Below are 59695 nucleotides of genomic sequence, written 5' to 3' on the forward strand. Positions count from 1 at the left end.
ATTCCTTCACGGACCTGGCAGGCGGGCCTTCTGCACTTAAGACCTCGGCTAGCCTGCACCACAAGCGACTCCTTTCGCCTACTTTAAAATTTGGACCCAAATCCCCCCCTGCTCTTGCGAGACGGGGGTTACTCTCTGGAAAATTGAGTAAAAATTCTTCTTGCTGCCGCGTAATGTGAGAGGTAATTGCCTGGGAAGCCACGGCGCCTTTGAACGATGTTTAGTGATCGTCTGCATGCCATGGCTGCATAACATCCTATCATTTTACAGGGATTGTGGCAGAAAGCAAATTATCCTCCCCCTGGAGACTGGAGAAGGTTATTGCACACAAAAGTAACCGCACTATTACACGCCTTTTGTGCATGCAGAACTGTTAATACGGAAATCATTAGCATCTTCTCTTGAGTCAGGCTGCAGCTTGTCACGCGACTTTTCATCGATGTAACGCACGACGTAGCCGACGTCGCGTGTTGCGACGAGATGACCGTGGCAGAAGATGTCCCACGACAAAAACAATTGCAGACCATAACCGTCCTTACCTGCAAATAAGTTGAACACGATAAGTATTACTACCGTCTGCTGAGCCGCGTTGCCGCTCGCCATGCGAACTTCGTAAATACACGAAGAAGCATGCAGATGTTTCCCGCTGCGACGAGATGGCCTTGGCAGCGTTTGCGCTCGCGGCTACACGGCCCTTCAAGGCGCTTCAATGTACGTCAGCGCCACGAAACAGTGTCCGCACGAGCCAAAGAGGATTTAAAGCAATATGACGACTTTTACAAACACACAACTGAACGTTAACACCTCCGTGTTGTCGTTCACGTGCTTGAACCACTGCTGCGGCTGGAAACAGCACTGGACGAGGCCATAAGGCATGCTAGCGCCCATAAATAGTTACCGCACACGCTAAGCAGACACAAAACGAAAGTGACAACGTTCATACACGCATTACTGAAGATTAACGCCATTTGATTAGTGGACAGCCTGCTTCAAACGCCGACACGACCGGCGCCAGTTTCACCCCTGCTTAAACTGCAATCGGTTTCGTAAAACGAATGATAAATTTAAATAAGTGCCAACAGTCTTGCATGGTAAATACTAATTGATTGTATTACGTACATTATGCTGCCTGAAATAACAATAAACATCTCTGCAATAACTGGCAACTACGAATCAAAGATACGAAACTGCTGGATCTAGTGAATCAGCAATGGTATTTCTCGCTTTTCGTACCCTTTCCTGGGTGAGGCTGTTTTTACAACAAATCCGACTAGGGCGGGGCGTCTTTTTTCACGTGACTAAACGTCACCAACATGTCATCAACGATCGTGGCTCCTCGTCTTGGCTCGGCTAGCTTGTTCCGTGTTGATGTGGTGCCGGGCATTGGACTTTCTTGAGCCGATTGTGTGGAACAGCAGCATATCGTACGCTCCTTCTAGCTGCGCGACGTAGCAGCTACAGCATATCGTCAACGATCGTGGCTGCTCGTCTTGGCTCATCCCGTTCATGTGGAGTAGTTTGTACGGTAGGTTGCTCACGTACACGTGCCTTTCTAGAGCGCTTGAACGGGACACCGAGGGGTCAACTTGCGTCAGCTACGACTGGCCTAGGGCTCGAAACAAGACCGTAATCGTGCATCCTCGGGTCGTGTTTAACTGCACAATAGAGCGCCGTACGAGCTGCCTGGACAAGTGTGTGGACTGTACTTTTTTTTTCGCAGTGAATATAAAATACGGGTATCCAGTGGCCAGCATGTCTTTGAGGAGGATAATGAAACAAGATAAGAAAATTAGTTCTGACGGTTTTTTTTTAATGCAATGATGATTGCCACTACGCTATGAGTAACCTCTAGCTCCCAGCATCTTTCTACACGGACTACAAATTTGTAACGCGAATTCTGAGATTGAGTCGGTGCAGAAAGTTTTGAAATATTTATATTGTGAAGGTGCACCTTGCAGTGTGTTTGTATCATTGAATTCTGCCTTGTTCAACAGTATTATGTGGTATGCATAATTTGGATTTTTCCACGATAACTTTTGTGGATGCACAGCTCAAATCGTTGGCTTTTCGAAGATAAAAGGCTGGATGGCCTTCAACCTTCAGCATAGTTGCACTAGCAATTAGCGTATCAATTTCCCTGGATATTTTTTGTGCACATTCTTGCTAGTACATCTACGGCGACTTATTCGAATTACACTCATTACAGCCTTCTCAAGCACCACAGATTGCTAGAACAAATTTTGGAAAGCTTGGCTTAGTGACAAGCCTATAACTGGTGAAGCAAAGGAAGGCTAAGCATCCTTTAAGTGCTTAATTGGCCTTGCATTATTTAAGTGCTGATGGTGAAAAGCCCTTGAACTCACTTTAGCCCTTTTTCAGCGTGCAGTCTAGCCAGTTCCTGGCGCATGCTGGGGAACGGTGAATATAAAGTGAATAATATAGGCCTCACGCTAATTTCTTTCCCTGTGCCAGTGCTAGCAAAGTTTTTTTTATGTACCGCATACCTCACTGGCGCCGGGCCAAAAATTTGGCAGAAACTGAGTGAGCAAAGCACAAGTGAAACAGTAAGAAAACTTTATTTTTCATCTCAAAATAAAGAACACGGTGTTAGGCCTTCAGTGAACAATACGATGTCAAGCAACAGATCCAGGGCAATGCACATTGCACTTGGAAGAGTAAACCTGACTGTCACACAGATACCATGTGCTTCACAAAAAAAAGTCTGTTCAGGGTACCTAACACACATTAGGGAATAGCACACGAAGACTAAAGTAACGTTGACTCATCAATGTTAAAAATTGCCCGGAAATCATGGGATGACAGAGCTGCATACTTTCAAGAGACCACAAAGGTTCCTCTTCAAGCTGACATGGTAGTGGTGGAAAAGGTTTATTTGCTCTATTTTACAGTATTTCTTTGTGGCTTCAGACATGAAAATATTGCCCACTGCTCAAATTTTTAATAGTTGCAACTGACTGTGTGACAAGCAGTGCCAACACGATTACAAGGCGAAGTCAGGCAACCTGTGATTCAAAATTCCGCTGTCAGGGCTTGCGTGTGCTGTTGCCTGCAGCCCATCCTCTGACTGAGACGATGACATTGAGCACCAGCATGGTCACCATCGCTATCACAGTGTGCAGATACAGTGCAAATATATAAATATATAAATATATAAATTGGATTGATAAAAGACAAAGTGAACTGCTGGATATGCTAGTGCTTGTGGGCAATCTCCTTGTGTGTGGCACACTTTGTAGAACTCGTCAAACAGGCACTTCACAGAATGAGAGAATGAACTCTCCTTGTTCTTCTCAATGCTATGAATGCTTTTGAGCTGTGATTAACATATGTACTAAAGAATATTTTGCACCAACCTACCAATGTGTGAAATGCTTCCACATCACAGATCCTCCTAACTAACCAGGCATGCAATGACTAAAACCATAGGATAAGTGAAAAGGAGCTATAAACTCCAGGCAAAAGCATGTAGTGCAGAAACGGTATGCCATCCCTATTAATGAAGCGTAACTTGACAAGGTAGCCAAGAGCTGAATTTGTCAGAGAAATGTGTTTGGAAGAGAGGCAATTTCAAAACTCATTCGAACACACAGCATGTGACTATGAATGCTACTACAGCACACTGTGATGCATCTAGTCCATGGCAGAAAGAAAGTAGGCAGATGGTTTCTTGACACTCACTCGCAAAGTGAACAAGGGAGGGGAAAAGCCTCAGGGTGCTTGCCAGCATTTCCACAAGAGGTCTTGTCTTCGTCTGGGCAAAGCGTTCATCACTGGAGGGGTTTAAATAGGGTCTTCATTCCGAGGAGGAACACTTGGCAAGGGGGGGAGGGGTGAAGTGGAAAGGGTGTTGTAAGAGGAGGGTGAATCTTGTCCAGGCATGATGGTTGCTAAATATGAATAACCAGTTGACCTGCAAAACTGTGAAAAGAAAAAGGCCAGCTCAGAAAAACGGAATCCGGGAGTGTGAGAGATAGTGAACTTGGGCTCCCAAGGCTCTGTGTCGAGCTGCAACAGGTTGCTTGGTATGACTGGCTGCATTGACCTGAAACACTCAAGGAAATAGGGCAAGGCAGAACGAAATATCGAGGGAGGGAGGGGGGGGGGGGGGGGGGGGGGCAAAAAGAGAAAATGGGGCAAGTTCAGAGAAAGTGCCTTCTCCTTAAAACAATTACAAGAATTGAGGCACTGTGGAACGAGCACCTTGCTGCCATGGCGGCATTCATGGTGGTTGCCTGTCACCTTTCAGTATGGCTTCCACACTGATCAGCAGCAAACATCAGCCACCTTTTTGTGGCACCTGCAATGCTTAGTTGCAGGGTTTCGAAAATGCTGTGCGATGCACCTACCACAAAAAACACGAAAAGAAGTGTTAGGTAAAAATAAGAGCTCCCGAAAAGAGCCACTGAGGAGAACTCCATCAGATTCCAATTGTTAGTAAAATCTGATATTCGGACTTTTTATGGCTATGCTGGCGTCTGCTCAAAAGCAAACATTTATTTCTGAGAAATTTTGAGTTGAAATAGTTTTGCCATCACTCTGATTCAAACTCGATTAGATCCTTTGACTGCGGCCAGGACAAGGTAAGCAGCGAGTAACTCCAGATATCCAAGCTGAACTCACGCTTGATGTCAGCACAGTTTACACGCAAAAACAGCATTAGGTGGTAACACCTGTCTTCCATCTTTTGGTCTTTCCTAGCTCATAAAAGCTGTCTTCGGTCAAGTTAGTGCCCATGGGATTGAACGTGGTTGTCATTCAACACAGGCAAACATGAATGTATGCCCAGTGCAATTACAAATTAGGGCAAGCACATAAAAAAAATTTCATTTAAGGGTAGTACCAACGGAAGCAAAAAGGCTGAGAGAATGATGACATTAATTTTAATGGTGCAAAGAGCAGCATGGCACCAGGTATTTTTCATCTACACAAGTTGAGGTCAAAGGCCTGTTTTCTAAGCATTTCCTTTTCAATATGGACATCATGAGTTTGAATACAGCAGTGACGAAATTTTTAAATCCTATTTTCTCAGTGACAAATGTGTCATGCAGTGGTAAACACAAAGATGTTTTAAAGATTGCATTTGTAATGCCCTAACAAGAACATTACTTTGCAAGAAAGCATTATAAAGAACGTATCCTTCTTATATATTGGCACATAGTGGTGATGGCAGTCAAGGCAGTGAGTAAGAGAGCGAAAGAAGGCTTCCAAAAGAAACTGTTTGTTGGGCTGACCAGTGCCTACAATGAACTGAATGACTTGCTGGCAGTGAAAACAACAAGCATGTTTGCCGGTCGTTGAACCGAATGCCCGCTGCTCTCGGCCGTGCTCAATTTAAAGCTGACAACGAACTTTCGAGATATGGCAAGCAAAGTAACCACAACAGTCGAACAACGTAGAATCAGGTCCGCCTGGGTGCGATCAATCGAGATAAAATCTGGTTGTGTTTTTCATCACAAAAAAAAAGTGATAAAGTCGCATGCCGGCAGCTTTGAAGAATGAACAAACATACATTACAAAGCTTTGCGTCAATATCAATGCTACATGTGATGAAAAAAGACAAAGCGGACCAGGGGAGACAAGTGTGCATGGTGACACTAAAACTTACAAAGTTTTGTCCTTACATGCCCAAACTACAGGCTTCAGCTGTGAGGCACCCAAATTGGAACTTTCAGTAGTAAACCTTAAAGAACATCACCCTGGATGGCACCTCTATCGAAACAGTCGAAAACATCAAAGCCATAGGCCTCTGCATTTCCAAGAATGGCACTAACAGCATAAAAGTTATCTGCAAATCTGTGCAGAACATTGCCATCCTAATCAAATGCATCTCTAACTGCCACCAGGGCACGAGAGAGGCGGAGGCGAGCTGCCTCAGTCAAGCCTCATGCCTTGTTGAACTACCTTTCCATCCCCTACTTCTCCCGCTCAGAGACGGAGCAGGTGAGCAGCCTAATATGAGCGGCCTACAAAATGACGCTTCTCCTTCCAAAAACCAGAGCTACTGCCAAACTAATCCAACTGGGGGTACACAATACTCTACAAGAGCTAGTCGAGGCACACTTAATAGCAATACCACTGACTCTCTCTGACAATAACTGGCCAGCAACTCTTAAAGGAGTATAGACACCTAACCTCTGGGTACATGCTTTCTTATTTGTAATGGTGCGTAAGGCATTATTATACATGAATTACCACGTGGTATCCTCCTAAGCCTGCTAGACAATTTATAATTGCAATTCTTTCACGTGTTGTTTCGGTTTCAACAGTTGAACGAACGATGGCTGTGATGTCAAAGAGAGGTTATAGGTCACGTGAGGCATGAAAAAAACTGCAATATAATCAGTGCTTCCACATAGGCTGTCATTCTGGCTCTTGAGGAAGAGCTGGCTTCAGCACTGTGTTGAATTAAAACGATAAAGCAGCGATTATATCGCAGTTTTCTCATATGACCTATAACCTCTCTGACATCAAAACCATCGTTCAGCTGTTGAAACCGAGATCAAAACAGCATGACAGAAAAATTTTATTATAAATTATTTAGCGGTTTGTAGCCGAATACCACATGGTGATTCATGCATAGTAGCGTCTCCCCCATCATTATATACAAGAAAACATTCCACCAAAATTTTGTGTCTATACTCATTTAATCTGACTAAAAATTCACCTCCCTGGTCAAATCACCACTCTGTATTCCCTTCCTGAAACCATCAGCACAAATATTTACATCCTGCCACTCCCGAAAAACACTCACCCGGAGTACAATCATGAGCGACGCATTGCCAGACCTAAGGCCCTTCACAAGCGTTACCCCCCATCCATCCCTGCCGTCTATCGGATGCCACTGAATATCCTCAGCAGTCTGCATTCGTGATTGCATTGAGAGACAGTGCTCATAACTTAGTTACCAGTGTCACCATTCGGAGCCTGACCTAGACGCCTAATCTTCTACACGCCTAACTTTCTGCCGCCCCCTGTTAGGCTTACCTTCTCTTGGAATCCACTCCGTTGACCTTGAGGACCAGCTATTATCTTGCCTTCGCATTACATGCCCTGCCCAAGCCCACTTGTTCCTCTTGACTTCGACTAGGATGTCATTAACCTGCCTTTTGTTCCCTCACCCAATCTGCCGCTTCCGGTCTCTTAACGTTACACTTATCATTTTTCTTTCCATAGCTCACTGCGTTGTCCTAACTTCGGCTGAACCGTCTTTGTTATCCTCCACGTTTCTGCCCCATATGTGAGTACCGGTAAAATAGAGCTATTGTATACTTTTCTCTTGAAGAACCACTCTGAGAACCATGAGAGCTAAGATTTTGTAAACTAGGGACTGTCTATTTAGTTCTGATGGCTGAGAAGTTTAGGCTTGCTACTATGCCGAGTCGCATAAAAAGTAAGCATGCATAACGAACACTCCGCAATTTCGGCGGCATTCGAGTGATGACCTCAATTATAGTACTATGACAGATACTTCAATTGCACTTTGAAATGCATATTAATATAGCACTTCAGTATTTACACACATAAATTTTTCCCAAACTGCACAACCCAAGGGAATCATTCTAGCAGAGCCAGCCCCGCCACTGAGATAACTGCAAGGTTAAGAGATGGTTGTGCTATGTTGATCAGACAATGCAAAAGAAAAAACATTAAAATTGTTCAATAAAGCTTCAAGTGGGCCAGGGGCACAGTTTCAGCACTCGTCCAGCGTCCTCTTTTGTTTTCTTTGGTTTTATGGGGTCAACATCCAAAAGCAGTTCAGGCTCTGAGGAAAGCCGTAGTGGAGGGCTCCGGAAATTTCGACCACCTGAGGTTCTTTAACGTGCACTGACATCGCACAGTACACGGGCCTCCTGAATTTCGCCTCCATCAAAATTCGGCCATTGCAGCCAGGATTCAACCCGCGTCTTTCGGGTCAGCAGCCGAGCGTCGTAATTACTGAGCCACCGCGGTGGACATGTCCTCTTTTGTGCCTGCCTTGTGAGCACACTACACGACTTCCTGAAACATAACAATCCTGTCAAAGGAATTCTTACACTGCAGCATTTTTAAAGTGTATGCATTTTTTGAGAACTATCTGCAAATTTGTTTCCTCCATGTTGCGATATGTACTGTCACCATGAAATGATTAAGGAACTGGAGTGGACAAAAAATTTTTACGGCGCAGGCACACAATCCAGCCGCCTGAAATGAGTTGGTGCATGGAAGCAAAAGCATGCTCTCTCTACTGGCAACAATACCATGCAACTGGGTCACGAGGTAGAGCCGCAATAATATTTTTTTCCGTGAACATACGTCCCATAATACTTTGGTCGTGACGGTATAATGGGGGGGCAGCTGTGTAGTAGCAGTCGCTCATCACTGCAAGAGTACAAAAAGGAAGGGAAAGATGTTGCCAGCTGCGGCAATTGCTATCGAATCTGTTCAGCACCAGAGCCAGAGCTGCGGCCGGCAAAAATAAAGAAGCATGGAGAGGATAGCAAGGAGAAGTACAGAGGGAAGTGACAGCAAGAAAGGACATTAACCAAAATATTTGTCATCAATTATTTAAATGCAATCTTTTCAAGTTCTCTTGGCAGCAAAAGTCCGTGGGATGCGATTTCTTGGGAAGACGTTCATTGTAGCCTCACCTCGCTATCCAGTCACCTGATAATGTTACCAGTGGAAGGAGCATGTAGGCCCCAGTATTCATACAATTCAGGCTTGCGTGACTGAGTTGTAATAAATTTTTTTCTGCACACCCACGTCCCGTAAACTTATTCTGGCAGGAGTACGGTAACGAAGTATACTTATAGGCCAACTCTGTAGGTTTTCGAAACATTAAGAGTTGATAATTGCATCATATTTCTTGGAGTCCCCTCACTCTGGTACTAAAAACTGCTTTTCAAGATACCAAGAAATATTCAAACAGACCAAAAACCAGGAAACCAAAAATGTGTTTCGACTAAATGATTACTTCATGACAAACTCTCCGATGATGTCACGGATACTGCTGCAAAATCTATCACGTGCAAGCTGACTAGCTAAACAGGCAACAGCAAGTGAGAGCTTGAGGCCATTATTGTGCTGACCAAAAGCCAGTTCAAAATTTTGTCGTTCAGCAAACACAGAGCAAATTTTGACACTTCTGCATCCAGTGACATCACACGCACAAAGCTGCCAGTAGAAATCTCCCCAATTGGGGCCACAAAATGGGTAATTTTAAAATTCATTTCTGCTGCAACAAAACAAAGCCCCGCTGCAAAATTCAAGAAAAAATGCCAGGGTTGCCCTTTAAATACAATGGGATAGCACTGCCAGGTACCCGACATCAACATCGACACAAATGCTTTATGTTTTCAGATGTGGTTTTAGAAAGCGGTGGCCTTATGGTAGAGCATCCGCCTCGCATACGGGACGCGCTGAGTTCGATCCCTGGTGCCGTCCCACCGGGTACCCACCGGTTTTTAATGGGTACAAGATTTCCCCGGCCAGGTGCTCGGCTTTTCTGGGAGGAAGTACTTGGGAAAAGGGTCTCGGACCAAACCATTGCGCTGACGGGAAAGTGATTTGCTCCGCCGTCAAACAACCCAAAATCCGGCCCGTGCCAGCTTGCCAGCTTGTGGCCCTTTTTTTCTTGCAGACAGACAGTCAGAAGAATCGGACTTGCCGAAGACCACTGTGATACTCTGAAGTTTTTCTCCAGAATGAAGGATCGCTTACAGTAGTGTTTGAACCTGTATGTCTTGAGACACGCTGGTTAGAGCGTACGAGCATTGAGTTGAACTCTTCACTTTGCAGTGAAACACGAACCACCTCTGCATGCTGTGTGTTTGAAACTGGGTTTGCCCCCGAAAGGGAGCAGCGGGGTTTGCGGAGCCTCCTCCAAGCGCACACCCCTGATGAAGACGGGCTGGGGCTGGCTTGTACCCATTTTTACCGGTGGGTTTCGAACCAACCACCTCCCGCAGCTGAAGCGGACGCCACTAGGCCACGACTACGGTTCAATCCGGATGTGAGCTGCGATGCAAGACCAGCCTGTTCTTACCCCCTCTTTTTCCCGCTCACACTTGCTTTAACCTTCCTAGGTTTGTCCTTGCAGGGTGGATGTCACCCTACGTCACAGATACAAAACTGCTTGCAAGAACCATACCTGCACAATATACAGCAATTATGTAGCACACTGGATGGCTCAACTGACTGCACATGCTGCGCGTGATGGTTGTTTGCATCTGTTCGCAACACAGGTGCAAAAGGGGCACCTGCAGGGGGCTCTGGAGGTGGTGGCAATGTGCATGCTGGTTGGAGAAGAATGGCCTGAGGGGCGAGTTGGTGCCGCCGTTCATTTCTTCATGCTGGTTGGAATGTCTGAATAAATCAAATATAAAGTCTAATATTCCAGGAACAGCTGAGACACTTTCAACTTTAAGAAGTGTGCAATGTGGAGATCAGTCACGTCCAAAGTTGCGTGCAGTATAAACAGAGTGAAAATGACACTAAGTGCGCTACAGCACAAATTCAACAGTTGAGCAGATCACATACATTGAGAATGCCGATGGCCTCCACGAGGGCACGGACATTTGTCATCGGTGCTAGGGGTACCTAATGGCAAACAGTGGTTCTTCATATTAAGAGTTCTTCCCTTTTATTTAACGACACTCTTGAAGTTGGAGATATTTTCCATGTCGGTCAGCCGATCTAGGACTCCTTCCACTGTATCTAGACAAGAGGTGTAATCAATATTGGCATGGTTTGACTAGCAAGCGTATGAAGAGAACAGAACTTTGGACGAAAGCTTTGCAAGAATAACTGCTCGGGCACCTTGGTAATTAAGTTTTATTCAAAAGAAACAAAAAACACGCTTATACCTCCTCAGCAAAGACGCACGAGCGCCAGTGCGCCGTCGTTTTTCGCCCTCTTTTCACTACGCGCTGCTGAAACAAGACAGGCTTGTTCCTACTAAACAGTTTCGGAAGAACCAGGGACGAAGAAATCGACGACACTGCATAAACAGGGCACGAAAGTGAGCGCAATGAATTTCCTTTCGCAGTGGGCGTACCGCGTAGAGGGGCAGCACTGACAGGGGCAGCAAACTCGACCAAACAGCGCTTCATGACATAACTAGCGCGTACAAATTCTCCCACTAAAGTAAATACCTTACTCACCTTGCGAAGCTTGGCGTTGCGTTTCGAAAAACCCGTGAACACAGCTACAGACAAGCAATATCAAGACCACGACTAGCGAGGCTGCAGAAGACGCAAACAGCGCATTGATACAAATATTTGAAAGTAAACATTGTGATGCTGAGTTTCTCCAAAATGTGTAAATACATGATACAAATTGTTTTTTTTTAATTAGCAATGACATGTTTTTTTTTTTGCACATAAGCTGTGTGTAGATTCGTTCTCTTCAGTTTGATGGCAAACTCTTTGCTCTCGCGCTGTAATGGCGACGAGTGCAAGAAGGCCATGCCGCCCCTCTCCCGCGCGCGCTGTTTAAACTTGGGTGGCATCAAGAATTTTGTCATTGGCGTCGAAAAGTGTGAAATTCTCTCTCAAACTGGCGCATTTATTATTATGGACACAAAGACAACCGTTCTGCGCCAGATACGCATGACTGTTTTCTACAAAACATCTAATGGGCCTTGTAGGCACACAAGCGATTAGGTATAGTCATGGGTATAGTCAGAGTCCTTCAATGCTTTTTCTGGTCACGAAACTCCGGCGAAAGTTTCATATAGGGACAGCGCGTGCCGCTAGCGGCGTCGCTGTCGGAGAGGGGGCACAGATCGGTCGCGCGCGCCCTATTCGCAGCGGCAGTTTACTGGCCAGCAGGCTCACATTCGTTTGCTATTTGTGTTTGGTGGTAGTTAGGTGGTATTCAAGCTTAACATGGACGCTGCTAGCGTTCACCGGTTACTACCTCAAAGCTTGGCTGCAACATCGAGTCACTACCGTGATCGACGGCGGCCGCTAGTAAATCATGCTAGCTGACCAACGCGCTTATTTTTCGCGCTGCTTAGAAAAGAGCGGTTCTTGTGCATGGGTACAGCCTGCGCACTGCTGTGCCATTAATTTTCCCCAGAACTTGACTGCAGTGTCACCATGGAAGATATAGCGTAGCAGTTTGCGTTGCGGCTGTGTCGCCGAGTCCTTGCTTTCGTCGAAGTGCATGACTATGGAAAATGCTTACGGCTGGCGCTTAAATTGAAAAATACTGCATGCTCACTGATGCTGAAAATCAGATGTTATGGCGACATTTGAACCGGAGTGCGCGGTGCGAAAGCTATCACGTGGCGAAAGCAGCGGCAGTTTGATGGTGCTAACTCAAAAGTTTTTTTGCTGACACTTTCAAAGGTGGCAAAGCTAGTTTCCGAAGATTCTTGCTGGGTATGTCATTTATTCGCACTTTGTCACACTGTGACGATGAAGAAGGTGATGCGTGCAAGGAAATAATGAGATTTATTGCTCAGTGCTCATGTGCTGGCTGTGCATTACCAAAATAGAAATTCGCTGTGGGTGGCCACGCAATAATAAAAAAAAAAACAGACAGTGCATTAATACATGACAATGTGTTCACAATAAAATAACATACATTTGATACCAAAGAACAAAATAAGAACCCAGATGCTCATGGTTCCAGTAAGAAAGGCAAAATAAAAAAGCGTACAAATTCCTAAACACGCATCATTATACAAAAGCTATAACATACAAAAATGAAGAAAATGAGACAAAAAAAGGAAAATGAAGACACAACTATACATCTTTTCTCATCAGAAAACAAACAATCATATAATAGTCCTGCGAGACACCTATCATGCATTTAGAAAGACAGAAAACGGATTTCAGATGGCCGCAGGGCTCGCACTTCTCATGCCAGTCAGACAGTGCTACTGCACAGGCTTCCTGCCACCACCTGCTGGGCACGTAGAACGCTTTGTTGCCCGAGATTGCTTGTTTTTTTCCCGGGTAAAAAAATGCAAGCGACACCTCAGGAAAAAGTGAACAACCTCTGCAGTAGTGGTTACATAGTGTGATGCACAGCCAATACCAGCTGCGGCAGTACGGCTATCAATGAGCACTTTCTCGATAATGCTTGCATATACATTAGCACATGCAACTGCTTTGACAGTCAAATCTTCCACATGGCTTTCAACAATTTGCAACAGACTTAGGAGCCGGCTTGATGGCACTTGCAGAAAGCCTTTTGATTTCGCTAGTATTAGAGCCGTTGGTTCCCGTCTATGGCCCTTCAGTGTTTTCACACAGCTGCAGCAAGACATAGACGAGAATTTTTTTACAACATAACCAGCAAGGTAGTCCAGGATGCAATCTTTTGTCGACAGTTCTTCGTCAAGTGGAGGAGAATGCTCCCCGCAGTCATCTGGCTCCAAAAGAATATCGTCGAGCAGGACTGTCAACGTGTCAATCTGGAACATACATTTTTCTTTGTCAAAATCTAAAGTAAAACAAAACAAACCACACAAAAAAGTGCATGCATGAGAGGCTGTATAATGCTTTTTTTCTATAAGGATAACTTCTCTGGAGGATAAAAGGCTGAAGCTAACCTCGCTAAGAGGAAATTTGATTATAGCAGTGGCATTGGCGTGTGTGTCTAAACCAATTGTAAACAGGGCATCGCACCTGAGTCGTAGAAGGCTTTTGCTTCTCGAAGAGGCCTTGGAGCTTAAGGAGCAACTGTGGCCCATCTCCATCAACTGAAGCCCGCTTTGGTGGCCGCACTAGGTTGTTTACTGACAGCATCCGATATATGAAAAGAAAATGGTGCACAGTTGGCTGCCCTCCGTTCCCAGTTACATGGCGTACGATACCGAAGAACCTCTGAAAAGAAAAAAAGAACTGACAGTGAAAGAATAAGTGCAAGGAAAAACAAATTTACCTCCAAAGGATCCTGACCGAATTTTCCAGTCAGTACATAGCGAAATCCTGACTTCAGCAGGCTTTCAATAAGAGCAACTGTGCTGTGAAGGGTGATCCTGAGAGCTGCACATGTGGGCTTTGTCAAAAAGCAGACCTGCCTAGGAACGGGTAGTGTTTGGATGTATATATTCCAATCATCCAGCCAAGCAATGTTTTCCTTCAAGGTCTGAAATGCAATCGTAATCCAGCTTCAGATAGCAGGCCACAAGTAATTATACAAGAGGTACAATGCTCACAGCAATATGGTCTGCTTCGTCATACTGCACATGTTCTGGTCTGCGAGAGTTTAGACAGTCGAACAGTTTGTTCATTCTTCTTGTGAAGTCCGAAGTAGCCGCCGACTCATGGAGTTGTCTACATTTCTCCTGCTTGCTGTAAAACTCCATTGCAGCTGCAGTGCTTTCACTAAATAGCTGGAAAATGGGAAAAAAATTAACCGACACGCCAACACTTTCAGAAGATATGTACCGAAGATGCGTCTTTTACTTAATAAGCATTAGCATGCAGGATATTTTTCTTGCCTGGACAGCTAGCTTCACACTCATCTTCTGAAACGCATTAGGTGAAATGTGCGCCTTCGTAAGCTTGGGCACAGCGCGGAGCCCAGCCTGCTCTTCCTCATAGTGCAGCAAGGCAGAATAGTGATCATGGTACACTTCTTGTCCTGCGGGCATCTGTAACATAAAATATAAGTAGCTTCAGCAAGGCCGAGTAATACACATTCTGAAGTGTCAAATAATACTCTTTTTCTTACCAAAAACTTTCCAACCTTCTGCAGGTTGTTTCGAATGCACTTGAATATGTGCGGAGGGTCTAGCAGCGTGTGAATTGTTTTGCCAGGGTCGCATGGATGCTGGAAGCACGTCTGCAGCTTACCAATGTTTCCATTGATACCTATAAAAAGAAACACTACATTGTAATCCTACCTACTAAGGAGGCGTGTTTATATGCTACTTGCTAATGCTACTGTTATCTAAATATCAACCCAATGAAACCACTGCTAATACTTACCTAAGCACCTCAATGCTGACTGATTGGATGTGGAATTGTCACAGGTGATAGCATCCACAATAACACCAGCATTTGTTAGGTGCACAATGCACTGCAACAGCAGCTTTGCTAATATTCCTCCTGGTGTAGCACCAGAGGCACAGAAAGTCCCCACCGTCTGCGACCAGCCACCCAAGAACGGCCGGAACAGGAACACGAGCACATGATCGGCGTCTTTCTTTTCATCTCCTGGTCTTGTGTGCTCGGAGAAGTTCACCTTGCCCATGAGTGCCATGTCAGACTCTCTGATGTGAACACTTCTTCTCACAGACATCTCATCAAACATTAACACGCCTAAAACAAAAAGTTTTAATTAGTTTTGAACCATAAGACTGACTATATCTTCAGAATCACACATGTGTCAAACACAATTTCTGCAAATGTTTACCTCGACGCTCCCTCTCTGGAATGGCTTGCAGCTTTTCCTTCAGGACAATAAATAGATTTGCATCAAAGCCAAAATCAGCCTTCAGGTTTCGCACGTAGCCATAGATAGTGCGAGGATTTGGCAAAGGAAGATACTCGTTCTCGTGAAGGAACGTGTACACTGCAGTGGATTTTATCTTGAGAAGGAGACAGTCATACAGCCACTCCTTTTTGTAGCTAGTAAAAAAAAAGAGAAAGTTCCACTAAGAAACGAGTTCAAGGCACTTCACACTTCACTTGTATTACAGAATACCAATCCTAGAACACCAACTTGCATGCTCATTTACAAACATCAAGCTGAACAGCATTTAAATTCTTACACCATGATGCAGAGAAAATTGATATTCATTTTAAGCATGTTGCAATAATGAATTCTACAACAGCAAATTAAAGGCACTAATACGATATGCTTCTGCTCAGTTTCTGACGCGCAATACGCAAAAAATGGCACTGAACAGCGCGATTTCCAATTTTTGTTTGTCTGTTCTAAGCTGTCTGAGCTTACCGTGCAGCTTTCGCAGATTTCAGGTTGGCCTTCATCAGCCAATGGTCAAAAATTACCTTCTGACGCTCAGACAACTTGGCAACATCTCTCTCCAATTGTCTCAGCTTGTTCACCTTTAAGACCATAGTCGCCAGCTTCTTCTGGCACAGGCGAAGCTGTTGCTGTGCGCTCCGGAGTTGGCACTTCGCTGCCTGTAGCTCTGACAGTGAACACACAGCTTCCTCCGTTTGACAGCCACTGTGTGAGCGTGTGGAGGCATTATCAGGGTTCAGTGCAACATCTGCAAGTAGCAGTGAAAAAGAATTGTTCAGAGCAAGAAACAGGAAACCGTAAAGGGTACAGGAATTACCTGCTGACTACGAAAGAAAAAAGCACCCAGGAATTTGAGGCTTACCGTCATCTCCGTGTGCAGGAATGGACGGGCATTCGCTTGAAGGGTCAACATCATCTGCCACAGCGCTGTGCTCTAATGATTCCCTAAGCCTTTTTGCAGGCGGCTTCACTCTGAGCGTGCGAGATCGTGGCTTCGGCTTGCTCAAGTACGCTGGCAGGCCTTCGAATATCCGTGGAATGGCGCCGGTCCTGAGTTTCAGCTTTTCCCGTTGCAGCGACACTGCTTCGCCACTGACCACAAACTCATCAGTCCGAATTATATCCGTGGGGTCGAAATGCTTCTCGCAAACGCGGACATGCTTAGAGTAAAAGCTAAATCCACCGCTTTCTTCTCGTGGTATCGCCCGCTTCCATATTTCACGCTGCTCGGCGTCGCTTGGCAAACAGAACAGCGAGGCCTTTTCCTGCGTACCTCTGTAGCCGGAGCGGCAACCCGTCACGCAGCAAGTCTTCGGCATCGCAGGTGAACGCGTGACAAGCACTGCAGTTGTTTGTGAAAATCAGGACAGGAAATACTTGCTGCCACACCGCAGGAGTCGCATTCTGCATGTGTCCCCGCGGCTACACAGACGCTCGCTCCCTCCCGTCGTTGCCCCCACCGGGCTCCTAGCGCCGCCTTGCGGAAGGCGCGGTCAACATATGAAGCTCTCCCATAGAGTTACGGAGAAGTTTCATGACCATAAAAAAGTATTAAAGGACTCTGGTATAGTGCACGACGTCCAAGCTCCATGTCCAAGGCAGTACAAGGCCATTTCAGGAGCCGTTGGAATCGTGTGCTTTGCTTCAACATTACATAAAACAACTATGTATATGACTTGTGTGTAAAATTTTCAAGACAGCTATACAGTTTTGGTCTTATAAGCGTATGGTAGGCCAATAGCTTGCAGTTGCTAGGTGCGCCTCTAAGTTTATGGCGAAGAACACCAAGTTTACGTAAAGCTTAGGATTTAATGTGGTCTGTATGGTCATTCCATTTGAGTTGCGAGTTTAGTACAATACCAAGGTACTTATACCTTGGCACTTCTTTAACTGAAAACCATTAATGCAATAGTTGAAAGAAAATGGATTTTTGTTCCTTGTTATCCGCAAGAGCACAGTCTTTTGAGTATTTATTCCCATGCCTCATTTTTCACTCCAGGAAACGACACTAGGCAGAGCATTATCTAAATGTTCCTGGTCAGAAACGAAAGATACGGGAGTATATATCATGCAGTCATCGGCAAACGGAAAATAAAAAAGTAGGGGTCCGAGCACACTTCCCTGACGTCTTGCTCCAATTCCGACATACTGTTATTTGCGACTATTATTAGGCTGAAAATAAAGAACTCGCAGAGCTGAGCTAGCTACGCAGCTAAAGTTCATTTACCTGTCTTACAGGGGCTTTCAAGAAGGCAATATTTTATTGACACCTGCTTACTATCAATACTGTTACAAATTTTCCTTGTTGGGAGTGACATATCCTTTGTGTGCAACCTTCTAACTTTTCTATGACCATATCTAAGAAAAAAGTAAGCTGAGATGCATTGTTGTTTCCTTGCAAATGGTCAGACTACACTGAAAACACTAGGAAGTAAGTTTGAAATTTCAACTGCGTATATTCTGTTCAATGTGCACATACAAAATGCAGCCCTTTGCAGACATTGTCACATAGTATATAATTAGGCATGGACATATCTGCTGCATGTACTATACTGCACTCAATATGAGCTGCAACTCACAATATGTGGTAGGATCTCAATTCACAAAGCATGTGCAAACCAGCCATGTTGAAAATTTCTGCATTTACTAGACAATAAAAATAAGTGACATTAATGAATGTGTGGCAAAGTTGGGTGCTTCGTTTTAAGGTACATAGATTTGGTATCAAGTGGGAACCTTGGTTCGCTCACTGTGGACACAGTGCAAGTCATATAGAGCACAACAGTACATAAAAACACAGTCACACAAAAACATTATGAACATTAAAAGGAAGCAGAGATACACAACACGTACAGCAAGTGTGTGACAATGTGCCATGATTTATGGACTACAGTCTGCACGCAGTCTATTTTTACTAGATTAAGACTGTGCCTGGTACACATTCCACTGGACCCAGCTGTAGGAATATGTTAATTGCATTTGTCCCCAGAAGTGCACATATTGTGGCAAACATGCCTCTTTTTAGAGGCACCACGACTGTTACTACGAGGGGGTACCCAAAAGAAACCGGAATAATTTTTTGAATCGGCACAGCTTCTGTGGTACCGCGTTTTGCCGCTAGGAACGCATAGAACGAACATTCCAGAGTCAGTAAGCCGAGTGCCGTCGCTGAAGGAGGTCAGACTAGTTTAGGCAGAGTTTTAGAGTGACGACTGTTTTGCGTGAGAGTCGTTTTTGCAATGGCTGATTTTCGTGAACAGCGTGCGCCGGTGAAATTCTGATTTTTTCTCGGAAAAAGTGGAACGGAAACTCTTGAAATATTCAGAAAGACGTTCAAGGACGATGCTATGGGGACAACTCAAGTGTTCCTGAATTAAATCCTGAATCAAAGCAACAGTCATGCCAATGGAAAACTTCAAATTCACCTTGCTTCAAGAAAGCTCGTCAGGTGAAACCAAACCTCGAAACAATGCTGATTTGTTTTTTCGACGTGAGAGGAGTCGTCCATTCAGAATTTGTTCTGCAGGGTCAGACAGTTAACCAGGCTTTCTGCTTGGATGTTTTGAAAAGATTGGGCAACAGTGCTCGGTGGAAGCGGCCTGATTTGTGGCAGACGGGTGACTGGTTTTTCTACCATGGCAATGCCCCTGCTCACACAGCCTTGTCTCTACGACAAATTCGGACCAAAAATGGCATGACCCCTATTCCTCAACCCTCATACTCTCCCGACCTTGCCACGTGCTACTTTCTTTGTTTCGTAGAATGAAAAGACAGGTGAATGGAAAGCGTTTCGCTGATGTTGCTGAGGTGAAGAAAAAACGACGGAGGGACTGTCAAGCACCACAAAAGATTAATTTAAACAATGTTTTGAAAAATGGAATGAAAGATTCGACAAACGTATCATTGTAAGTGGAGAGTACTTTGAAGGAGATTGAAGGTCTGCGCTGAAAAGGTGAACAAATAAGTTCAAACAAAAATAAGTCCGGTTTCTTTTGGGTACCCCCTCGTACACACATATGCTTCACTGCATTCCCTATACTGTGGGACGAGGCTCCCAGCTGTACATACAATGTGGAAGTCAGCTGCCTATGATTGCCTGCATCTGTTATTTTCACTTCAAAAACAAGTCAGCGAAACAATATTCTATAAAATCAAGATTCCAACTAGAGCCACTAAGCAAGCATAAAAACCAGTCAGCTATGCAATGGTGACAGAATTGTACAGTGAAAGTTTGCCCATAGAAAAAATGCTGCATTATAATGAGGATCATGTTGGACAGTAGGGCAGAACATGCTGTGGGCACTTTTGAAAACAAGAATAATGCATAGTCTGCACCTGTTGATAGTCTATCAAACACAGAATATTAACTCTTAACCTGAAAAGATCATAGATTCTATACAAGGAATTATGCTAACTCAGACAACTTTTAACGCCAATAAACATAACATTACATCAGATGTACAATACAACTACAACCAAGAATACAGCACAAAAAGGTTTTTTTCAGAAATGGTACTTAATGCTAAAGTTTTGCAGCACTGTACTATTACAGTGGCGTAGACAGAAATATTTTTCAAGGGGTGTTATATGGCACAAGTAAAGAAATAAAAAAGAAAGCCTGCACCCAAACAATATATTGCTCACTTTTCTGCTTTAATAAAGCCGAAGGGTTAGTGGTTTCGTTAACTGCAATATATACAGAAAAATACGAGTTCACGCAGGACTCTGAGGACTTGATTCACAAAGAACAGCTCTTTTCTCTCTCACACACACACACACACAAAAAACACGTATGATAAATCGTGGCTATTTAGAATATTTCCACATCATCACCATCATCAGCCTGCCTACGCCCACTGCAGAGCAAAGGCCTCCCCCATGTCTCTCCAATCAACCCTGTCCTTCGCCAGTTGCAGCCACCGTATCCCCGCAGACTTCTTAGTCTCATCCGCCCCCCGCTACGCTTGCCTTCTCATGGAATCCACTCCGTTACCCTTAAGGACCAGCGGTTATCATGCCTTCGCATTACATGCCCTGCACATATCTTCCTCTTGATTTCGAGTAGGATGTCATTAACTTGTATATTTGTATTTGTTGTATAATTTCACATAATATACAACAACCCAAAAGCTTCTGCTCTACAACGAAGTCGGCAACTGCGAACAAATAGCATTTGTCAAAACTTCTACACCATGCATGTGAACCTGTGCCCGGCCGCAGAGGCGGTTTAAAAAGAGCACTTTTTATTTTCGTGATAGTTTATGAAGATCTGAGGACAATGCAAAGGGTGAAAAAGTAGGCTGATGCGAAAAGGCATATTTAATTGGATGAGCTGTGCCTTTAATTAAAAGCAGTGCCATATGTATGTCGTTCGATGGTGAAGGAGAGTGACTCTTTTCTGCAATAATTTCCACTTCTGGTTATAGATCCATGAAAACATCAGTCTTTTCGAGAATAAACTGACACTCTTGTTCTTTTCGTTTTTTCATTTTTGTGTAAATAGCATTACGGGCAAAGAAAAGGCCGAAAGGAGGGGTTGAGAGGGGATGCAGCGCTCAGAGAATTTCGGGGGGGTGTTCTGTAACCGAAACAACCCCCTGGCTGTGCCCCTGCTATATTATTTCTTTGGTGTGGGAGAGGGAGTGCACATCTATCACCCTAAGCCAGTAGGCTGAAATGTCACTCATGCTGCAGGCGCCTTCGTTTTGGGAGGGGTTTCAAGGAAGAGCACCCCTTTGTGGGTGAGCTACGAACATGCACACCAGAACATTGTGGCACACTGCTTGCCAGCCTGGCAAAAGCACTGTCAAGCAGTTCACTAACTTCCGACAGCACTTCGTTGCTGTGGCATTGGAAGAGAATCGAATTGCATTTCTCCCACTTTTCAAGAACACTTCTGTGCAGTGCCGAAGGCATTCTGTTTGTAAGTAATGGCTCAGGCGAGGTCAGGTCCGCAACACTGGCTTCGTGTGTACTGGCATCACTGAAGCTAGCTGTTTCTGTTTGTTGTGTGCCAATGTTATGTGTGTCCAGTGTTATGTGTGGCCCATTAAGATATTCATGAGGCAGTGAGAGGAAAGTTCTTCCTTCAACAAATTTGAAAACTGCACAGAATGCTTGCAGGGGCACTTGTGCTTGCAAAAATCAAGGCATGTGCATGAGGGCTTGTTGAAGTCAACAATGTGAGATGAATCTGTACTCTCAGAGCGAACTGAAAATGTCCCATTGATGGGCAGCTCAGCTACATCAGCACGGGTATATTCCTCTGCATTTACAAGCCTTCTCAGCATGTGCTTAATGAAGATGCGCGGGCGTCCATGCAGATATGCAGGGATATTTTCTTTGTACTGCCTGTATAGCGCTGACTGCCTCATCTCTGACTCTATCAATTTTTTCTCGCCATCTGGCAAGTATGCGTAAACGAGGGCTGTGATAAGGGAGGTAAGAGATCGCTTCCCACTTGCACTCTTCACATAGTGTGCCTTGAGCACTCTGTTCTGAGCCTCGATCCCGTTGTTTGTGGTAAGCACAACATCAAATCCAAGCCGGTAGTACAGAACCCACAGCTCTTTCACAGAGAGCCACACTGTCTGAAAATAAGATTTGAGCTTTTCATTTCTCCAGTGCTCTGAAGCCATGAGAGCTTCCAATGAGCTCTCAAATTCATCTGCATTAGAAGCGTTCGCTACTCTCTTCATTAGGTTCAGGGCATCATCGGGGTGTGACACACCATTTTCTTTTCGGCGGAGCCACCTCTGCCATGCCTGGCCCCTGTGGAAATCGCAGATTGATATCTTACTTTCGGGGAACACTTGGCGGATGGCACCCATCTCTGCTTGGCTGTAGTCAACCATCCAGTATTCTGGAGATAGATTTTCGCACCATTTTTGGAACACACTTAAAGCTTCACCTATGCAACAAGCAGTCTCAAACTGCACAATGAACACACCAGCAGTTGCATAGCCTAATGGTGTTTTCACTACCAGCATAAAAAGTGGCAGTGCATAGTCACTGGTCTTATGTGTCGAATCTAAACAAATCACTGCAGTGCCATACTTTGCAAGCATGTTTCTCATAAACTTCGACTGGAAACAAAAAAGAAATGTCTCCTCACACTCACTGGCGACATTCTCTTCCATATCATCAGATGTGCTGCAGCCTGAGTTACTGCTTGCGGCATATGGCCGGTACACTATTGAACTCTCAGGCTGTTCAGAGCGGATTTTTTTTATCAAATTAAGAGCATTTGTCTGGTCAACAGTGCTGAACCGGTCTCTTCTGAGAGCAGCTTGGACGTGGTTGCTGATGTCCTTAGAAGTAGGGAAAAATGCCCTGCTGCTGCTGTCTGGTTTTTCAGCACATGGAAACAGTACATCATGTACATGGTAATGCAAACATTTTTTAACATCCAACACGGATGTGATCCCTTCTCTAACCAACAGGGCTATCCGCTCAGCTAAGCTCTTATCCATCGTTTCGCTGAACCCTTCAATGTCGCCAAACCCATGGTTAGTGTGGCTAGTGCTGGCAGCAATGGCAACATAAATTCTCTTCTCGGAGACTGCTGCTTCACTTCCTTGCAGCTGGGTAATCTTTGCTGATTTTAATTTTTGTTCTTTCATTCGCCCACATGGCTGAGGTATGTCCACCTAGAAACAAAGCACCACAATTTCAAATGTGTAGGCATAAATGAAAGCACCAATTTGCTTTTCTTAATAGAATTCACAGCACACACATCGGCTAAATTGCACCCATTGCCAAGTTGGCTCGAGTAAAACACGTTTTTGGGCAAGTTGGTAACATTCTTGATTCATATTGCAGCGAAGAAGCACGAACACAAGTAGAAGGAACACGCAAAAAACACGGACGAACGCTGCTTTACACAGAAAGAAGGGCCCACTGCAGAAGAAATATACTTGAGTAAAACACGTTTTTGGGCAAGTTGGTAACATTCTTGATTCATATTGCAGCGAAGAAGCACGAACACAAGTAGAAGGAACACGCAAAAAACACGGACGAACGCTGCTTTACACAGAAAGAAGGGCCCACTGCAGAAGAAATATACTTGAGTAAAACACGTTTTTGGGCAAGTTGGTAACATTCTTGATTCATATTGCAGCGAAGAAGCACGAACACAAGTAGAAGGAACACGCAAAAAACACGGACGAACGCTGCTTTACACAGTAAGAAGGGCCCACTGCAGAAGAAATATACTCGAGTAAAACACGTTTTTGGGCAAGTTGGTAACATTCTTGATTCATATTGCAGCGAAGAAGCACGAACACAAGTAGAAGGAACACGCAAAAAACACGGACGAACGCTGCTTTACACAGAAAGAAGGGCCCACTGCAGAAGAAATATACTTGAGTAAAACACGTTTTTGGGCAAGTTGGTAACATTCTTGATTCATATTGCAGCGAAGAAGCACGAACACAAGTAGAAGGAACACGCAAAAAACACGGACGAACGCTGCTTTACACAGAAAGAAGGGCCCACTGCAGAAGAAATATACTTGAGTAAAACACGTTTTTGGGCAAGTTGGTAACATTCTTGATTCATATTGCAGCGAAGAAGCACGAACACAAGTAGAAGGAACACGCAAAAAACACGGACGAACGCTGCTTTACACAGAAAGAAGGGCCCACTGCAGAAGAAATATACTTGAGTAAAACACGTTTTTGGGCAAGTTGGTAACATTCTTGATTCATATTGCAGCGAAGAAGCACGAACACAAGTAGAAGGAACACGCAAAAAACACGGACGAACGCTGCTTTACACAGAAAGAAGGGCCCACTGCAGAAGAAATATACTTGAGTAAAACACGTTTTTGGGCAAGTTGGTAACATTCTTGATTCATATTGCAGCGAAGAAGCACGAACACAAGTAGAAGGAACACGCAAAAAACACGGACGAACGCTGCTTTACACAGAAAGAAGGGCCCACTGCAGAAGAAATATACTTGAGTAAAACACGTTTTTGGGCAAGTTGGTAACATTCTTGATTCATATTGCAGCGAAGAAGCACGAACACAAGTAGAAGGAACACGCAAAAAACACGGACGAACGCTGCTTTACACAGAAAGAAGGGCCCACTGCAGAAGAAATATACTTGAGTAAAACACGTTTTTGGGCAAGTTGGTAACATTCTTGATTCATATTGCAGCGAAGAAGCACGAACACAAGTAGAAGGAACACGCAAAAAACACGGACGAACGCTGCTTTACACAGAAAGAAGGGCCCACTGCAGAAGAAATATACTTGAGTAAAACACGTTTTTGGGCAAGTTGGTAACATTCTTGATTCATATTGCAGCGTTCGTCCGTGTTTTTTGCGTGTTCCTTCTACTTGTGTTCGTGCTTCTTCGCTGCAATATGAATCAAAAAAGTTGGCTCGAATGGGATAAAACAATGAAATGAGAAGAAAAAACTGTGCTGATATACTGGGAAATGCCAGACTTAACAAATGTACAGCGGGTGTTTTTGGCTAAAAACAAATGAATTGACTGTCTTTTTGGCTGCAAAGAATATTAGCTATGTGCAAAAAAATGTTTTCTCATGCATACGTAATAAATGCGGTGTTAAAGGTTAAACTGAGATGAAATTGTCCGTGCATAAAAATTTCTCTGCATTTACACCTGCACACATATATTCACAGAATCAGATTATCAAATTTCAGAATTTGGTAAGCAACCTTAAACAGGTGGCAGTTTGTGCCAAAAAAGGTACCTTAAAAATACTCAGTCTGGGTTACCCGGGTTCGAACCCAACCGCAGCGGCCGCGTTTCGATGGAGGCGAAACGCAAGAGGCACCCGTGTGCTGTGCGATGTCATTGTACGTTAAAGATCCCCAGGTGGTCGAAATTATTCCCAAGACCTACACTAGGGCACCTCTTTCTCTCTTTCACTCCTACCTTCATCCCTTCCCTTAAGGTGTTGTTCAGGTGTCCACTGAGATATGTGAGACAGATACTGCACCATTTCCTTTTCTAAAAAACCAATTTATCAATTTTACGGTCTCTCTCTCTCTCCAAAAAGAGATACCCATGACTGGTACAGGAGTCAGTACTCTCATACAGGGTACGGATTAAACGATTATTGGAGTCTCATTGTCTCCCTCTATCTACACATCCATCTATCTGTAATTACAATTAGATATAAGTCTGTAATCGCATAACCAGGCCTGGGGTGTGGCTTGATCGAGGTGTCCAGAACCGACAACGCACTCCCTAACCAGAACAGTATTAGGCCACCTTGGTGCAACGCACTTGACCACAATCTCTTATCCCAATACACCTATTAACCCTCGGCCTTCAGTCCCAAGCAGGTACGGAGCAAGTGACCAAGGCAGCGGTCAGATTTATGACGCAGAGAAGGGTGCTAAGGAATCTCTCGCTCAAAACAGGCCACCATTGCAAACTGAACCTGGCAATGTTTAATACTAGAACCTTATCCAGTGTGACTAGTCTAGCAGTGCTTTTCAAAGAACTAGCTGGTATTAAATGGGACACCATAGGGCTTAGTGAGGTTAGGAGGACAGATGAGGCATCATCATAATCATCATCATCAGCCTGACTACACCCACTGCAGGGCAAAGGCCACTCCCATGTCTCTCCAATTAATTCTGTCCTTTGCCAGCTGCGCCCACCGTGTCCATGCAAACTTCTAAACCTCATCCGCCCACCTAACTTTCTGCTGCCCCTGCCACGCTTGCCTTCTCTTGGAATCCACTCCGTTACCCTTAAGAACCAGCGGTTATCTTGCCTTCGTATTACATGCCCTGGCCAAGCCCATTTCTTCCTCTTGATTTCAACTAGGATGTTATTAACCCGCGTCTGTTCCCTCACTCACTCCGCCCTCTTCCGATCTCTTAACGTTACACCTATCATTTCATTTCCATAGCTCGATGCATTGTTCTTAACTTAAGCTCAACCCTCTTTGTTAGCCTCCACGTTTCTGCCCCATAGGTGAGTACCGGTAAGATACAGCTGTTGCATACTTTTCTCTTCAGGGATATTGGTAAGCTACCATTCATGATCTGAGAGAACCTGCCATATGCGCTCCACCCCATTCTTATTCTTCTAGTTATTTCCCTCCCATGATCCGGACCAGCAGCCGCTTACTGCCCTAAGTAGACTTATTCCCTTAGCACTTCCAGCATCTTGCCACCAACTATAAACTGCTGTTCCCTTGCGAGACTGTTGAACATTACTTTGGTTTCCTGCATGTTAATTTTTAGCCCCACCATTCTGCTCTGCCTGTCTAATTCATTGATCATGCTTTGCAGTTCATGTCCTGAGTGACTTAGCAAGGCAATGCTATCAGCGAATCACAGATAACTTAGGTATTCTCCATTAACTCTTATCCCCAGCTGTTCCCATTTCAGGCCCTGGAATACCTCCTGTAAACAGGCAGTGAGTAGCATTGGCGAGATGAGGCATATACAGTGATAAAGGGCGGGTACATCCTATGCTACCATAGATTAGTGGAGAGATGAGAACTAGGTGTGAATTCCTCATCAATCAGGATATAGCGGGCAACATAGAGGAATTCTATAGTGTTAATGAGAGGGTGGCAAGCCCCTTAATTGAGCTTAATAAGAGGCAAAAACTGAGGGTGTTACGGGCCTATGTGCCTACATCCAGCCAAGATGGCCAGATTGTCAAAAGCTTCAATGAAGATGCGGAACCAGCAATGAGCAAAGTAAGAACACAGTACACCGTATTGATATGTGACATCAATGCCGAGGTATAGGCAATGAAGCAGGCTGGAAACAAGGCAGTGGGAGGCTATGGCATAGGCTGTAACAATAGCAGTGGGGAGTTATTAGTAGAGTTTGCACGGAAAAGGGAATATGTGTACTTGAGGCAGATAGAAACTGGAGATTCAGATCACGAGAGAGAAATAACTAGAAGAACAAAAATGGGATGGAGCGCATTTGGCAGGTTCCCTCAGATCGTGAATGGCAGTTTACCAATATGAGTGAAGAGGAAAGTATCTTACCAGTACTCGCTGATGGGGCTGAATTATGGAGGCTAACGAAAAGGGTTCAACTTAAATTGAGGACAACGCAGTGAGCTATGGAAAGAAAAATGATAGGTGTAACGTTAAGAGATTGGAAGTGAGCAGAGTGGGTGAGGGAACAAACGCAGGTTAATGACATCCTAGTCGAAGTCAAGACGAAGAAATGGGCTTGGGCAGGGCATGTAATGCGAAGGCAAGATAACCGCTGGTCCTTAGAGAAACGGAGTGGATTCCAGGAGAAGGTAAGCCTAGCAGGGGGCGGCAGAAGGTTAGGCGTGTGGATGAGGTTGAGAAGTTTTTAGGATAAGGTGGCCGTAGCTGGTACAGGAAAGGGTTAATTTGAGAGATTAGGAGAAGCCTTTGTCCTGCAGTGGGCATAATCAAACTGATGCTGCTGCTGATGATGATGATGATGAAAAATGCATCTAATTACCAGTGAAAAAAGCTGGAGGCACAGAAAGTAGGGGATGTATCTTCAACCGATTCTCAAGGAGTGCTTTAATTTATTTCTTGATGACTTTCAGTCCTTTTTTAATGCTTGTTATTAATCCAGGGTGAGGCTTTGAAAAGTGCATCAGAGAGAAAAGTGCCACCAAACCCTGGAACTGACCCGGCATCTTATTGGCAGCACTGATACGCACGTTAAGAGAATCCTGGAACAAGGATCCTGCATATATGTTTACAATGACCAGTGAGTTGTCGAAAACAAAATAGAGAGAGAGAGAGATAAAGAGGAAAAGGGAAAGGTGTTGTGCCTGGCTACCCTGCACTGGGGAGGATGGATGGGGGATTGAAAAGAGAAATGGAGGAGGGGTGCAAAGGTATTGTTGCAGCCTGTGTCCCACTGATTAGCTACATGGGCACCTGGCTTTAGTTAGCAACACTGCACCACGACTCTGAAGACTGGAGGGGAACTTTCATTCTCACTATCCAAACATAACTCAGGAGAAAAAAAAAATCTAGTTGTGGAGTGAATAGTCAAAAGCAAGCTTATTTGTACTTGAATTTGAGCTCAAGAATAGTACCTAATTTTCACAGCTTGATTTTCAGAAAAATTTTTGTGCAAAAGAAAGAAATAGATGCGAATGGTTACAGAGCTGCTTGGCCCGCATACTGATGTGAGAATGTATTATTAATATAGAAAAACATAGCTGAACTCCTAAAATACCCTTGCTTGTTATGCACACATACCTTAAAATCTGGGAACAGTTCAATCCACTTCAGGCTCAAGGTTGCAGGGCACCCTTTTTTTTTGGTGCCTTGGACATTCAGCCGCTTTTTTTCAAAGGTCTCCTGTGACCAGTCATTCACAGTAGCTGGAGCCTAAATATAAGAATAAATTACTGAAATCAGTATTGTGTCCCCTGAAAACAATGTACTGGAGGAGACTGCAGTGCCACATCATGCAAGTGCATAACTTTTGCTAAAAGAAAGCAGAGATATTGTATGCCCTTGACTGTTTCAACACTGTTGTGAGCTGCCAACTGATTAGCAACAATTAAGAAATTACAGAGTAAGAAATTAACTGCAACAGTGTGGCATACAGACAAGAGCGATTAGAGGTTGTGGTGAGTGACCTTCATCCTGTGGATCTCAGATCCACTGTTCCAGATGATGACCAACAAAACACACTTGAGGAAGCACTGGTTCATTGACATTACTCTCACACTGGTAGCATCTAGACAAAATCATTAGGGTTCATGATCTACAGTGAAGCACCACCAGATAGGCCATGTAAGCTGCATGCATGCAGCCTGCACGAGATAGATGTCGCTGTGCTGGCTCCTTTTCATTAGTTACAAGGCTGCACCCTTCTGCACGCAGCCATATTTAGTACCACAGGGCTATGGCTTCCGCCATAGCCCTGTGGTAATAAATAGCCTGTTTTTTTTTTGTTTTCCACAGTTTTTCATGTTCATTTTTGAATGGTTTTGTGACAAGTGGCGCCATGTATGAGATCATAATTAAGATCCCTTATATAGTTTTCCGCGGTCCCGCGAAAGATCGCGGATTTCTGTGTTAGCAGCCTGTTACGTCCTTTATTGCTGGTGGCAGGGTACAGACTGGCGGGAAAGCCGCCAACACGTGACACATGGTAGCTCAGGGTTGCTTGGCCCTAAAGATTGTCCCGCTATAACACTCCTCCCCCCTACGTCACGAAGTCCTTCAGATACGCAGGGCGGCTGCGTTGGCGTGGTGGTCGCTGGACTTGAAGGGAAGCACTCGCTTCACGGTCCTCACCACAGGAAGCAGATTCGGTACTGGGCGCTGCAGCCTCCTCCAGTCTTTCTCCTTGGTCCCGTCTTCCAGGGTCCTCTAGGCTTGAAGGAATGCCAAGCCCGGAACACCCTGCCGGGGAAGCAACCAGCGGTTCCTCCTCTTCACACATCCCAGAAGCGAAACTGTCCAATGCGTAGCTGGCAGAACGACTTCTGAGTTGGTCAACATGACGTCTCCATCGACGACCGTCCTTGGTGACGACCAAGTACGACACTGGTCCTGTGACAGCATCCACAACGCCCGGCAACCACTTGGGCCCATAGAGATAGTTGCGCACAAACACTCGATCCCCCACATCAAACAGTCGCACTGCCTGGCTACGGCGCTGCATCACCTGCTCTTGTTTCTGCTGCACACTGGACTGCAGGTCAGGATGCAGACGCTCTAACACAGTTGAAAGTTTCCTGCCCATTAGCAATTCGGCCGGGCTCTTGCCTGTTGTAGCATGAGGCAGGATATGCTGGGTCATTAAAAACCTAGCCAGACGTGTGTCGATATCGCCTCCAACCATTCGCTTGAGTACTCCCTTGGTTTCGCGCACCATGCGTTCTGCTTGACCATTCGAAGAAGGGTGATATGGGGCAACGGTCACATGTCGGATTTGATTCCGGCACATGAAGTCTCTGAACTCCTCCGAACAAAAGGCAGTGCCATTATCAGAAACAACAGTTTCTGGAATGCCATGGGTAGCAAAAAGGAAACGAAGCTTCGCACAAACTGTAGCTGTCGACATGGAATTCATCCGGCACACTTCCAACCACTTTGAGTGAGAGTCCACCACAATGAGGAAAACTTTGCCTTGGAAGGGCCCAGCAAAATCGATATGTAGTCTTGTCCAAGGACGCTTGGTGAATTCCCAAGGGTGAATCTTTGCAGCTGCTGGCGCAGACCTGGATTCCTGACAACGTGCACAGTCTCTCACCTTCTGCTCAACATCTCTGTCGATTCCTGGCCACCACACGGCTCCTCTGGCAAGCCCCTTCATCTTGACAATTCCTGGATGAGCTGTGTGAAGAATGTCCATGACATACGGTCGAGCTGGCTCTGGAATGACCACACGACTGCCCCACAGCAAACAACCTTGGTACACCGACAGTTCATGCTTGCGGCTCACAAACGCCGCAAACTCTTCTGGCAGCTTACCCTCTGGCCACCCATGCTGCACCCAATTGCAGACTCTAGCCAACAGCTTATCCCTTGACGTGAATCTTGCCACCTTCCTAGAGTTCCATGCTACTTCCGGCGCCATTTCCAGCATCCCTACTTCCCCAAGACGCTGCTCCTCTTCCTCTGCCCTACTGGCTCTCAGTGGTAAACGACTGAATGCATCAGCATTGGAAAGCTTCTCCGCTGGTCGATACTCAATTTCATAGGCATAAGCCGATAACATGAGGGTCCAACGCAGCATCCGTGGTGATAGCACCTGGGGAATGGGCTTGGCATGGTGCAACAGTCCTAAGAGAGGTTTGTGGTCTGTCACAATTTTGAAATGCCTCCCATATAGAAACTGATGATACTTCTTTATGCCAAAGCCGATGGCGAGCGCTTCTCGGTCTGTCTGGGCATAATTCCGTTCTGCCGCACTCATAGTTCTCGACGCATATGCAACCGGTCTCTCGCTGCCATCTTCGCACACATGACTCAACACAGCACCCAGTCCGTACGGGGATGCGTCACAGGCCAGCACTAGGGGTTTGTTGACATCATAGTGCACCAGAACATGTGATGACTGCAACAGATCTTTCGCCTGGCGAAATGCTTCCGCCTCAGCTTCCATCCAACGCCACTCGCGACCCTTGTCCAACAGCCGGTACAGTGGCTCCAAGGCATGAGCTGCTCCTTTAAGAAACTTGTTGTAAAAGTTCAGAGCTCCTAAAAAGGCTTGAAGTTCCTTTTTGCATGTCGGCTCTGGGGCCTTGTGAATAGCACGCACCTTGTCTTCTGTCGGCTGCACACCTGCAGAGTTCACACGGAATCCCAAGTAACACACTTCCTCAACACCAAATTGACATTTGTCAAACTTTAGTCTCAGACCGTCTTCATGAATTCTTTTGAGCACTTCTTGTAAACGAGCATTGTGCTGCACCTCATCCTTTCCACCGATCAAGATGTCATCCAAGAACACAAGAACACCATCAATTCCATGCAACAGTTCTTCCATGTACCTCTGAAAGATAGCCACTGCCACTGCCACGCCAAATTGAAGACGGGTTACGCGGAACAGTCCCCGATGTGTTGTAACCGTCAACAAGTCAGCTGTTTCTTCATCAACAGTCTTCTGTTGATACGCCTGTCCGAGGTCTAGCCTTGAAAACTTCGAGCAACCTGCCAGCCTGGCAAACAGCTGCTCCGGTGTCGGCAGGGGATACGTCTCCCACTGCACTACACGATTGACTGTGCTCTTGTAGTCCCCACAGATCCTTATCGATCCATCTTTTTTGACAACTGGAACGACAGGTGTTGCCCACTTCGAGTGCCGCACAGGCTGGAAAATGCCTTGGCTCACTAACTTGTCCAGTGCTTCGTCCACCTTCGGTCTCAATGCAAACGGTACTTGTCGTGGCTTCAGAAATCGCGGCGGAGCTGCCGGGTTCACCTCTATGCGTACAGGAGGCCCTTTACTTGTCCCAAGTCCAGGCTCAAAGACTGAAGAATACTTCTTGAGCAAGGCTGTTGTTCCCCTACTGCCAGTTCGACTCGGCTCGTACACACTGTGAACACCACTCAGACTTATTCCCAAAGACTTGAACCAGTCCCGACCGAGAAGTCCGATACTAGCACCCTTAACCACCACCAATCGCAGGCGATGTTCCTGCCCCTTGAATTCCACCTTCACGGTCAGTTCACCCAACACTCGTAGTTCCTTGTTATTGTAAGCTCGGAGATGAAGAGTACTTGGGCGCAACGCCCTTTTCGATATTCGCAGCTTCTGCATAGTCCGGTCGTTGATGACTGAACACACTGCACCAGAGTCCACCTCCATCTCTAGGGGACTTCCGTTGACGCGCACTTCCACTCTCACGGCTGGCTCTTCACCAGACAGCACGAACACGTCGTAAACGTCCGACGCAGCATTCTTGTGACGGCCTCCACTGGCCCGTTTTTTGTTCTGAGAGTTGGGTTCAGCCGAAGCGCGAGCTGCCGCCTTCCTCCTGCATGCTCTCACTATGTGCCCTCGTTGCTTGCAGAAGTGGCACTGCATATTCATGAATGGGCAACTGCTTGGCGAATGCGCACCCTTGCAGCGGAAACATACGCTTGTGCTTCCAGGCGAACCAGCCTGCTTATGGGTACCCTCCTTGGCTGTCACTGGCGCAGAGACCTTCGCAACACACGGGTCGAAACGCTGCCCGCTCACGCTGCCAACTTCACACGATGCGGCACTGCCGCGAATTTGCTCGGTCTGTCGCTGCGCAGATTCCATTGCAATGGCTTTCTCCCGAGCTGTAGCAAACGTAAGCTCCGGCTCCGCCAGCAACCGACGCTGAAGGGTCTCGCTTCGCACCCCGCACACTAGCCGGTCGCGCAACATGTCATCGAGCGACGCACCGAAATCGCAGTGTTCCGAGAGACGTCGCAATTCTGCGATGTAGTCGGCAATTGACTCACCGGGCTGCTGTTGACGTGTGCCAAACTTGAAACGCTGTACTGTCACCGACGGTCGCGGCGAGAAGTGGTTTGAGAGACGCCTGACGATCTCATCGTAGACCACGGCCGACGGCGCATCCGGAGAACAAAGGGAGCGAACGATGGCATACGTTGCTGGGCCGCAAACGCTGCAGAGCGTTGCTCGCTTCTTCTCGTTACCGTCGATGTCGTTTGCTTGAAAGAAAAATTCGAGGCGCTCCAAATACAAGGGCCAAGACGTCGCCTCTGTTGGAACGAATTCCCCAATCGTGCCCAGCGCAGTTGCCATTTTCACCTCGTCGCCAATTATATGTTACGTCCTTTATTGCTGGTGGCAGGGTACAGACTGGCGGGAAAGCCGCCAACACGTGACACATGGTAGCTCAGGGTTGCTTGGCCCTAAAGATTGTCCCGCTATAACACAGCCATACTCATTTCTTGATAGGGCAGAACAATGGGAAAATGTCAGTTTAGCTTATTTTCACGACCGAGTGGAAGTGTCGCGAGTGGAAGAAAAAGACGAGGAGTGTTTTTCTTCCACTCGCGACAATATGACGCGAGGGGGTTTTCCCCTTAAAGAAACGCATGCAATCAACGGATGCGTTGATATTATTTGAAAGGCAACGCTTCAGATGCACGGGCCACAGTACGTCGAGCGTTTCTTTGCTTTCCCTGCTACACTCGGTGCCTACACTTTCTCAACAACCTGCGCCTCCTGCTTTCCATCTGTTGCCGCCCGGCCTCTCCTTTGCACTTGCTCTACGCACGCAGACTTTACCCCGAAGCCATTTTTAAGGTTTGGCTTCTCCTGGCGGCTCAAAAGTCTAGTGGCGAAGGTCGCCTTAACTATACCTTCGAACTGACACTAGCAACTATAACAAATTTAAAGGGCATATTGGCGGGCTAGTTGGTTTTCTTGCATATTTAGGGAACAGTGCAGGTACGAGACACACGGAACATTCAAAGCCACACACGGGCGCTGACTATATCAACTCATTAAACCTCTCGCGCGCCACGCGCCGATACTTCTTTGATGTACTCAAAATATTTGGCCTTCTCGGGGGCGTTCTGTGCGTGTCCTGAAGCCTCTCTTGGAGCAATAACACAGCATATCATAGAAATAATAATACACGTAGTACATCGCATATTTTCACGCGCCACAGCGCAACATATCCATGTACCCCGGTAGGGTTGCTTCACCGCATAGCAGCATTGACATGCGGCGAATGAGCACATTACAACGAAGGTGCACCATCATGCAGTGACGCTACTACAATAATAATAACACAGGCAATACCCAAATGAGAAGTGTGTACGTACTGGGTTGTCACTTTTCCAGAATTCTTCTCCAAACATGCAGACCTTTACCGTTTCTTTGGTCACTCTAAACGGTACGTCAAGACCAATATTGTTCCCGCGGTGAATCATCGAAAAGACGAATCGTGCTGGAAAAGAAAAAGGAGAAGAAAAATGGATTATCTGTATTAATTAACCCGCAACAATAAGCGTCCATGGAGCCGCGAAATAATCTCATCAAAACGCGCGAAAGGCTGAGGCAGCAAATTGTTCCTTAACAAAGGAAAACAAAATTTTGCATTTCAGCTAGCACTGCAATGAATCTGCATTAAACAGTCTTTGAGCGATTACAATAGTTACGCCATGTACTATATATACAGATATCAAGAAGCATCCTCACCTTTTGACGCCGCATCGAACTCCCTTGACGTCCGCACAGAGTATTTCTCATGGCGAGCAGCCAGAGACCTCTCAAATTGTAGCAGGTCATTTTCAGATTTTAAATACCCGTGCCAGTAGCCGCCTTGTGCAAATTGCTGAGGTAACGCCGCAGAATGAGCTCCTGCCGTTCAGGAACGTCGCTCATCGCTGCGCGAAAAGTTGGCAAAACGGAGAGAAAAGTTGCAGACGAGGCTCGTTGCTTGGCAGAACGGCGCGAAAAGTTGCAGACGAGTCTCGTCGCTTCGCAAAACGGCGGGAAAAGTTGCAGACGGGGCGCGTTGCTTTTTATTGCATTTTCTTCAGAAAAACCGTGACGCCACGATCAGGGTTGGTGACGTTTAGTCACGTGAACAAAGACGAGGTCCCGCCCTAGTCGGATTTGTTGTAAAAACAGCCTCACCTTTCCTGCATGGAGCAAAAAAAAAAACCTTTTTCCTCCCTCCATGCTTTCCTCCATAGATCTATGCTTTCCTCAAAAACCAATTTACCAATTTTTCAAGCTTGAAACACGAAGAAGGTTATGAAGCGCTGTTTGAAATGAAACAGTCTGTTAATAGTCTTACGCATAGATTCGCTCTTTGTGTTATAAACAGCGTGCATTTTAATTAGTGCGCAAATTTACATAATATTATTGATAACTCACCCACCTACTTTCTGTACAATAGCATGTTTTGCAGGATGAAATGAGATTGAAGGCTTGCAATCTGTGCATTAAAACGCTCATTATATTAGACCTAGATGCAAACGAGCAATTCATATTAGTTAGAGATGTTTATGGTAGCTGTTTAATTGGCTCGCCTTACATGCTTATTGTCATGTGTTCTTGGAAATGTCACTGTACCTGGCAACCTTGGCATGTGTACATATGTAAATAAAATTTTTTCTAACCACGAACCAAATTTTATAAACAAGAAAGAAAAGATTAGCTGGGGTTTAGCTTTGGTTAAACCATGGTTGCGTAAGCCCGTCTCAACGTTTCTAGATAAAGACAGTTGGAAAAATTCAGGGGGCACTTTAACTGTCTAAAGTGCGTAGAGGCGAAAGCGTTTTCCGAACCACTTTCGCTGCTTGTGGCACTGGTGGCGTCACATATAATTGAGTGCTAATTACTAAGTGAGGACAAATCACTAATTAATGGTTAATTAGTGATTAATGCCTGAATACTAATTAACTGCTAATTAATGACGCTTAAGCTTTGGCTTTAGGAGTGGAACGCGACAGCGTGTTGTAGCGCTGCCAGGGAGACTACGGAACGCCACCACCCGTTCGGCGCGATGCCGTGCCCTTTGAACGCAACGCTTTTTGAGGAAAGGAAATGGCGCAGTAATTCTCTGTCATCTCGGTGGACGCCTGAACCGCACCGTAGAGGAAGGGAGGAAGTGGGAGTGAAAGAAGACAAAGAGGGCCCATAATTAAGAAAATGAAAATTGTATTTGAGGAAAGGAAATTACGCAGTAACTGTCTCACATATCTCGGTGAACGCCCGTCAAAATTCAGGGGGGCACTTTTTTTTACCTAAAGTGTGGTCACTGTTAAGATGTTAATCTTCGCCTCTTAGAGTGGAACGCGACAGCATCTTGCAACGCTGCCAGGGAGTCGATAGAACGCCATTGCCCATTCGGTTCTACGCCTCGCTCGTGGGTAAATTGGTTTTTGAGGAAAGGAAATGTATCTGTCTCTCATATCTCGGTGGACACCTAAACCTCGACGGAAGGGAAAGGAGGAGGATGGGAGTGAGCGAAGGCACCGCATTCACTATGTTCACGCCTATGTTCATTCCAAACCATCGAGCTGGCATGGCGGAGTGGATAGCATGCTCGTCTCACACGCGGAGGACCGGGGTTCGATTCCCGAGCTCGACCAATTACCTCCTCGGTTTTATTTATTTATATGGCCTGACTAAAAATGTTAATTAGGCTAATTGGGTAATTAACTAAGCTCAGACCCACTTACTTGGAGCATCACTATACGATCCCTTCAATAGACGATATGCGAAATTGCTTGGCGGTCTGGCAACACCGCGCCCACAACTTCCGGATTCCATCTTGGCGCGGTCGAGCTCGTCGAGCTGGTGCATCGTTTGCTATGCGTACTTTCTTCTTGCGAGTGGAATTTCAACAGGCAAGCTTCAGCTGCTGCGTTGTTTTCACAGCTGATCTTTGACCAAATGTAGGTGCTTTCAATAAGCGCCAGCTTACTCCTACCGCGTCCTCAGCTTCGCTTGAAGTCTGGCGCTGATGATCGCTATAATCGGCACTCGAAAGTGGATTGGAAAGTCGAACCGTGACCGTGTGCTGTTGTCGTTTTAATGCTCGCATTAAAGCACCAGTTCAAGCATCACGCATTATCATGGCTATTTTATTCCCAGGTGGACGCGAATTCACTGGTAGGGTAGCGAGCGGTTATTTTGCGGTGAGTGCGCATGTGTGTTGACAAACTTCTGTGACAGTGCGAACTTTAGTTCGCGCTGACGCCAGGAGCTTCGTGCATTGCAGTATAATCACACAAGACCCTCGACCAGCTGCGTAATTCGATTCCTTTACTGTAATGTGCAATGCGCATCCGCGGTTTTCAGCGTCACCGTTTCAGAGCCCGGCGTCGGTTGATTTTCGCCACAATTCGTTGAAACCGCGTCCTGCTTAAGGCGCAGTCAGTCAGTCGACATTAACAAGAGGAAAGTAGGCATGCACATATAATTCAAAATATTGTAAGCAAAGACGCAGCTTTTTTTTTTGTTTTCAGATAAGCACTGAGCCACCGCGGCGGCTTGATTAGAGAAAAATGCTACAGCTGTAGGTGCATGCACGGACTCGATACGCTGGTCAAGCTGTGTGTGCGGGGCGAAATTAGCATGTTCGGTTGCTTCCGAAACTTAATTAGCTTACTCCCAAACTTGGACAAATGGCTTTGTTGCGAAGCAAGCTGTTGGTGCCACAACGATAATAAAATCTGATGGTCTGAAGCGTTTTCAGAACACTGTTGCACGTACTTTCTAGCTTAGACATGCGTCCCTCCTTCATAATAAAGTAGCTATATTATTCGCTTCCTTTTTTTTTAGATTTTTGTCGCCGCAGATATCGAAGGTATAGGAATCCTCAAGAAATAAACCATTCGCACCTCAGTTTTTATACATGGGGTGTATTGCTTCACAAAGACTCCTTAACGCGCATAACATATGCGTATATGGTCCAGAGAGTTTGCTCGTCCTTCTAAAACTAATTGAACACGGGAAAAACTTAACTGAACACGTAGCAAACTAAGCAGTAATCGGCATATGGTTCTTCGAGTGAACTTATTTCGCCACGGCACAAGCGATTGGCCCGCTCAAAAAAATTACCTTCTCTATTACGTTGTTCAAGTATGCGTCTATATATATTCACGCCCGACCGGAGAGTTGATAAATGCACGAAATCGGCTTCTAATTTTGATCAGAGACAACAAAGGCTGTGGTCCTTATCTTAATTTAAACGCAAATCACCTCGAGAGATTTGTCAAAAATCAGCGCAGAAAGCGAAAGCTGCGCACTGATCCGCGTGCTGACACATGATACCTCGCATGGCGTTTTGTGTTACTAAAACGTTCGGACGGAGTAAAAAAATAGAAAAGTGAAAAGCTTGAACGCACCTAGTTCTGGCACGCATCGTAGTGTCTTTTCACAGTGGAGAGGGTAACGCAACACTGCATCGGCATTTTACTTTTCAAACGAAGCGCAGCCGTTTGAACCCAACACTGGGCAGCAGTTTCGTTTTCTGTACCGTGCCAACATGGAGGACTTAGTTCTCGGAGCGCCGAGAGATGGCGCTGCGCATTTCGCATATCGTCTATTGGTTGCATGGTGACTAGCCAAAGTACAATTGGCCCCGTTTGAAATTCGCGCACTGTGACGTCACGGCCGTTTCGACCAATTGAAAAGCGTGACATTTCTGTCGACAACTCCTGCTTACAACGACGAGACATTAAAGGCTTTCGCCTTAAAACTTGCTCCGGGTATGCGACCCCTTTCTGTCGCCAATTTCATCTCAAATAGGGTGCCTCGATGCCTGCGCAGCGCTGGCATCGAGGCACCCTAATCTCAAATAGAGTTACTGTATAGACCAGAATCCAGAGCCGCTCCTGGGCGCGGCCATTTTCCGCCGACTGGTGCGCCGCGGTGCGGGCGTTTCTTTGGGGACTGCGGGGCTGCGGCAGCTCCGCGGCCGCGCCTGCATATAGCCGCGCTTCGGGCGCTAAAAAAACATTGCCGAGCATACTTCCGCAGCGTGGCTGTGTTGCAGGAAGTATTAACGTTATCAAAGGGAGCACATTGATGCGTTTTAATGACATTTAGTTTGACATTCACGTGAATTGTGCTGACGCTTAGAACGCGCTCCTGCTTATATCGCTACCGTCTTGGTGGTCCACTGCAAAACAAAAAAAAAACTTTTTGTTCAATATCAAGTATTAGGTGTGCGGCTAGCATGCAGATCCAATTCCCATGCACTCTTAATCCTTCGGCCATAAAGTACGACCCACAAACAGGGCTTTCTTGTCGCATGCGTGGTGCGCCAGTTTATCAACAAATTACTGCTTTGAGCTTAACTGAGTCGCAGCGCCAACAAAAAACAAAATTTGTTATGGTTTATGCAACCTGGTGCATAAAAACATACTTTTGCTCAAATTATCAAAGCTTGAATAGATATTAGCAGCGAATCCAGCTTTCACGAATTGTGAGGTCCGAAGTCGCGTTCATTTTATTCGGTAGCTCTCGCCGCGTGTGACAGCGTTGCGTAGGCGCCTGGCTAAGTGTGAATGAATGTATTAAAATCGCGCATTTTCTTATGATTAAGGTAGATAGCAAAAGCAGAAAGACACTACGGTAAACCCTTTACCCCCCCGCCCCCCCTTTGATCCCTACGACATGCGTGCGGAAAGAGCAATTGAAATCGGTAGCGGTCGTGCTTACAATCCTGTGCATGAAATGTGTTTAATGGGAACTAGAGCAAGCTCAGCGCAAGGAGGTGATCGAAAACACGCGCTTCGTCGGGACAACCTTCAGTCTGCAGCTCGCATATCCAGTTACTACACCACTGATTCAAATCAATAAACCCACATTCCTGCGCCTAAAACTATCATAGATGATAGCGCACGTAAAAGACGGCAACAAACGACACGCCAGCGCAGATATCTGCTTAGAAGTGCCTGTTTCCAGTCCGTATGCTACCTGGCCGACTACTCCACGGGAAAAATCCTTGCTGTTTGCAATACTATTCCAGAATTTCACTGAGCAGCGCCGCCGCACCAGCGGCTCGGTGGAGCAGCGTCGCCGCTGCGGTGCCAGTGTTTAGAATCCTCAGCCAGCCAGAATATCATCATTGAAAAACGTAGCGCGAAAAACGAGACACAGAAAAGGTGAAGACAGGACACGAGCGCTAATCATCAATATCAATATCATCATGGTGGGCACAAACAACGAGACAGACGCGCACTGCCTCGCCGCACTTACATCCAAATGAACGGAAAAAAACTCGGAGGTGTCACGTTAACGACTAACTGCGCGCAAGATAACTGCAGTACTGTCTTGTAGAGGGAAAATGTGAGTAGTGACGCACAGCACACACCCTCATACGTTATGATGGAGCACTACAACGGCAGAAGCGAACACGTAAACATGCATTCTACGCGCGGCGCCGGCGCGACCCGCAGTCCATCGGTCCGCGCGCGCCGATAGATGGCGACTGGTGTCGAGAGTAGGGGCGCGCCAGGAGCCTGCGTGTGAGGGTAAAAGAATCTGGTCTATATGCTACAGGAACTCTAATCTCAAATATACAGTAATTCTAATCTCAAATAGGGTGCCTCGATGCGCGCGCCCTCACGGCGGCGGCGGGAGGAGCGCGCGCATCGAGGCACCCTAATCTCAAAGGGATGCCAGCGCCATATCTCGGGTGGTGGGAGTACCGCGTTTGTTTTCCCATGGCCTCCGTGACCAGCCCGAGCATCATAGCGCTTGATCTCAGAGGCCACGATTTCTCTTCGCCGCGGCGCCCATTGGCTACGCTTGGTCACAGTTTGCTGCGCGAATGATTACCGTTAGCTCGCGGCTCGCATCGTCTGCGCCGGGGGCGGCTGCTTCTAGACGCTCATCTATGAATTGCGAAGTCCGCGTGCCCTCTACGTCTGGGGTAAGTGAGGGCAGGATGCTCGAGGTTGAGCTTCTGGCTGTAAATATCGGAAAAAACTGGAAGCCCTTCTTTCCGCAGTTTAGAGAACCATGACGTGCCGCTTGCCTCCTCGTAGTTTATGTTGATAATATTATCTAAAAACGTTGAGCTGGGAGTAGCAGACGACGCGCTCATCCTAAAGCGACCGCAGCGCCACCGCCTAGACGGCGATCGCGTGGGGCTGCTCTGTTCTCTGCCCAGCAAACCACAAACCTACCATAGATGTCCAGATTAAGTCTGAACGTCTATGTACCAAAGCAAAATCTCTGAGACGTCTTATCTACCAACCTTTTTTCGTGGAAAAGCTGGAGACGTACCCACGATCCTCGTAGATATATATTACTTGTCACGTCCTGGGTATGTAAGTGAGATATATAATTTAAGAATTCCATATTTTTCAATCGTTCGATATTTCGAGTTGCCTTACTGCATTTAAAGTTGGAAATCGCTGTTGACTACAAATTGGAGGCGTGGCCAGCGCTGCCTGTGTTTTTGTGTTTTTTTGTGCTCGCTTCACGGCAACATTATCCTACCTAGAAAGAAGAAAAATACGGGAAGTAGTAATGACAAATCTGAATGCACACGCATCAGGTTTCTGACTCAACTGTACGCAGTTAGTTTGAAATGCCAGTCACTTTGGTCAGGATCCGCATTGTTATTTCATTACTATTCTTACATTCAATTTATACCTTGTGCTACAGCCTGCAAGCTATCTCAACCACACTGAAAAGTGAGGACACAGTAAAAAACTTTTTTGTTATTTAGCAGCCAGGACTATATAATAACCATTTTTTTCTGATTAAGCATGTTTTATTCAACTTATCCAACTATTTAAAGTACAAAAATTGGTTCAGTTCAATTTTTGGGAGTTATTTTTTCTCAAAAATGTCTTAAATCTGCTAGTCGCGCTAGCAATGGTAACTAACTATTGGAATGTTGAACTGAGGAAAGCTTAGGCATTTGTGTAGCTGAATGTGTGACCTCATATTTCTTGAGAATAAACTTCTTGAGTCCCGCTTTTTATCATCATGTCAACACTGTAATCATGTCCAGTGCAGGCCAAAAATTTTTCCAGCTAACCCTGTGCCAGCGGCGGCCCCCTTATCCCAGCAAACTTCCGAACCTCATCTGCCCACCTGCCCTGATCCTCTCTGCCGTGCTTGCATTCTCTCTGAATCCAGCCTGTTACCTTAATGATAATTGGTTATCTTGCCTTCATGCTACATGCGCTGCCCATATGCCTGTTCTGTGCCGCGGACAGGCGGCGGCGGGGAAAGCGCGGTGAATTGTCTACGCCGCCATCGCGTTGTAGTTCGTATCGTATTTTATCAATAATAGCGCGAACTGCGCATGGCGATTGCAGCTGTGAAAAAAGTAATATGCTACAATTTAAAAATTATTAACTTATTTTTCGTTCCACAGCAAGCCTGCTACTAAGTACAAAAAAGAGACGATACAAAATATGTGTCAGTTTCGCACATCCGCAAGAGGCTAGGTTCAGCCATGGCGGCAGTGGTAGAGCACACGGTATGTGCGATTTCTCATCGTGTTTCGTGGGAACGTTGTGTTTGAAGAACCTCGACACAGAATTAATTATTCCCTTATTATTGCTGGCGAGATTGTTCAACCGTTCTTTCCTTGATGGAGCTGAAGGGAGACAGTTTGCTTGCTTTTACTACTCGGCGAAGTGGACCCGTCAGAACGAATTAGGACTACAAGTCGTTTTCACCGGCTGGAATCGTGACCTTTCCTGGTGCGTACTCGGTCTCAGTTTACTCATTCAAGTATATTTTATGCTATTTTTGCGTTCGTAATGAAAAAATTCTAACGCATTTATCGACACGTTATATTTTTACGCTCACTCGTTTGGCTGTTTTGCCAAACTCGCTGTGTATTGAAACAAAGGCTAGTGATGTATGCAACTGGCCTCTACTACCGAAATGTGGGCATGCGTTCGGATGGTGTGCCGAAGTGCGTGTGCAAGCACACTCCGCTCAGCACGACTGCCTTGTAGTGCTGCAAGGACAACTATATATATAGCTTTGACGCTTCATAGACTTGCGTCGGTAAAAGCGGCGTAAATTACTGGGTTTGTTTAATTGTTGTGGTTGCTGTGCTATTCTCTTGTCACCTTTCTCTTGCAGCAACCCTGACTTATTGGGCTCGGCAGAAGAGTATTGATGCCGCCGCAGCTGTAAACCTGACGATTATGGTCAACGAGAAGATTCAGTGAAAGCGCCGAGCGCAATAAAATACTGACGCACTCGGAAGTCATCTGCAGTGTTTCGGGCTCCCGTGATAGCCATGTACTCGCTTACTCAACTGTATTTGAGCTAGCTGGAGTGCTTGGACGTCCCGACGACTCCATAGGGAAGTCTGTGGCTGGGATGCAGTAGGTCTCCATTCCATCTGGAATTGTAACAGGTGTCAGCTGCATCTCGTATTGCAGCTGGTTCCAGTCGCAACTGGTTTAAGGAACATATTTCCAGTTGCAACAACTGGAAATGTGTCCCTTAAAACAGTTGGACTGGAACCAGTTAGAAATTTTCACCTGGGTATTGATCTATGTATAGTCACATTCTCTTTATATAGACGTCTAGACTACGTAGACTGGGCGTACTAACATGTTCACAAATATCTGATAAATGTCGAGCGTGATGTCTGCAGTACGTACTTACAACGTGAACTAGACCCCAATGTTGTAGGTACGTAGATTTTTCGTAAACGGTACTAAAATGGATGTCTAATGGAGGTGTCTAATGTCCAGCGTAAATATCTCGCTGACGTCTATATGTGACGTTTTATGGTTTACTGGGTGGAATTGGGTATTGCCGGTGTTCGGCACGATAGTGCTCAGTAATTTCTTTAAAAGAAAGGAGAGGGCTGTGATCTGGGTTAAGCTCCTCCCAAGGGACGCCTGGTGCCCGGTGAGTGAGTGCGCGGGCTGCCTCATGGGCGGCTTCGTTACCTGGCATGCCTTGGTGGCCGGGGACCAATTCCTATGAAAGGACTGGGTAAAGCTGGCGAACGAATTCTCCTCAGGCTCTTTACAAACACCCTGCTGTGCCCGGCGGTTCTCAAGCACTTTAATCCTTCTTTTGACGGTCGCTGCTCATTCTGTGGGGAGGTGGGCGACACCTTCCACATGGTTTGGGCATGCAGAAAAAATCCTTCTCTGCCCCCTATCACCCCTTCCCCTACCCGAGAGGACTGGGAGGCGGCCCTGCTCAGCTGCCAGGAGCTATCGGCCCAACAGGCCCTGGTTCGGCGGACTTGTGTAGCGGTCTCGACCAACGGGATCCCGGAATGAGGGACTCCGCCTAGCATTGTAAGGGGTGAGACCCATTAGGGGCCTCTCCCCGAGCACCTCTCTGTACATTACTACATAAATGCTTTTCTCCTCCTCCTCCTCCTCTCTGGCTCTCCAGCACAGTTTCCCAACTGTCTAGAAACGTTGGCCCGTCTGGCAGAGTCTTGAGCATGGTCTTGAGCATGGCGCCATAGAGGAAGAACGAATAAGAGAGGACACTCCCATAGACCCCAGCGGCCCAATCGATCGTAGCGCACCTAGCGGTTGGTAAGAACAACAAACCCAGACTTTCTGTTTCGGTTTCACTGGCGCGAATTTCGAATTGCTTGCGTGCAGCTTAAAACGATTTCAAGGTAGGTTGGTTGGTTTATGGGGTTTAACGTCCCAAAGCGACTAAGGCTATGAGAGACGCCGTAGTGGAGGGCTCCGGAAATTTCGACCACCTGGGGTTCTTTAACAGTGCACGTTAAAGAACCCAGAGAGGAGGAGGAGGAGGAGGAGAAAAGCATTTATGTAGTAATGTACAGAGAGGTGCTCGGGGAGAGGCCCCTAATGGGTCTCACCCCTTACAATGCTAGGCGGAGTCCCTCATTCCGGGATCCCGTTGGTCGAGACCGCTACACAAGTCCGCCGAACCAGGGCCTGTTGGGCCGATAGCTCCTGGCAGCTGAGCAGGGCCGGTAGGTAAAAACTTTATTGATGAACCAAGTAAGGGAAGGAAGTAGGGGAGGTTTGGTTGGCTTGGTTCTTAATCCCGGTTGGCGGCCATCAGTCGATGACTTCTGGCGACCTTCTCCGCCCATTTCACCAGCCTCTTCTGTGAGGCCGGCTCGGAGCTAGAGACCGCGATCTCCCAACCTCCTAGGTCTGTGAGGTTCCAGTGAGATGGTGGTTGGAGTTCTCGGCATATGAAGAGTATGTGTTCAAAGTTTGCTCTCGGAGCCCCACAAAGAGAGCATTCGGGCTTGTATTGATCCGGGTGTATTAGTGCAAGATAGGCCGGTGAAGGAAACGTTTTGGACTGGAGTTGCCTCCATATAGTCTGTTGTTCCTTCGTGAGGGTGTGGTGTGGTGGTGGATATGTGAGCCTTTCCTCTCTATAGTGTAGCGTGATTTCATTGTAGGTGATTAGTCTGTCCCGCGCGCAATCCCTCTCCACTGTTCGGCCTGCTCGGTTGACGTACGCTCGAGCAATAGCTAGTGCGCCTCCTCTTTTCCGGGGTTGCCTGCGTGGGCTGGCACCCAAACTAATTGAATTGGTCTGGGGTCGTGGGGGTTTGATTGGAGAATTTTGTAGGTGGCAGAGTGGAACTGTCCCTTTGCGAAATTCTTGACTGCGGTTTTGGAGTCGCTCATTATGAGTGTGGCAGTGGAAGATGCTATGGCCTGTGCTATGGCCGCCTCTTCCGCTTGAAGAGAGGTGGTTGCCCTTATCGAGGCCGTAGCCTTGTGTTTGAGGTCGTGTGACACCACGCTTAGGGCGTACGCTGGGTTGCATGAATATTCTGCCGCGTCTACATAGGCTGCGTATTCGTTGTCCGCGTGTTTTTTATACAGGGCTTTGGCGCGTGCTTCGCGTCTTTCCCGGTTGTGGGTTGGGTGTACGTTCTTGGGTCGTGGGGGGACGATTAGCTTTTCCTTGATTTGCTTAGGAATGCTGTGGGTGTTGTCCGGAGGGGGACCCGTTGGTTTAATGTTTAATGCGGCTAGAATGTGTCTGCCCATGTTTGTGGAGGATAGTCTGTCCAGTTGTGCTGTGCGGTGGGCTTCAGTTCTTGTAGAGTGTTGTGGACCCCCATGCGGAGGAGTCTGTTGTTAGAGGTCCCTTGTGGGACATTTAGGGCCGATTTGTAGGCCTGTCTTATTAGCGAGTTCACTTTGTCCGCTTTTATCTTTGTGAGGTGAAGATAGGGGAGTGTGTATACCATTCTGCTAATCACGAACGCTTGCACTAACCGCCTGAGGTCATGCTCTCGCATGCCTCGGTGCTTGTTTGCTATTCTTTTGATTAGCCTGATGGTTTGATGTGTCATGATCGTGAGTTTGGAGAGTGTCTCGGTATTGAGGCCGTTGTTTTGAATGAACATTCCCAGAATGCGGAGTTTCTGTACCTCCGGTACTGGGAGGCCGTCGACCTTCACGTGTATAGAAGGGTTTCCCTTTTTGTGACGGTCGGCAGTCGGGTGGAGCAGCAGGATTTCGGATTTGGTCGGCGAGCATGCGAGGCCTATACAGGCCGCGCACTCACCGCGTCCGCTCCCGCTTGGAGCGTTTCCTCCATTTCGCCGACATTTCCCGTGGTCGTCCCCAGTGTGATGTCATGTGCGTAGAAGGAATGGGACAAATGTGGGATGCGATGTAATTTTTGTGCCATCGGTATGAGGGTGTGTTGAAGAGTAGTGGAGATAAAACGGAGCCTTGGGGTGTGCCCCTGCTTCCTAGGGGGAAGGGGGAGGATTCCGCGGACCCAAACCTATTCTCCGCCGTTCTGTTATTCAGAAAGGCGGTTATGTAAGCCTGTGTTCTAGTTCCTACGCCTAAGTCAAATAGGGCGCTTAGTATGGCTTCGTGCTGGACGTTGTCAAACGCTTTCGTGAGGTCTAGGGCTAGTAGTGCTCTCGTGCGCTTGGCGTGTCTGGGGTGTAGAATTTCTTCGGAGATCTGGAGCATCACGTCCTGCGTGGACAGGTTGCTTCTAAATCCCAGCATCGTATGGGGGAAGAGATCCTGGTGGTGCATCTGGTTTTGGAGACGGTCGAGAATAACATGTTCGAGGAGTTTTCCCAGGCATGAGGTGAGCGATATGGGACGGAGGTTCGCCAATTGAAGTGGTTTTCCTGGCTTTGGAATAAAGGTGACCTTAGCGTGGGTCCATCCGGGTATTTATATGGATGATGTCCTGTTGACGTACAGCTTCCAGGGGAGTTTCAATAGGGTGCACAGAAGGGGAGAGCAAGCCCCCGCTGTGCTGGCGAAGGTCTAGGCCTGGTTTCTCGTCCCAAATTGGTGGTGTGGGAACTAAAGTACATGTGGTATGCTCTAACTGCACTCAAGACACAGTAGTGTGCAGTCTCAGGTGTGGTTCTACTGACTTGGTTAATGGAACTCTTGGAGATAGTGGAGGCGGTACATTATGTTGGGCATATTGGCAACATTCGTGGGTGGGTGCTGTAACCTGGGCTTTTTTACCAGTAGTCCATGCTCTGAATCCTTTTTCCTGTGCACAGTGCAATGGCTATAAAAAGTTTAATAGAAAAATAATGGCTCTATCAATGTTTTGTGTCATTAAGCATGACTGAGACTTGTTAGTTCTTAAGCCTGTGTCGGCAGACTTGAACTATCCTTCCCATGAAACCAGGAATTGTGCAAGTTCGTCAGTGCAATATCGCTCGGTTCGAGTAGGTCTAAAAATTTGTAGGCAGTTGTCAGTTTTTCTTGATCGTAAGTGTAGTAATCATCTGCATGCAGAATTAAGAGTCGGAAAATTTTTCTTTAGAACTCACTTCTTTTCAGGCTCGTCTTACTGAATATACACTGCCTGAAAAAGCTGTTTTACGAGTGTGTATTTCATATTCACCGCCTCATGCAGATAACACCATGTGAGCTTTTGCATTCCTAATCTTTTGTCTTAATGATGTAACCTGGTTTTCACATGCAGGTTTGAGCCCCGGGGACCACAAATATGGTGTACTTTCATGGCAGAACTCATCAGGTTAGAATCTGCAGTTTTTCTCTATACATTATTTCTTGAAGGTTGTCTTTCAATGAGCAGTTTGTAGGATACGGAAGCTTTAGTTTACTGAACTGTGGTGAAAATGGCGATGCATGCCTTTGATATTCTGGGAAGTTGTTTTTCTGTGATATGTGAACTATACTCACTGAACTATGACCGATGTCAGTTCTATTCATTGCTGCAAGAAATTGTACAAGAGACAAAGGCCTCGTATGGTTGTTAGCCTTTAGCCTTTCCCTCCTATTAGACACTGTCTGAGGAGCAAATAAAACAAAAAAAATGGCATTGGGCTAAGCATAGCTGAGTGCCACTTGTTTTGCTATGAAGCCCACCTGTGACTGTAAAGGCATCTTGTTTCAGGCCTGAGTTCTCTGTTGCAGATCTGTTGAATAAAACTTTGGATTAGCATCCAGGGGCTTTTGATGTGTGTGTCCTATGCATTCAACTTTTCTTCCTAATTTCATGTGAACTGTGGATTGTTGGTTCTTGCATTTTATTTAAATTACTCTGCCTGTGCAACACAGGTTCAGTCGTCACACAGCGCGACCGTGGCACACCTGCTGTGGAAGATTCAACCAGTGAAAGGCACCCTGTGGGCCACTGCATGGAATCTACTCCTTCTGGCATGGGTAACTACCGGGGTATTGCCACAAGAAATAAGGTTCACAAATGCACCCACTGCAGCAAGTTATTCAAAAGAAGATACCATCTATTGCAGCATCTCCGAATTCATACAGGCGACCGCCCATACTATTGTAACGACTGTGGAAATAGCTTTGCACAAAAGCACCATCTGGAGAGACACCAGCGCACTCACACAGGCGAGCGACCTTACCGTTGTGACAGCTGTACTTGCAGCTTTGCACTGAAGGCCCATCTGGAGGCACACCAGCGCACCCGTACAGGCGAACGTCCTTACCGTTGCGACCACTGTGGTAGCAGCTTTGCACAGAGGATTCACCTGTTGGGACACATCCGCACCCACACGGGTGAAAAGCCATTTCCGTGCCAGCTGTGCCCCATGACTTTTGTGGTACAGTCAAATCTTGCAAGGCATATTAGATCTCATAAGCGCGAAAAGCCCTTCCTATGTGACTTGTGCCAAAAGACATTCAGTAAAAGGCAATATTTAAATCACTACAAGAAGGCTATTCACCAAAAATAGCAGTGGTCCGTGATGCCCTTAGTCGATACGTTTTGCTAGCTACCATTTTGTATGCAAGCTAACGAGATTCTAGCTGCGTACCCTATGAAAGGTGTTGATAGCTAGCCAGCATCATTAACTACATTTGTAAGTTTTGTTCACTTTGAGGGAGTTTTCAGAAAACAACATTTGCTGTTCTCTTAGACTGCACTTTCACGCTCGGTATTTCCTGAACATGGAGGCTGAGCCTGCTATGCTCGTAAACTTGCATGAATGGAAATAAAATCACTCATACCTGTATGGCATCACTTCTTGTTGGAGACTGACTTTCAAAAACTTGATATCCAATGTTTATCGCTGCTGGCAGTTGTCATCCTGCCTCAGTAAAGAAATTTTGTGGAGTAAAAGTGTAAAAAACAATTATTTTTAATCCTTAAGCCTGAGTGAGCTATTTTTTGTGACAATCAATATAAGTTCTATCATTTGTATCACTGAACCGATAAATGTTTGCATGACAATAGAGGAAAACTTAATCTTGTGTAAATCTTTGTGTATTCATTCCAGCAGTGTTAGTGGCAGGAATGAGTGAGGACAAGCAGGTGTCCAGTCTCAAAATGGTGTGTTTTGCATTAGTTTGGGGGTTTGAAGAGTTCCCTGTTGTTTGGAACGGGGACTAGCGAAAGAGTACACTAAGATCTGCTTTACCATTACTCGGAGCACTGTCGGCGCGGAATACAAATGGTGTATTTGTGGATTATTGTGTCTGCATCATTTTTAATCTATTTTGGTTGACAGAATACCAGCTTTGTGTGACCATTTCACATTGTGCTAGCTTCTTTGTTGTGTTAGTGTTATTTCAAAAAGCCTTCTTTATTTATATAAGGCATTCTTGATAATGAGCTGCATGGGTCATGGCTGCTGGAATAAAAATACTGTGATTAGTGTCTACAAAAAGTATTGTAATCTTGTAGTGTATTGTGATGTTCATAATTTGGGTCGATTGTGTGAAATTGCTTAGTGCACTATTATTTTATTGCAGTTCCCATTCAAAAATCTTGAATACATTCTGGCTGTTTGTAAAGCTCGCTTGCGTGACATATTTTGCATTAAAATTCAATAGTAGTGCAGTTCTTCAAAAAGCTGCTGTTCGCTTCTTTTTAGTGCTGTACTTCGAGCATCCTAGACATCATTGTGCCTTGCGTCCAGGAAAGAATTGCTATCACTTACAGATGACAGCACTTGTAGCAGCACTAACTGACAGCACTAACTTATAGATGACAGCTCTGAGGGATATTAGAAACACAAGTAGTGTTTTTTCAGTAGTTTCTCCAAGTATTTGTGTCCTACTACAAAAAATTCAGGGGGCACTTGGACTGTCTAAAGTGCGTAGAGGCGAAAGCGTTTTCCGCACCACTTCGCCTATGTGACACTTGTGACGTCACCACTGGATGACGTCACACATAACTGATGACGAAGTAATGACAAATTACTAATTAATGACTAATTACTGATTAATAACGCAGCACTAATTCACTGCTAATTAATAACACTTAAGCTTCGCCTTTAGGAGTGGAACGCGACAGCGTGTTGTAGTGCTGCCATGGAGTCCACGGAATGCCACCAGCCGTTCGGCGCGATGCCTTGCCCTTTGAACGCAACGCTTTTTGGGGAAAAGAAATGGCGCTGCAATTCTCTGTCATCTCGGTGGACACCTGAACCGCACCATACAGGTAGGGAGGAAGCGGCAGTGAAAAAAGAAAGAGGGGCCGTAATGAAGAAACTGAAAATTGTATTTGAGAAAAGGAACTTACGCAGTAACTGTCTCGCATTTCTCGGTGGACACCCGTCAAAACGCGGACACATCTGTGGACACGCTGTGGACACGGATGCAGACACGGCTGCTGACACGGATTGATTGATAACGGCAGCATGAGACATTACAGGCTTTCGCTTTAAAAGGGTCATACTGCGAAAGAAGCCAAACATAGCAATGGATGGTAATGAGTGGAGTCAGCAGGCGAGATTAGGAAGTTTTTTGAGATGAGGTGGCTCGATCTGTCTGGCAAAGCACAGGGTGCATTTGAGGTGAGCGAGAGAGACTTTTGTTGTGCTGTGGATGTAGTTTGGGTCACAGAATCGAAGGGAAAATGTTTGTCAGTAATTGTACCAGTCGCATTGTTTCCATGAAGCCACACTGAAGCCGCCATTGCAGCAGAGTGGCTCTAAACACTGTTGTTTTGTTTGCAGACCTTTGACCGTATGCACTCCAGGACAGGAGCAAACCATTCAGTGCGCTTTATTTATTCTTTTACCTTCTCTTCCGAACGCAAAGTACAAAGAAGAGCCTCATAACAGCTCCTATTGGACAGTTCAAACTGGCTGGAGTAAATGGAAAATGAAAGGGCCTGCCTGCCTCCGCTTGGGCTCCAGGAACCACTGGGCACTGGTTTGTCAGTCTACGCACATCCCTCTTACACATGGCTAAATCTACGAGCCTCCTGATGACAAAGGCTTCACTTGAAAAAAAAAGTGGCTGTGGTGCATCACTGTATTCAACAGTGAATGGGAAAAGTAGAACACTGAGAAATAGGAGTATGAATGCAGCCTATACTCTGAGCTTAAGTCAGTGTTACAGCCCAAGAGTTATATGCTGCTGTCAGCTTGGGCCTGAAGAAAGATCATGAAAGAACAGTGCAAGAAAAGAAGGAACCCAAGATGCTTCCCACTATCAAACCAGCAATACGTGCTGTTTCAGGAGAAGCATCGATCCTGCGAATGTTGCTTTCAAAACTTTAGTGGCATCAAATGGAGAGAAGTCTGATAGGAGAGGTATGGGAAACTCCCAGTTCACCTTCAAAAGATGTGAGAAAGACTGGATGCTGCAGCAGAAAAAATTTGTGTTTTGAAACCATGAAGGGTTGAATGCATCAGAGGGAGTGCATACTCATGAGTATGCACTGGCAGGTGATGTGATGGCTCAACAGGAGTAGTGGCTCTTCCTTTGGTTTTGGGGGGAAGTGGTCTTAAAAAAATTCATATTAGCAAAGTCATGATTATGGAATCTTCATGGAAGATGTTTTTTGTGTGCTGATTCCAAATATGTAATTTAATTTTTTGTGGAAAACAACTCCTTGTACACTTTATGTAACTTTTCTGCCGAGAGCTTACAAGAAATTTTTCTGTAGAGAACTTGCTAGAATGCATGCTGTTGGATTCTCTTGACATCTAGCTCTGCAAAAAGGGTAAAATTATTATCCTGCCTATCATAGAAGTTGAGTTACTATGTTTTTAAGTTGCCACTCGGCGCGCAAAAACACATTTTTCCTGAAGATTTCATAAGTGTGACTTCATTAATGAAGTTGTTTCCTAAGACCCCACTTTCCCTCTTCATTTTAGCAAGAAAATAAAACGGCATCTTCGAGCAACCGCACAACTTGCCCATTTACAGAGCCAAGCTTCCGGTTGCTTCTCTGACTGGTAGTTGGGCGCAGCCTATCCTTCTGGTTGCTCGGACAGCCTTTCTGGAAGTTGTATGTGCGTGTGGCATCAGTTTTTCATAAACTATAGAAAATCCAGGCTAGTACTGACGTTTTAAAATGCTTCGCAAAGAGCGCAGATCATAATGCTTTCTTGTACATACCTTACATTAACATATTTTCAGAAAATAAACAGCGTTTGAGCATAAAATTAAAAATATTTCATCATCATCAGCCTGACTACACCCACTGCAGGGAAAAGGCCTCTCCCATGTCTCTCCAATTAACCCTGTCTTTTGCCAGCTGCGGCCACGCTATCCCCACAAATTTCTTAATCTCATCTGCCCACCTAACTTTCTGCCGCCCCCTGCTGTGCTTCCCTTTTCTTGGAGTCCAGTCCGATGCAAATGCAATGCAGTCCGAGCCCAGTCCAAAGGCAAGAAACCGATGGTCCTTAACGGACCATCGGTTAACTTGCCTTTGAATTGCCTTTGAATTACGTGCCTTGGCCAGGCCTATTTCTTCCTCTTGATTTTGACTAGGATGAACGGGCAGCAATGGAGCAGAAATAGAACGTCAGTCTCGCATGCAAGAGGACCGAGGTTCGAATCCTGCTGCTGCGCAATTTTCCGCGAGGTTTAAAAAATCAATAAATAAACTCCGCGTATTGATGGAATTGCATAACCAGGCATTGATATTGGTGGCTAGAACCGAGAATGCACTCCCTCACCAGAGAGAATTTGGCCACCCTGGTGTAGTAGCAGGCCACAGCCTCCTATAATGGTTAACCTATTGCAAGAAAATTTACCAAAAGAAAAATACAAGGAATACCCATCATTTTATGCTGATGGTTTAAAATTGGCACATTACGTTGCTAGCGCCACAGTACAAAACAGTTGGGAAAAAACAGTACGGCTATCTCTGTGTGCATCCGTCTTCACTGCAGTGTTACGCTGTCCCTGTGGCTATAGAAAAATTAATGAATGATAACATCGAGAACAGCATCATTTCCACTGATTCTCTGAGCATGCTCGCCTCGCTTCACCATAGACATGCAGTTACACCATTATTAGGAGACATCATACACAACACATGGGCACGAAAAATTTTCCTGTGTTCCGAGCGACATCAGAATCAGTGGCAATGAGAAAGTAGATCAATTACCTGCACATGCTCGACACAAAGAAATCAAGAGTGAACATTTCCTACAAATGGTACCCTATAAGCTTTCAACCATCGTCGTTGAAATCATGAGGCTATGTAACCTTTTTGTGGCCGAAACTAGAGTATGCGTGTGCTATTGGGACCCTAATCAAAATAATGTTTCGAATACACTACAAGCAATACAAAAACCGCGCCGCTGGGTTCATCTCTGCTTATTTGTATCATGAAAGTGTCGCCAAACTAAAATGCAAGGCTCATCTCGGAAATTTAACTAACTGATGTGAAATCGCAAGGCTGTCTACATCAGAAATTCTGTTATGATGTTCCACACAAGTCTGTTATCATCCCTGCCTACTGCACCTCCAGCTGCACGAACCATGAAAAGACCTCTTATTCTCCGCCTGCCCACACATCTGTCTTCATTTTGTGTATGCTGTTGCGGCTCGAGGTAGCGTGTCCGGGATGAGGCGTCTCCAAGGGGGGGTTCGTACATGATGAGGAACGTCTGAACTTCCGAGTTGGTGATTACAAAAACAAGCAGATTTAATGGCAAGAAACTAAGACACTTATTTACAAAAAGAAGAACAAGGAATCAAAATTTAAGAGTTCATGACGTCGAGCGTCTGGATCAGCCTAATACCCAAGGCTCAGAGCCACTGGATGAACCTATTACCGAAGGTCCAGAGCGTTCGTGCCCACTTTGGTCGCAGGTTATATAGCCCAAGGCTCCGCCCTTTCACCAGGCGACGTTCCATCGCGACACAAAAGTTCGGCACTAGCACCGCCATCGAAGACCTGTTGAGCCCCCTCACTAGGCGGTAACTCATTGTGGCACAAAAGATCGCCACCACACGTCACAGACGCAGCTGGCCAAGACACCTGTTGAGAGCCCGCACGTGGGAACTGGCGAGGATGAAGTCCGCACCACTGTAGCACTGACTTGGCCGCTCGCGTCCATCAAACACAGGTGTGGCAGGATGACGTCACAGACGCAGCTGGCCAAGACACCTGTGGAGAGCCCGCTCGTGGGAACTGGCGAGGAAGATGCTAAGTCCGCATTCCTATAGGCACCCTGCGCATCTAACTCCAGCGCGACGCGCGCGCCACTGGCCGCGGCGCGCGCGTCCCTGTCAGGAAGGCGGGGGCAGCCCGACAGCTCCTGCTGTGTTGCGCGCGCTGTCGCGAAGCAGTTGTGCGCCTCCTTCCCGAACACAAAATGGCACTTAACAACAGCAGGACACATTGCTGTGTTGTAGGATGCAATAATACATATATAAATTCGCCTCGGACAAGGTTTTATGGATTTCCAACGCGACGTTGAGAAACGGCCCACCCTTCGCGATGGGCAACACGCGCGCGCGGTTTCTGGTCAAACAATGGTCAAACCCGTGCGGAAGACGCTTACTTGACACATGCATTACCTCCTAGACAGGTTTTTGACCCATGGCAAATTCAGCAGACTCGGAGAAATGCTACTGGGAATCCTTCCCGCTTCTTGCATCCACGATTTCCGGTCATTGACTTGGCTGTCAATAATATGTGGGCTTAAAAAGCCACGCCGAAACTCCCCGCAGTCACACCTTGCGAAGAAGCCCAAATTTTGCGCTGCAAAGAATCGTTTACCTTAGTTCCAGCTACGCGCAGAATCCTTGCTCGCTACCACTGCGCCTTGTTGTCCAGCGTCTTTTTCGACTGTAAAGGCACGATTTCAGCAGCAACGGCAACATGTTTCTGATAATTCTTTGCCTCCACGTCTGAACGACTGGGTGATAATTTAATACAATAATCACATATCCTAATGTCGAAGAGTAAGGGCACTTTTACTAAATGCGTAGAAATTAAACAAACCTTGCAATGAAATTTCGTTTTTTGAACACACGCTCAAATTTGTGCAAGAATCCTGCATGAAATAGCCGGGATACTTCTTTTTTGCAGAATCCCAGTCAAAAAGTTTTATGTTTTCTGTGGGAGTTTCAGTGCGCACAGGCGCTTCGCTGCAGCTTGCATTCTCTTCTGCTTGCAAAAGCTCGTTCATTTGACATCAGTATCACCAAAATACTGACGCACGTGTTATAGCGATAATGGCCTGGCAGTTGCTGAAAAAGAGAAAATATGAGTGGGAGATTACGCAATGGGCACATATCATTTCAAGGCGTAGTTTGAACAGGGTATTCCCCATCGAACACCGAAGGTGCGGCAAACGAGAATGTTATGAAGTCAGGTTTGCGCCGTTCGCTCAAAAACTGGAGTTTTCTAATTACCTTCAATGTTGTGCCGCCTGGCCGTCTTTGAAAGTTCAGGGTAAGCATTTGTAATGCAGGAACACCCCAAGCTTGCGGGCGGCTCGTTTTGGAGAGCGTTTCACACCGCTCCACAAACACGGTAGCGGCTGCAGCGTGTTTACATTTGCCTGCCTTGCAACTGCTGCTCGCGGCTACAAGCTGTCCACTGAAAGATAGCTACATAAAAAAAAATTGAGTGAGAGTGCAGCGCTGACAGGAATTAGATAAAAAATATTTATAAGCGTTAATTTGATCGTTTTCGGTGGCGCAGTGATCCTAGTCTGCGCAATGCACCGGGCTGCTACTTCGCTCCCGTCGCACGACACAACCTCTTTCACAGTGTGTACATGGCCTGCTTCAAAAAGCTTCGTTCCTTTCCTGACGTTCGCTCCTCGAAAGAATTGTTCAGCCTCATGAATGGACAGGCCGAAATCCCGCCTCTACGAACAGCGGCAGCCGCTAGCAGACGCCATCCCTTCGCAGTCGCGGGGCGAGCCTTCCTGACAGGGACGAGGAACTGGCCGCGCGGGGGAGCTGAACGCAGCCTCGACGGTGGCGGTGCCTGGCGGGTGCAGGGTGCCTATAGCATTGTGTCCTGTTCATGTCACAGCCGCAGCTGCGCAGGCTTCCTCTGATTCGTTCCGGGTTTTTTTTTTCAAGACGAGCGACACCCTTTGTTCTCCTGTCGTCGGTTGCTTCTCGAAGGGGAGGTCGTTTTCGCCGAGCCGAGTGTGGGAAGAGCCTCAGCGGCCACTTCCCAGAAAGTCACCCTTTTCTGTGAGGTCATCGTGGGGTCAAGTTGAAGTCAAATGACCCGTCAAAATTGCCGCTACATTGAATATCCCTCCGTTTCATCTCGGGTCTCAAGATAGGTCGTGACAATGCACTGTGAAAGACGAATGACTTTCCCGGCCACGTCGCGCTCCGAAATTCTAGAGGCCCGCGTACTGTGCGATGTCAGTGCACGTTAAAGAACCCCAGGTGGTCGAAATTTCCGGAGCCCCTCACTACGGCGTCCCTCATAGCCTGAGTCACTTTGGGACGTTAAACCACAGTAAACCAAGCCAAACCAAACCATACTGACCCCTCACTATTCAAGTCATCAAGTGAAGCAATGTTATGCTCTGTAACCCACTCCGTCATGAGATACCCCTTTAAAGGGCCTTTGAGGTAGTAAGAAATAAATAAAAAAATATTTCAAAATGAAATATTTAAGTAAATAATAAGATACAACTAGTAAAACCTATATAGCAGAATGCAAGTCATGGCCACTCGATACACAATTCATAAAAGGAATATATATATATATATATAATAAAGTCACCAGAAATTGAAAAACATAAGATTTAATTCACGATGTTTCGGCTGGAGGGCCAGCCTTTTTCGAGTGTATTACAGTATTTGAAACAAGCAGCTTTTATAGCATCCGCGAGGCACAGGAAAAAGCGTAAAACACAAATGCAAACAGTGGTGATGGGAGAGGTTAAAAAAAAACTCTCCCCTCACCACTGTTTGCATTTGTGTTTTACACTTTTTTCTGTGCCTCGCGGATGCTATAAAAGCTGCTTGTTTCAAATACTGTAATACACTCGAAAAAGGCTGGTCCTCCAGCCGAAACGTCGTGAATTAAATCTTGTTATGTTTTTCAATTTCTGGTGACTTTATCTTATATTAATAATCAATCAGCTGCCAAGAAATAATTTTTGAGATGTATGTATGTATGTGTGTGAGTGTGTGTGTGTGTGTGCGTGCGTGTGTGTGCGTGCGTATGTATGTATGTATGTATGTATGTATGTATGTAGGTTGCAAGAGCATGAAGTACTTGACTGCTTAAAAGAGTATATAGCGAAGCATACGCTTCGTTAAAGGAAACATATTTGACGACGTTTCGATCGGAAGACCGATGTTTTTCAAGTGATTTTCTTCGCTGGTGTTTCCCCTTTTATAGGGGTTGGACACAACAGGTACGTGAGCGAGAAACTGATATAGAGTACAAAACTATCTAGAGTAGTAATATGTTAGGCAATATAGGATCCGAACGCACACAAAAAGTGGAGAATGCGCAGAACATGTGCGGAGTAGGAAAATACAATATCCAGATGTGGCCTCTGCCTTTTAAGCACCGCATGCTTGCTTATTAATGCGAAAGCATTAGAAGGCTATATTGACGCCGGAAATGTCCGCAAAATGTGTCTCCAGATGTTGGTTCCTAGCTGTGTCGTCATCGGTCACATATGACGTCATGAGACATTAGAATGAAAAGAAAATTGAATAAACAGAAAATTACGGGTCTAGGTGGGAATTTTACCCGGGCCGCCGGCGTACTAGACGCGGCAGGATAACGAAAAATTTAGAGTGCCAGCTGATTTACAATGGCTGCCACGTGCACACAGCTGAGAGGAAGAATGACAGAGACGCGCGGCGCAAAACCGCGCTCGCCCAAGCGACGACGCTGGTTTGAGCAACAGAGGTGGTGGTTGCAGCTGCTGCAACTGAAGGAAGGCTGAAAAGGAAATTGCACGGGCCTGCTTACTGCCTCGAGCTGAGCCACAACCGCTGCCACATGCGGATAGAGGAGTGAAAGAACAGACGCACGTCGCAACCACCGCGTTCGCCAAAGCGACGACGCTGGTTTGAGCAACAGAGGTGGTGGTTGCAGCTGCTGCGACTGAAGGAAAGATGAAAAGGAAATTGCACGGGCCTGCTTACTGCCTCGAGCTGAGCCACAACCGCTGCCACATGCGGATAGAGGAGTGAAAGAACAGACGCACGTCGCAACCACCGCGTTCGCAAAAGCGACGACGCTGGTTTGAGCAACAGAGGTGGTGGTTGCAGCTGCTGCGACTGAAGGAAGGATGAAAAGCAAATTGCACGGGCCTGCTTACTGCCTCGAGTTGAGCCACAACCGCTGCCACATGCGGATAGAGGAGTGAAAGAACAGACGCACGTCGCAACCACCGCGTTCGCCAAAGCGACGACGCTGGTTTGAGCAACAGAGGTGGTGGTTGCAGCTGCTGCGACTGAAGGAAAGATGAAAAGGAAATTGCACGGGCCTGCTTACTGCCTCGAGCTGAGCCACAACCGCTGCCACATGCGGATAGAGGAGTGAAAGAACAGACGCACGTCGCAACCACCGCGTTCGCCAAAGCGACGACGCTGGTTTGAGCAACAGATACTCCCCTCCCTCAAAGTGGTGGGAGTGTCCCGTAAACATTCGAAATTTTGAGCAACCGTTCGTCATACAGCGTTCTGTGTGGTGTCGTAGCATTTCTGCTT

General features: G+C 46.2%; 1 long non-coding RNA gene and 1 pseudogene across 1 annotated transcript; both read right to left on the minus strand.

Moving 5' to 3' along the window:
• Positions 1 to 2557: 2557 nt before the first annotated feature.
• LOC149326202 (uncharacterized) lies at positions 2558 to 11325 on the minus strand. The gene is made up of 2 exons (XR_016286404.1): positions 11163 to 11325; positions 2558 to 4063 (listed from the first exon to the last, which is right to left on the minus strand). It is a non-coding gene; the product is annotated as an uncharacterized LOC149326202 (long non-coding RNA).
• A 5772-nt stretch (positions 11326 to 17097) lies between these two features.
• On the minus strand, positions 17098 to 35462 carry LOC149326203 (uncharacterized; annotated as a pseudogene).
• Positions 35463 to 59695: the final 24233 nt, after the last annotated feature.

Source organism: Amblyomma mixtum, chromosome 10, assembly GCF_055824585.1.
Source record: "Amblyomma mixtum isolate Tamu chromosome 10, ASM5582458v1, whole genome shotgun sequence".
Classification (NCBI taxonomy): Eukaryota; Metazoa; Arthropoda; class Arachnida; order Ixodida; family Ixodidae; genus Amblyomma; species Amblyomma mixtum.